Source organism: Cupressus sempervirens, chromosome 10 (assembly GCF_028749045.1).
Source record: "Cupressus sempervirens isolate cs-2001-9-10 chromosome 10, ASM2874904v1, whole genome shotgun sequence".
Taxonomy (NCBI): domain Eukaryota; kingdom Viridiplantae; phylum Streptophyta; class Pinopsida; order Cupressales; family Cupressaceae; genus Cupressus; species Cupressus sempervirens.
The window spans coordinates 710566414-710638502 of NC_143127.1; the positions used below are offsets into that span (position 1 = coordinate 710566414).

A 72089-nucleotide genomic window follows, 5' to 3' on the forward strand; every position below is an offset into this window, starting at 1 on the left:
GACCAAAATCATTATTTTATGTATCTAATATGTATGATGAATTTATTTTATTATGAATTATTTTTTACTACCAGTTATATATTTGATTAGTAGTAAACAACAATAAAATCTAGTATGTATTGATTCAACCCCCCTCCCCCTGCCCCTCTTAGTACCTATGAGTCCTAACACAAATGGTGAGGAGAAAGAGTGGAGAGAGGGAGAGATTAAAGTTGTTTAAGGTTAACTTGGCTTAATTTTTTCTACAAGTATATAAGTTAATTTAATCCTACAGGTATAAGTTTTTCTAGAAGTTTAAGATTACCTATTACTAGCTATAGTTTAATATGTTTTCAAAATAAACATTAAATAAAATTTCAAAATAGACATATACATTCAAATACAATTAAAATTTAGTATTTTTTACATAAAATAAATGAAAAATAGGAGCCTATAGAGAATTATGTCAAGTAATAGAAGTTTGATTGGAGATAAGACTAGTAATTGGTATTTGGTTCTGAAACAAGAAGAGTTTGCATATCATAGTTTGGTGAACAAGAGTACAGAAAATATTGAGATAGTTACTTGTATGGTTCCTAAGGGAGTTAAAGTGTTAAGGGATCTTAAGCAAGATGATAAAATAATTATTGAAGAAGAGGAATTTGCAAGTTACATGAAACATTGCATGAAGAGGTTAGACATTATTTAGAGACTACAAATTAGAAGTATAAGGAGAAGGATGGGAGAACTAGGAAGCATAAGGATTTCTCTATAGGAAATGAAGATATGGTTCATTTGAAGAATGGGAGCTTTCAACAAGAACTTATAAGAAGATGAAGATGAAGAAGTTTGGGCCTTATAAGATTCTAAGGAAGCTTGATTTAGGAAATGCTTATGAAGTTGACTTACTGGAGGATATGGATATTTCACCAATATTTAACATTATAGATATGTAAAAATATCATGAATTTGAAGGTTCCTTAGATGAGGATTCATATATGAAATGACATTATCCTAAGAAATAGAACTAGACAATATTGAATATGTATTGAGGAGAAAATTTAAAAGAAACACAAGAGGAAAGGAGTATATCCAAAGTATCGGATCAAATGAAAAGATACATCAATTAAGTATTCTTCATGGATGTTTTAAGCTAGGTTGTATCTTCTATACTCTTCTTAGGCATTAAAGTGAGAGACTCACTTTCTTATCAATTGCAGGTTCCTAATGTAGGCACATCTTGGGTTTTGGTCAATCTTGCATCAACCAAAAGTACTTTGTGTTTAGTTTGCTAATTTTTTTGTCTATTGATCATTCTTTTGATCCTTTGTTGATATAGTCAACATTTGAAATGTTTTGAGCATGGTATTGGCCTATTCTACCTTTTCCTAGGTTCACAAAGTATTAATCCTTTGTTTGTCAACCTCTGATTTGTTCTCTCTCAGGTAGCATTTTCATATTAATTACATGACAATGGTAGATCTTGATCTTGCATTGAATATCTATAATCAAGAAGCTTTGATGATGCATTTAAATATGTTATTGGATCGTGTGAGGATCTAAATATAGAATCAAAAACCTTCTATCCTATTATGCTATTTGTTCCTTATAATATGGGACTGAACCTATCTCATGTAACATTTCCTATTCTTGGGAAATGTTTTGGATCTTGAGGCTGACCTACATGTTTTGATGTCTATAAATTGTAACTAATGTATCTCTAGAGGTATTATTAAATTAAAACATTCAAAAAGACATTTTTTGAATTGGATCTAAGGTCTTTGGCCAAAGGTTGTAACAAGTAGGCACATATGTACCCATGTCTAAGAATGCTAATTTTCAAACCTATCTGCATATGATTTATGTTGAATGAATATTGATCTTTCTTGATTCACTTTGAATACTTATTGTTTCCATTGTGCTTACTCTAGTTGCATGGTCTAAATAGCCTCCTTTAAGGTCTCTCTAATTGGGGACAACATTAGTTTGTAAGGGATAGACCATAGTTTTTCTTTCTTTTAATAATCAGACTTTTTTTTCATCCCATTTGGATTTTAGTAACTTGATGAGCATTTTGATAGTGTTATCAGGATCCAATTGTGTAGTTTTTAAAGTCAAACTCATTGACATGTTTTTCATGAGTAGTGGTTCACAAAAACTCATATCTCATGCGAATCACTACTCTTGAGGTATGAGTTCATGTGAGCCACTACTTATAAAATATTGGTCAATGAGTTTGACTCAAAAAACTACACAAATGAATCCTAATAGAAATACCAAAAATTGATGTGTAAATTTTTTCCCACTTATTAATTGATGAACTTAAGAGGCTTTCAAATGAATTTTTCATCGGGCACAATAACTGTTGAAAGTTTTTCAAATGAGGTTACAAGAAGAGTGTTTTTAACTATGAAGGAAGCTTCGTGTAGTTAAGCACACTTGAAATGAAGTAAATTGAGATGGGTGACCCCCCGAGCAGTATCGATGCTTCATCTTCATGAGAATCAACTAGATGTAATGAGTGTTAAGTTTCCTATTCATTCTCATATGAGATGGGTTCATATGAAGTATTACTCATTTAAACTTTGTTTCAATGAGTTTGAACAAAAATACTACACATTTGAATCCTGATAGCAATAACACAATTTAATTTGCTATGAAAAATATCTCCTAGATATCAATTATTGAACATTTGCGTACTTGAAAACATGTGTTCTCTTGCATACTTTTGATTTTAAGATATTTCTTGTTATCATTATCATCTTTCCATCACCATCATCTTGCATTAATCAACCATACTCCATTCTTTTAATGACAACTTATATAGGTGCTAAAGAGAAAAGATAAAATATCATTTCTTATAAGATTCTTGAAAGATAAAAGAATAAATTAGTCAAGTGTTGCATGAATGTGATGATATATTTTGCATTTATAGAATAGTATTTTATTATTAGCATGTTGTTGAATTAGTTTGTAGATCTAGACTATTGGTTGAGATTTTATTGATTTATAAATAATTGTTCAATTTCAATGTCACCAATAACTAAATATTCAACATGAACCTTATCCTAATTGAAAGTCCATAAATCAATACCTACTTTAACTTGATTGAAGAATAATCCTATTTAAACTCTAGCCCAGATCCACTAATCCTCATTTTACCACATCAATAACCATAAAATTAATTGAATCTCAAACCAAACTTTGATCCAAAAAAAAAAGTGATATTAAAAATGATTAAAGTGTTGTTAAAAATATTACACTAGTTACAATTAATTTAATTCATGTAGTTGATAATAATAATAATTCAATTAAATTAAGGCGAGAGCCTACAATACAATGGTAAATTGTGAGCCTCTTATCAAAGAGATCTTGGGTTTGAATCTACTCACCCTTAATAAACAATAATAATAATTAATCACAACACATAATAATTAACCTTAGCTTCGGCCTCTTACTGATAAACAAATAAAATTAATTAAATTAAGTTGGAGCATATTTTTCATGATGAGGATATTCTACAAGATATATGCCTTAGAGAAACTTTTGATAGATCCCTTAGAGCCACTTTTGATGATCTATGGGAGGCCTTTAGGGTGGAATAATCTCTATCTTTTGTTTTGATTATCCAACCTTTGGAGCTTACTAGATCTCAAGACTAATACTCTCAATTTACTTTTTCTTTTATAAAACTCTTATGACTTATAGTCCTAGTTATATCTTGACATTATCGTTTATCTTTTTGCTCTGAGATGAACTTTTCTCACTATGGCTAGTTTGTATAAGTTGTTGAAATCTTTGATGAATTATTAACATTAGCATTACTCTCTGACATGAATCTTTTTATGATGTAGTATGTTTGCTATAATCGGTTGTCAAAGTGACAATGCATTTTATTAAGTGGGTTCTTCAAATTAGTTGAACTCAGGTTGAATCTTGGGTTTGCATTTAACTTGGTTAGCATTATTGGCTTGTTTCTAACTTTTTACAAGGTTTATATGATAGTGAAAGATTGTTTATGGATTTCATAATGTAAATTCAACAAAGCAATACTATGACTTGAGGACCAGTCTCTGTAACCTTTGAGGTCATAATTTAATAATTCATTATTCTCATTTTCTTTGGTATGATACTCAATACTCTGGTCAGCATTAGATACTTTATCATTTGATAGGCCTTTATTACTTTTCTTCCCTATTTTTCCTATTGAAGGGTAGCCAAGGTGAACTAAATTTGTAACGCCCCGCCAAGGGATCCAAAGAATTAACCTAAAGTTTGGTAGCATTTTTTTTTTTTTTTTAAAAACATGAAAGATAAGTCATTCGTATCAAACACATAGTAGCGGAAGTAATAACATACAATCAACTATAAGCATACATAATAGGTTACATTCCTTAAGGATCCCAAGATGTTGTGTCACATTTAATTTAATTAATACCAAGTCTAACCATTACCACATCCACATGAAAGAATAAATAGAAAGTCCAATGTCCATATTACACATTTGTTCTGAATGCCTCTTGGCAATTAAATTCGAAATGCTCAATCATCCACTATACATGACACAAGGTACGAAAGGCTTAAAATAATATACATGTGTGAAAATGAAGTACATCATCCTATTCCATTCCATGATGCAAGTGCAATAAAGTAAATGAAACCAAATTCCATACATGATACATCATCATAGAAGATATAAACATCCATCGTAAAAGATAACCATAAATCATAACACATAATTATCTGAATGCACGATTCCTCCCAACCGTAAATAGCATCATTAGACCATCGTGGGTCCTAGCCATCCCTCCATGCGTAACATCTCAAGTCACCGAAGAGATCATCGATATTATCATAGTAGGGACATCACTCCTAACACATACTACATCATATGCAGAAAGAAATCTAACATGCAAGAATAAAGCATAAGATAGTAAATAACATCATCTATCATATGCTAATCATCAATATAAAGAAATGTACTAGTAAATAACATCCATCATAAGATCCAAGAACAGAATAAAGATAGATGCCAACAAGGAATGCATTAGCCACAGTGTCTCGGATGGATCTCAAATGGCAAAAGTGAAAAAGCACTACCACCCGACAGCGTGGGACCTAAATGGCCCACTCCCACCATGCTAAGGAGATAGTCTCAAGTCCCAAACAGGATATCAAATCACAAATATCAAATCACATAACACAAATACTCTCTAAGTCCAGGAATCCTAAAAGTATACTAACTCAAACATTACCACAAACCGACATCTAATCCCAGAGGCACACAAAGACATGTAGGAAACCTACTATGCAAGTGAGAAAGTGTCATCGCATGAATCACGCTAGAGTTACCTTGGCAGTCTCTCAATAGACCCCAGCCCCCTAGTGATCCCTATGCAGCCACTAGTATCCTCTCATACTGACAAGGCACACTATGGAATGCAAGGTTGCAACCAAGCATTCTCTCTACTCCCATCCTAGTCTGTACTAGCACTCGAGGCATAGGTGAGAACATACAATTATCTTATTAGGTTCATTTAATCCCCATTTAGTGTAAATTTTTTTACTTATTAAAACAACTTACAATGAGTTACCCTGACAGCCACTTAGGGCCCCAACCCCCATTACAAGCCACTTCTTGACACTACAAGTAGATAACCTACCCTAAGCTCATGGAATCATAAATCACAAAATCACCACAGTCCTATACAAGCGACTGGAAAAATACCAAACGAATAATCCATAATAAGAGCATTAAATCTCCATGAGCACATGAAAAGCATCCATAGATAATCACGACCACAACAGTTCTCTATTGGCAACTGAAGGTATCACTGATAATCAAAAGTATCCATTGGTTCTCAATAACCAAAATATATCTCAAAATCATACTGATCGAAGACTCCAAAATGGTTGAGTCAAAACATGTCACAACATGACATCATCAAAAAATAAATCAACATTTTAGTCCCATCATGGAGACTGGAAAGTAATCCAAGGATTCGATGACTCAAAAATGGTTAAGTCAAGTGTCTCAGATACGTATAACTCAACTTCACTCAAGAAGACTGATGAGCAATAACAATTAGTAAATACAAACATCTCATAGAGCATACCATCACATTACCATGGTTGGGTTTATAAAGAATCGAGATCAAAAGACATCATCATGACATCACAATCATAACCCTCGAGCCTCTAGTAGACGTCCTATAATTGGTCAACACTAGTCAACCCAAAAACCCAAAACAAGAAGCATAGAGAAAACACAATGGAAACATATGTTTTGGTTTGCTAAAATCACATAGTTAAGCTAAGATTCAATTTTTGTTCCAAGTACATTTCAAGTGTATAAATCTCTTCATTTAACCTCCAAGTCAACCCATTTATTAAAATATAGAATTATCCCTCCATTATTTTAAAACAATTTTCTAGAATAATACGAAGATAATTACTTATCTATATCATTTGCATTCTTCCTCAAAATCAATGTCACCAATCATTCCCCAAAGCATCTCTCAATATTTAAATTTTAAGATTAAGACTTATCACCTTCAATTAAGCGACCCACAAATTCCCTGAATTCATTATCATCGATTGAACAATTAAAACTCCATTATCAATTACATTTAATTAATTCTACGATTAAATTAACTAGTAGCTATGTCAATAACTACATGATTATCATCTGATAATAATTTTGTACATTAAGAGTCAACTATGTTTCATTCCATCAATGTTCAAATTAATACTTTAATAATAAGTTCTAACAAATCCCCAATACCAAATATTAATATCTCAAATAAATTCCTTCTATGTACGTTGATTAATAAATCAATTAATTAATACTCCTCCGATTATTAACCAATTTAAATTGATTAATATCTTTTTCAAAACTTCAGTCATTAATTAATCTCAACTAAATTAACTTTAATCGAATTAATTAATAACTATCTAAACCATTTACACTATTATTTACTTAATAGTTTGCTAGACCCAAAAAACATTAATAAATAATAAACTCATCAAAACTATTATTAATCGATCTAGAGAAACCTTACATGAACTTCATTAGTTAATATTTATCTAACTCTTAGCACAATCCAGGGATATCAATAATTTATTTAATAATACATAACGTATTAATAATAACATAATAATTCAAATCATAGCAATGTTATAACAATGTTATAATATAACAATGACTCCTTATCATTTTAATAATACTTAATTAAATCTTAATCCAATATCATTAAAATTTAAGTCTCTTAATTTAAATCATTATAATAATTATTGATTAAATCATCTTTAAACAACTATTATTAACATAATATAAATTATCATCTCTTAATTATTTAATATGTATTAATTAATATTTAATATACATTAAATAAAATTAATATTAAATAATATAAATTTTAAACAAACTAATTTACATATAAATTAAACTTTTTAAAAATAATATCAAACATATATTAAAAGTCGATTTCACATTATGCAATAAACGTTTTTTTTATAACATATGATAAAAAATTTAAAACGAAACACATATCATATATATGTATCGATGGCGGTACGCAAAACCTTACGGTCGCAGGGCCTGCGACGTCAATAGGTACAAAGTACCCCTGCCATCGTAGTACCTGCGATAGTGGGTACACTGCGACCGTAGTGGGTATGGGGGCACAGGTTTCGTCCCCGCCCCCCACTTTAATTTTTATATATTTTTATTTTAAAATTTATAAAACGATTTTCAATAATTGTTTTCTCTTACAAACGCTTTTCTAAAAACGCTTTTCAAAAGCGATTTTGGATTCGAATTTTATTAAAAAGAATTTTCCACTGCATTTTTTTAAACAAATATATACATATATGTATATGTGTGTGTGTGTGTGTGTGTGTGTGTGTGTGTGTGTGTGTGTGTGTGTGTGTGTATACACACAATTTGTTAACAATAATTACTGCATTTTTATAATAGACATGTGTGTGTGTGTGTGTGTGTGTGTGTGTGTATGCAAATTTTATATATTTTAAAAGAGAACATATATATAAATTTTAAACAAAAAGGGTTTTCTAATTCTTTAAATTAAGAATTTTCCCTTAAAATAATGGTTCTCTAAATTTACCCATTAATTCTTTAAAATAGATTTGTCCATATGCATCTGAAAATCCTACCCCCATAGATTCCTCAGATCTACACATGTGGAATTTTCTCATAAAGATTTTAACAACCCATGACAAAATGCATACAACCAAAATATGGAAATTCTCAGAAAGCATTCTGAAGACATGAAGAAGACAAGAAGTGCAAGAAGCGAAAATAACATAGGCGGAATTACAAGTGTCTACCTGGACACTAATGCTAAATCACTTCTCCTCAGAATCCGCAAAGCAAGCTCCTTCCTTCTCCAACGTTCCCGGGTCCTCCAAAATGCTCTCCCCAAACACTCTCCTCGAGCTTCTAAGAGTGCCTGAATATAAAGAACTCTCAAGAAGCACCTAGCATGTCTCTAGAAACAACCAGAAGGTGTTGACAACTAAGCATGAGTATTTTCCAACCTTCTAGATGAGTCACAAGGTTGTAGACACCATGTGCCTAATTTGTGCGCTAACTCCTGTGTTGTTGACAACACGTGCATAATTAGAGTGTGAACTCCTGTGTTGTCAACATGACAACTCACGAGAGTTCGCATACTCCTATGTGAATGAATATTAAAATAATTAATTAATTTAATATTCACTTTACTCTTTCCAATTTAATTTATTAAAAAAAAATTAAATCTCATGCACTCACTTTAATAACTCCACTTGTTTTATCTTAATATATTTATATTTTAATCACATGCACACATCATGCAACCTATAATCTTTTAATAATTTTAATATCTTTTCCACTTTTAAATTTATTTTTGAAACTTAATTGCTAAAATATTTATTAACTTAAATAAATATTATCACATTCCAACTTTAAAATTATAACTTTTATCTTCAAATTTAATTATTTTATTTAATTAATTTCCTAATTAATTAAATAAAATAAATATTAAAATACCATATTAATTTTCCATTAAATTAAACCATTAATTAAATCTTTTAATTAGGCTTAATTAATAGAAAATACACCAAAGACTCATAAAATAAAATACGAAAAACCCACTATAGCAAAACACATACAAAATCAAACCAAAAGGGTTAATATCATGAATTACGTCATCTGACGCATTCAAAGGGTACTCAACTCAGATACTTGTCCTAATTTCCAATTAGGACAAATGGCTTAAAGTGTTGGGATTTAGACTTGAGAATTTATCTCCCCTCTCTTACCATTGAGATAATGCAATAAGGTACGCTCATCCTGGCAATTCAGGGAAGTAGATACCCGGTACCTGCAACTTACATAAAAACCATGCATGTACATACTATATATATATGCTAAGCTAAATAGGCAATGGCAGGAAGTGGTGCATCGTGTAAATCCTGACTAGCAGGTGACTACGACTCCCTTCCTTAACCACATCAAAAATGCCATCCAAGAACAAACACACACACCATACACATGCAAGTATGGGGTAAGTATCCATAAGAAAACACATGTAATAATAAACCATCTAACTAATCAATAACTAAAAATAATGTAATAATCATCATGCATACATGAAATGTAGAGTCTAAGTAATCTCATCACATATCAACTGAATCCATAGCACAATATCTGATAGTCTCAAGACAATGTTGCTAACCATCAACATAAAACTAGCCCTAAAAGAGTTCAACAAAGATAACAAAAATGTGACCTAGGGGCAGGCACTACAGAATTTGGTATTTTATAGCTTTTAAGTAAGGCAATACCTCCTTTTATTATATAGAGATTCCTTTCATTTAGTCTACTTCTAGAATCTTAAAATCCCAATTTTCTAAGCTATTATGCTATTTGTCTTTAAAAATCTTATGTCAGGGTTGTTCTTTCATGTTATTGACTAACAATCACCATGTAGCTTTCCTAGGCATGGAATTTCCATGATGACATCCTAAGAAATTGATTAAGATGTTCAATTTTTTTATACTCTAACCCCACTAAATGGAAATGTTCTTTTTTGGTAGTTTGGTGCTTTGGTAGGTGGATTTGCAAGCAAGCAGAGGCTTACAAGCTCCTTTCTTTTCAATTGTCAAGGGTCCTACCTCACTAATCTCTCATGCATTAATCAATTTTGTAATCATCCAATTATGGAACCACTCATTCATGTTATCATATATTATATACACTGCAATAAGGGGTATTCACCATAATATCTCTTGTAAAAGAGGGGATGCCCTCTTCAAGACCCTACAACTTAGGCATTTGTATGTATATAGGATTTTGGTCCTCGGCTACACCAAGGGTTTTCCTTACCCCATTTTTTTCCCCTCGATGCTTGCACTTGAATGAGGTTTTGTAAATATTTTGGATATTAATAAAATGGACACTTGTCTCTTATTGATAAAAAATAATAATAATAATTAGAAACCTTATTGTATACATTTGAATTGATTTAAAGTATGATGAGTCAATTGAATTGTAAAATGTGAGAATCGTTATTTATAATTAATGATTTGACTAAAATATATTCTTTTAGAAATAGCATAGCTATATTAATGTCTCAACTAACATATTGCTTGCAAATATTATTAGATAGAGGTTAAAACATAGTGAACATTTTTAAATAATTAGTGAATATTGAGATAAACAAATCATCATTTATTTAATTATATTGTTAAAAAGTGACTATACATATCAAAATTGTATCAATGTTCATTTCACACTTTCTATTTATGTACCAATGAAAAAAATGAGATTGTAAACTTGAAATATTTTTAAATATAATTGATACAATTAAAATCCATCGTGCATACAATTAAAAATTAATATCTAAAATTTAAACATTCAAAACTAAAGAATGATAATTTAAAATTAAAATATTTTAAATAAAAAACATTAAGTACAAATTACATATATGACTATTTCACATTTTCTTGGGAGTGGAGATATGACTCTATTCTCTATCAATATTGCTAACTTTAAGGCAAGAGCCTAAAACACAATGATAACTTGTGAGCCTCTCATGTGGGAGGTCTTGGGTTCAAATTCACTTAACACATAAAAATCATCAATTACAATAAATAACAATAATTAATCTAGGCTTCAGTTGTTTACCAATAAATAAATAAAATAAAAATAAAATTTTTAAAAAAAAATATTGCTAATTTTGAAATATATTTTTAAAATTAACTCATATTTGTTTTAAAAGATAAAAATATTTATTTTAAACATTATTAATTAAAAAATTTGCTAAAAATTTTGGCTAAAAAATGTAATATGGAAATAGACTCCACAAAAAGGGGTCCTATAAATATTTTTATAACATATAAATTGTACAAATACATATGAAAACTATAGAATGTGTCAATTAGAAAATAATAATAACTTATGATTGGTGGAAACTAATTCAATGAGTGAAAGTGAATACAATAGTATATTGCTTAGAGAGCCTTAGCAATTTAACTTTATTCCTAAACTTTTTATTAATCTATACTGACCTATATGATTTTATATAAAAAGTTGATATAATTAGATTTTAATTTTAAAAACTTAAATTAATTTCTATTAATATAGTATATTTTAACTAGCACTTTCACCAGAAGGAGCAATGTGTATGTCGTTAGTAGCATATGTTGTACAATTTCTTCAATGCAATAGGAGGAAAATCATTTTTTGTCATTATTAATTGTTGTGATGATTATATGGATGTTGTTCATCATAAATCTATAAAAATATGAGACATTTGTGTGCAACAACTTACTTTTGGATTCTTTGGTACCATAAAATTTCGCATAAGCATGTCCTTGCTTAAAGTTTTTCAATAAGCTGGTTGTATGTAGGGCTTGTTGTATTGGCATTTGTTATATATTTTTAGGTTACATATTTAGGTTTAAGGTAGTTTTCACTTTTAAAATATTAAAATCTGTATAGTTGCTATTAGGTTTCAAGTTGTAATAGTATTTTTTAAATGTCAAATTCAAAACAAATTAGCTATAGTTTGACTTGTTTTCTATTCCTTTTTATTTTTTAATGATTTTAAGACTTGTATTATTGACAACCAATGGTCAAAGTCCACACAATGTTGCAAGCCTATAAGTGCATATGAACTGCACAAAAATAAACAAAATGCATTATATCCATTTCTACCCTCACTTATAGGTCATATTATACTCATCCCATTAAGGAGTCTTAAATGCACTCATGACAACAAAACCTCTACTCAGAGAGTACAATAAAATTTAGAGAATGTACTTATCTACATTCAATAGATCAATGTAATTAAAAGAAAGTACTCATTCAAGGAAGAAGAATTCCATGTCTAGTAATCACTTTAGAATATTGCAAAAATAGATTGTACATTCATTGCATCTATCTGAACTAAATGAGAATACTATTGCAGATAATGTGAATATTTAACAATAGCAATGACATAATCTAAATTGTTTCTTTTCAAAGAACACACAATTCTTGGAATCCAACACACACATGGCTAGATTTAGATTTGTACACCTAGCTTTGAGAAGTCTATATTCATATCTAAGCTACGGTAGAGTATTCATTCTCCTCAATGAAATATAGTTGATTCTCTATTGTATCAATCCATCAAACATAGTTCTGGAAATAGATGAGAAGTGATCAATTCAAATAGAATACAATAGTTATAATTAATAACTTAATGCATTTGAAGTTCTATAGACATTTGAAAATGAACACCAATCTTGGAAAAAAACATCTCCACTTGGATTGTAAAATTTGCTTCTCTCAAATATTACAAAATTGTCACTTAAAGAAAGAATACAACAAAACCACTAGGGCTCACTTCTAAACAATCAATGTTCATATTTTCCTAAGAACAAGGAGGCATCTCTAAAGTTCACACATGATATAATATATATAGCTCATTTAATTTGAGGTGAAAGAATGATTTGTCAGGCTTGTGAAGGATTTGGCTAACTCAAGCTCTAATGACATTCATTCCTTCTACTAAATTGTTCGTGTTGCTCAATTAAAGAACACATGATTTACTAATGCAAGTTTTGTGCATACAGTTCTGATGAGTCCCAAGTTTCCTTTAAAACATGGTGAAGTCTGTTAGATAATTGCTCGATTATAGACCATCGGAGAACCCCAATCAGATTGAACACCACATATAGCAAAGACTTATCCGCAATTATTGACATACATCTATGTTTTACTGATAGGGTTTTCTATTTTAGTTACCGGTGCCACATGTGGTTTCAAGCTAGGTAATATATACTAGCGATAACTCCCAATGCCAGAGTTTGAAAGTTCAACTACTATAATCATAAAAGATTTGTTAAAGGGATCTTTCACATCAATGTTTTATATGGTACAAACACATTATCATCTCTCTGATATAGTGGTGGCTTGAGTAGAATATTTAATTTAATTATTTATTTATTTAGATTTACGAATTGCTATACATTTTAGGGTTTAGTTGGGTTGTACTTTAATAAGATGTAAGGAATATTTTTGATCCCTCAACTCATTATCCAATATGTTGCAATGTGCGAAATGATAGTGGTGCAGGAGCACCTAAGAAGACAAGAATACCAGGAGGCCAAAGTTCATAATATGATAAATTTTATTTTATTTTGGTTATTCATGATGTATTAAATTAATTTGAGTCAATTTGAATAATTATGTAAGGTTGAAAGAAAAAATTATAAAAGTTGTCAAATATGTAAGTAAATATTGTCATAGAATGTAGCAAAATGAAAAATATGAAGCAAGAGAGAAGGTGAAAGGTAATAGGGGTATTTAGATGGTTTCTAAATGTTGAAAATGTTATAAATACCACGTATTAGTCATTCCAAATCAAAATGATAAGGAAGAGAACATGTTAGTATTATTTTGTGCATTCATTCCTAGTTATTTTGGTTGTTCACTATTTTTATGTTGTTTCTAGGACTTGTATAGATAGTTACAGCCTGGAAACCATATATAAGTTATATATTTGGCTAGTGGGATGACTTATCTTTGTTTTCCTTTTGGTCTAGATAATTTTCATTCTTTTTTTAAGAAGTTATGCATATTTTAGTGAAAGTGGTTATTTATAGATTTCAGATTCCCTAATAGTAGTCATGTTGCAGAACTTGGTACTGACACATATGGATGATTTATGACCTCTAAATAGATTCATTAAAAAGATATACAAATAAGACTTTTTTCCCCTTTGGGTTGGGTCATTTGTATGCAAATTTGTGGAAGTTATGAATCTTTTAGTAGAAATTGGTTTTTAAATATCTTCAATGGAGTTGTGAGCACAACTTTGCATGCATATAATGATTTATGAATTGGAAAAATGAATGGTTATATATTTGGAAAATAGACAAATGAATAATTAATATTAAATTAGTTTGGGATAATTTTGTTTTGGGGTGTGAAAGATATTGGATTTTTTATGCAAGGTTACATATATCCTTTCTGGTTTATGAGAGTAAAAATGGGTCTCGGTACAGACACCATAACATGTAAAGGAATAGTTGGATTTAGCTCAACTTTGGATATCTTTATAAGGACTAAGATTGAAAAACTCTTCCAAAGGATATTTCAGGAAGATATCAAAAAATAAAATTTATGAATAAAATAATATGCTACAGAAATTAGACTGTGTGAATGGAGATATATTGACAAACTTGTTGAAGCGTATTTTGTGTCACTTCATGTGATGCCACTAAATAATAAATTTATTGAATGGATTTTAAAGGGATAAGAATGGATTCTATTTATAATTGGGTTTCTAATATCTTCCTAAAATTTCCTTTGGAGTAGTTTTTCAAAGTTAGTCCTTACAAAACATATCCAAAGGTGAGCCAAATCCAACTATTCCTTTACAGGTTATGGTCTATGTACCGAAACCCATGTTTACTATCATAAACCAAAAATGATATATGTAACTCTACATAACAAATCCAATATCTTTCACACCCCAAAACCAAATGATCCCAAAATAATTTAATATTAATTCTTCATTAGTCTATTTTCCAAATATATAAACCATTCATTTTTCTAATTCATAAATCATTACATGCATGTAAATTTGTGCCCGCAACTCCATTGAAGATATTAAATCAGTTTCTAGTAAAAGATTCATAATGTCCACAAATTTGCATACAACCAACCAAACCAAAGGGAAAAGAAGTATTTCTTGTATATATTTCCAATGAATCTATTTAGAGGTCATAAATCATTCACATCTATCAGTACCAAGTTCTGCAACATGATTGTTGTCAGAGAATCTGAAATTTGTAAATAACCACTTTCACTAAAATATGCATAACTTCTTCAAAAAAAAATGAAATTAATCCAAACCAAAAGGAGAACAAAGATAAGTCATCCTACTATCCAAATATATAACTTATATATGGTTTCTAGGCTGTAAATATCTATAAAAGGCCTGAAAATGACATAAAAATAATGAACATCAATCAAAATAAGTAGGAATGAATGCACAAAATAATACCAAAATGTTCTCTTTCTTCTCATTTTGATTTGGAATGACTAATACATGGTATTTATAACATTTTCAACATTTAGAAACCATTCAAATACCCCTATGACTTTTCACCTTCTCTCTTACATCATATTTTTCATATTGCCACATTTTATTACAATATTTACTTGCATATTTGACAAATTTTACAATTTTGACTTTCAACCTTACATTATTATTCAAATTGACTCAAATTAATTTAATACATCATGAATAACAAAAATAAAATAAAATATATCGTATTATGAACTCTGGCCTCTTGGTATTCTTGTCTTCTTAGGTGCTCCTACATCAGATAGTTACAAGTTTGCCATTGTGCACAAGACTTGTTGTTCAAACATATGGGAGTGTATAGACTTGACCTGTCATTCACCATCAATGTCTTAGATTTTATTGTCAATTGGATGTTATAGTTGTATTATGTTTCAACATATTTTTAGAACTAGGGAACAATTCTATGCACAAATCTAAGTTATATAGCATAACCATATCTTGAAGAATTTTTTTTAAAGAAACTTTATGCAAGACTTCTAACTATATGCAACCTAAAATGGTTTCCTAGACTATGGACCCCCAATTCTTCAATTTATCAATGTCCTAAATCAATGCATTGCAATATTTTATTTAATCAATTCAAATCATTTTCCTTGATCAAATTGCAATTAATTTACTTATTCTAATATTTCTTAAGATTTAATCATCTTATTCTAAATCTTATTTAATTAAAAGAAAACTTCTCTTTTAATTAAATAAAATAGCTCTTATTTAATTAAAAGAAAACTTCTCTTTTAATTAAATAAAATAGCTCCTATTTAATTAAAAGAACTTGCTCCCTTTTAATTAAATAAAATCCCCACATAAATGTTGAAATATGATTGAAAAGATCATTATTGAGAAAGGGAGATTGTTGATGAAAGAATATTTTCAATCATTGTTTTGTCACTGATGTCAAGCTTGCTATTTGTTGGAATGACAATTGCTTATAAGATCCAAGTACTATCACTTAGTTGATTGATGAAGAAGATTTAATCAATAAGATGTAATAACAACACCTAGAGGAAAGGTTGAGTTATGATTTTTTAATGAAGTACAAGGATCAATTAAGACAATGGTGAAATGATGTATTCATAATCTAGTTGAAGATATAGAGGTTGGTTACACTTAGAAACTCTAGAAGAAAAAATTTGTAACAAAATTGTATGCAAGGCTTGACTAAATTCATTAGTGGGTGCCAAGCAAAGTTAGTTCATGTCAAGCAGAAAATAAATATGTGCCGAGTAAAAGAAAAAATTTAGTGTGTGCCAAGTGAAGTAGTTGGTGTCGAGCAAGTTTAGGTGTTGAGCCAAACAAATGTAATAGGTGTTGAGCATCAGTAAAATTTAGTAGGTGCCAAGCGAATTTACAGTTGATGCACAATATGTGCCAAGCATCAGAAAGTAAAAGAGTATCGAGCTACTGCATTATTTGAAAAGTCAAAGATTCGCCAAATTTGAACCGACAAGTTTGTTATCTCAAATTTTGTGAACTAGGTGGAAGATAAGGATGATGAGCTGGTGGTACAAAATTTGAGGTTAAAATGTTTTGGGTAATTGCAAGTGGATTCTACATGAAGTTTCTAGAAGAAACAAGATAAAGGGTAGATACATTGTATCTAACGTAATCAACTCAAACCCTAATCTAAGTGAGGGAAAAAAGAGCAAAAAAGCATTTCAAAATTCCTACTTCAGGAGTTACTGGTCACGAAGCAAAGTAGTGGTTGGATAGAGTGTGTGGTGTCAAAGAGAAGGCATTAAGAAGGAAGAATAGAGTACATAGACTCTGCTTCGGTAAGTGACCACAGAGGTGACTACATTAGCACAATGAGTAGGATGACTCATGGAGATAGAAGCTTGATGAGTGGACAAGCTGTTAGAGCTACAGAGATTGAAAACCAAGCAGAGTCATGATTTGAATTGAGATTTGAAATCTTCAAGTTAAGTTGTAACTTGTATTAGGTCAAAATCCCTTATTGAATACACTCTAGCAATTGTATCAGTTAGGGAAAATCCTTTGGACTAAGGTTGGCCTAATAGCCATTGAAAAATCCTTTAATGGGGTGGCATTCCAAGTGAATGTTCTAAAGTCCTTTAACCAGGCTCACTTCTAACAGGGTGATTGAAATCCCTTAATCAGGTCACGTTTAACAGTGTGTGTTGTAGCCTTTAACAGGGCAAGCCTTTCATAGGGCATCACTGTAGAAGAGTGAGAAAGTAGTAGTATGTTGTTGGTGGTTTTTCCCAAATTGGGTTTCCATGTAAATCATTGTGTTATGTGTTGATTTTTCATGTCTTATTGTTGCATGTTGGTTTAACAGTAACTTACTAGTTAGAATGTTTAGCTTGGATGCATGAAATGTTTAATGGGCTCACTACTCACTAAGTTTTTTTGGGACATCTAGACCTTGAATAACTAACTCATCCCCCCCCCCCCACTTATTCTAAAGCATTTCTAACAATAAATCCCTCTTTACGATGAAAAAGAAAATAAATTAAATTTAAAAAAAATAAAAATTCTTTTTCTCTCTACACTCAAATGCACATATTTCTAAGTGGGATTCCTTAATTTCCTCTTTCCACTTCCTTGTCAAACACTCCTCTTTTCTCATTGGTGGAATTTTGTCTCACACGGATCAAGCCTTATTATCCTATATTGGTTGTGAGAAGCCTCCCACCTCCACAATTGACTATATAAGGAGCCCTCTTCTTCTCATTTGGAGATGTTAGTTGCTATAGTATTGTTCTGTTATAGGTCTGGAGATCAATTTCTGAGGAGTTTGAGCATTAGGGTTTGGACATTGGAGCTTCATTGCAAATTCTCTCTTCTTGTCTTCTTCTGTCATGCATCCATGGCTTCCATCATCATGCTTCATCATTGCATTTTCATATCAGCTTAGAGTCATATTTGTTTTCCTAGATTAATCTTTCCTTGTTATTTCCTTTCATAGATTAAATTTTCTTTCTTGCATTGCTTTTCATTGTTATCATTTAGATTAGCTTGCATCTTAATTTGCATTCATATTTGATGATCATGGATACTAGCACTCTTGTTTTTCCTCTTTGAATCTCTCATTTTATGGTGTACTTGCATGGGCACAAACTAGGTCAAACTAAGGGCCTCCATTACAAACCCTTGCACTCCATGAATAGAGAGCTATGAGTCACCATTTGAGACCTCATTCTTGAGAAATCTTGGATATAATGACTCATAGAAGTGTGTCAACATTTTAACACACATTTTTGGCATCCACCATGGGGCAACCCACCTTTTCATGATGATTTTGACTATTTTTGGAGCCAACCCCCTTGTGTGGATTTGTTTGGAGATGGAAAACCCTAGATCTTAAAGATTTGATCATATCTCCCAAATGGCTTGGCATTTTTATCTAGAATTTTGTTTGCAAGTTGGCGATATATTAGCAAAGCTTCAATTAAAATTTTAGAATATGTGTTTGGCTTGAGTGTTTTACAGGCTTTCTTAATTCACATTTTGATTGGTGATCTAAAATTGGACCTAGATTTTCTTTCTTGCATACATGTTTCACATAGTAATTAGGCCCTATGAACACTATTTGTGATGATCTTGATATTTTGGGCTTCATTCACTTTCCTTACATGTGAAGCTCTTCTTGACGATAAATCCCCTTGTAGGTAGGGATGGATTTGATATTATTTCATTATTTTGGTTGGTTTGTCTTCAACATTTGCTGGTACTTTCTCTCTTGAGATTGGTGGTGATTGTTGTTGGCTTTCCAAACCTTAGTGAAGTGATTTTGGATTAGTGTGTCAATAAATCTATTTTCTATATTTTGGTGAGGTGAAGAGGTTAGAGGAGTATGATTTGTTCCCTTTTGGTAACATCAGAAACTTGGAACTTTTGAATCTAAACTAAGTCCCTATGTGGTCTAATTTTGTGAGTCTTCCTTGATTAGAGAGAGTTAACCATACTGGACACTCCCTTTATTGGGTAAACCATGTGGATGGAACCTCAAGTAGTAGTAGCCACTTTCTCCGTGGTAGTAACACCCACTATATAAGTATCCTTGTGAAAGAAATTTCCACGGGTGTAGTCCTTTGTTGGGCTTTCAAATTTCCTTAGCATCTCTAATTGATTAAATTCTTAGAATGTGTCAAAATCCTGGTGTGCTAGGATTGGATTTTGCCCACTTGAGATTATAAGAGTTACAGAGTTGACCATTACTAATAACCATAGTACAACCCAAATTTTATTTTCTAAGACTATGTACATGATTAAAAAATATTATATGAACATACGCAATAGTGGTTCTAGGGATTAGATTCATACTAAGACATTATTCTTGTTTATGTGCAAGGTTTCTTTGTCCCTTGCCTATTGCTTGTAGACATTTTCTTGAACTCCCTGATTGTTGTCTTGCGTGCCTTATTTATGATAAAAATAGATTGATGCATCTAGTTGGTCAATTAAAATGAACAAGAAAATTGAGTTCTTGAGTTGAAACCTTTCTCAATTTGTTATCCTATCATTTTAGTCCTCCTTGGTTGATTTGAGTCATATTAGGTCACTTACCCCACTGTTGGAAGCTTTTTTGCACTTTGGATTGTTGTGTTTTGATCTCTTGAATTAGTAATCTTTGATTTTACAAGTGACCTTTCTTGGAGTCAGTGAGTTAGAAACCATCCTTGTTGATAAGATAAACTTTTGGATTCTTTGATAACATGCTTGGAGAGTCTTATTAATCTCTTGTCCATTCACTTCCATTCAATTTCAATTTCAATTAATTATAATTTGGGTAAATCATCCTCCTGATCCATATGTGTTAGGGTATTCACCCGCAGTAGTGGGTAACTTTGTGGCAATGTTGGTTTATGCCTATTGCAAAAATTCTATCTTATCATCTCTCTTTTGGACAAGTGAGTGCTTTTAATATCCTATTTTGGTACTAACATTTCTTAGGGTTATCTTATCAACTAATACATTTTCTTTCATGTCGGTTACAACAAGATATCAAGGAGGTCAAGGAAAGTGACCTCAAGTTGTTTTTAATCAATTACCCTTAGTTCAAACTTGCCAAATACTTAAGAAAATTGAGTGTGAAAAGAAAGCCTTCCTAGATGAACAAGCTGCAAAGGAAGAGCAATTTAGATTCCTAGAGTTGGAGAGACAAGGCTTGTTGGAGAGAGACAAATGATCCTACTAACCTTTATCTCACCAAGCCCATAATGGGAATGCAATCTGAATTTGAAAAATTATTAGAGGAGAAGAGTACATCATTATATGAATCATCTTCTTTAAGGTCTATATCTTCTACTCCAAGACATCAATTTTCTTCATCTCCTAGATCCAAAGACCTCTTGAGAGAGAAAGTGAGCAATAACTCCTTTGAGCATATGCCAATATTTCATGATGGACCTATCTTTGACCAAGATGAGAATGAAAAAAATGGTCCTTGACATACTTTTGAGAGAACTTTTACTCCTTTGGGATTTTTATATAACATGGTGCTTTGAGACCTTAGTTGTAAACAAGATAATTACTTTACCATACAAATTTTCTACACCTTATGAACCTAAGGTAAAACCTTCACGGTGGAGAGATGATCACTATTACGACTACCATACAAGAAAAGTTCATAAAACTAAAGATTATATTGCATTGAAACTTATAATTCAAGATCTTATTAATGATGAAATAATTGATGTTGAAATTCCTAAAAAGTTATATGATGAGGATATTTCTCTTGAGAAAGATCATGTTGATGAACCTATGTCTAGTGATGGTTTCCTTGATACCTCCACTTCTTCCAATACTTATTCATATCCCAAAACTTCAAATCTATCCAACATTCTTCCATCAAACAAAGAGCTAATTCTTCCTACACTGATTATGTGTATCCTCAAGGGCTACCTCTAAAAGAAACTCAAGCTAATATACACTTGGTTGCAAACCTTTTTCATGCTACTAAGACTAAATATACTCAACCTTCATATGATGAAACACCTACTATGCCCACTTCAACTAGTCATTTACTATCTCTTCAAGATCCTATCATTCAAACCTCATATACTCCCTTGTCCTTAGAAGTGGCTCCATGTCAAGAGGACTCTCAAAAGGCTAAAGATAAAAATGTCAAGAAAGATCAAGATCAAGCACCCCTTCATCTCCTTCAGTATGTCACTCTTCCATATCCTATGTCTTATCCATCTCCTAATTATGATGAAGACACTAGTTCCACTATTTCCCTCGAGCTTACTGAAAATTGTGAACAAAGTTCTATGCCTATTCTATGCAAAGAAACTTGTCAAGATCAAATTATTTCATCTTCTTGTTCTACCACTGCATGTTTGCTTCCACTTTCTACTCTTCCTAAGTCTTTTCAAGCTCCAAGCAATCCTATCAAAGAAGTTTCTCCTATTCAAGATGATCATGATGCTATTGAAAATCCTAATACTGACTCTAAAGATGATGATGTCCTTGGTTGTCATATAGATGTTTATGGACTTATTGATTATCCTTTCTTATCTTCCATCTTGGGTCCTTATGTCCCTTCATTTTCCTCTCCTAGCTCTCCTAACTCATCATCCATCTTGGGTCCTTACATACCTCCATCTCCTATCTTTCCTCAAGATCAATGTAGATGCATATCCTCGAATCCTTCTCATCCACCCACCCATCTAAACCAATCATATCATCCTTCTTCTTCCATAAGCCCCAAGTCTTTTGGAAGTAACTTGAATGTTCAATACAAGCAAAAAAAAAGAAATACAAGAATCCATCTAAAAAAGAAGATCACCATGTCTCCTCTAATCAACATAGAGGCATAAAGTCAAAAGAGATATGTAAAAAGAGAACTACAAAACAAGTATAGGTTCCAAAATCCATCATTGAAGATATTCTCTCTGAATCATCAAAAAGAAATGAAAAGCCCATGACTATATGAATTCCAAAGTCTCTCTTGAAAGAGTCTAATGTTGAACAACAAGTGAAGTTGACATTCAAGCTTCCAAAGACCTCCACTTCATCTTCTTTCAAAAGCATTCTTCCATTCCATGCACCTAAACCACAACCTCTTCTATCCATTCACCATATTCCTTCACATATTCCTTCATTTACATTTCCTCCATCTTCTCGCCACCCTTCAAGGTGTGTGTTGACGTTGATCTTGCCTTCCTTTCTATCTACCCTTTCACAATCCTTCCATTCACCATCCTTCTACGTTCTATCCCTTTTCCTCATTCTCCTATTCCTCCTATCTTCCAACCTCACTCACTTTGCATAAATCTTATCCTCCATTTTTCTATTCCATCTTTCTTTCCCTATCAACATCTTTGAGTGTATCATTTTGAATCCTTGGCATATCATGGTTTGTCATTTCAAGAAGCATTATCTAACAAGATTTCCTTCTTCCAAAAGAGAGAGAGAGAGAGAGAGAGAGAGAGAGAGAGAGAGAGAGAGAGAGAGAGAGAGAGAGAGAGAATTTGAAAAAATTGAAAGTGTGCCTTAGTGAAAACCTAGAAATAGGCGCCTTGGTACAAAGGTAAAGAGAAATAAATTCATCTTGTGGTGAAAACCACTCCCTTGTGGTGCCTAGGATAAGTACCGTGATGAGAACTTGGCAATCAAGCATCATGCATAGTTCTTCCACATCTTTTATCCATGCCATCGTCTCTCTTTGATCTTGACAATGTTGACCTATACATAAACATTTGGCTATCTTGTCAGCTATCTTACAATGATATTGATTTCATTCCTTTTGTGTTTATCCTTCATATATATTTTCCTCCATTTTTTATTCTAGCCTTTCGCTATCCTTTTCTCATTTGGTCTTCATCTAATAAAAAAGATTAAAACATGATGCTATGAAGTCTCTTGACATTTCTACTCCTTTGGACTAAATCCTTTCCTACTTTTGCATTATGCTTTCATGACTTATCCTATGTTGGCCTTTCATTGCTTGTCCAAATGTGCTTTGCATGACAATTTTTCCCTAGCTTGGGTACTCTTGAAGAGTTTTCCCTTGAGGATTTCTTCTCTTCATTCTCCTTCATTCTCTTGTCTTCCATCTCTTCCACCAGCTTGCTAATCCCTCTTATCCTTCACCTTGCTAGTAATTGGGACTACATGATGTGATCTTGTTTGGGAGTTTGATGCTTGTTCTGTTTGGGGCATCCTTTGTATATATTTATTGATCCTGAAAAAATCCAAAAAAATGATATATTTCAAAAATCCAAAAAATATGATATATTTTAAAAAATTCTAAAAATTGGAAAATGTCTTGAAAAAATTATCATCTTAGTGAAAACTTAGCAATAGGCACTTTGATGTATCTCCAAAAAATTTATATATTCCAAAAATACAAAAAATAAAAATAAAAAAATGAAAAAAATTGCAATAAAATCCAAGTAGTGAAAACTTGGAAATGGACGCTACTTGAGGCCTTTGCACCCCTATTTCTTAGTGTGTGTCCTTGACACTTAGCCTTCCTCCATCATTTCTTGTCCTTGTTTCCTTTGTTTGGAATTGGTCTTTGTCTTTGTCTAGGGGGTATAACTGTGTTAGCTTTGGTCTCCTTGATGTGTTAGTCTTTAGGACACCTCATAAATGGTATTTTTCAACACCACCCCAACTATATTTTTCAATACAACCCTTGACATCGAGTGTTTTTCAACACTTATTGGTTTGGTCTTACCCAATTTTGTCATGTGATCTTACCTACTTGCAAGAATTTGATCCTTATCCTCAAAATTCAATATCAGTTAACACACTTAATTTTTTCAACACAAATACTTAATGCTTGAGCTATGTCATAATCTTTTCTTTGTGTGTTGACTATTATTGATTTTTGATGAGTGTCCTTGTCTACTATGTCTCTCCGGTATACATATCTAGAGGACTTGGGACATGGGGCATATTTTTATTTGCTTTCTTCTTGTGGGCATGGTCTCAAAACTCTAGAGTGTCTCTTGTTGTCCCCTTGAAACACTTAGGAGATTTGAGGCACCATCCTTGACTATTTTTGCACAACCATTCTTATGGTCATCCCAACATATATGTCTTGATGCGAGTGTGGTTTTGCCACATTAAATTGGGTAAGCTGACATCAAAGTCATCTTGATCTTTATGTCTTTGATTCTTATGTTAGAATCTTTCCACATTCCAATCCGATATAAATCACATTCATATTTTCATAGTTGCGCTTGTGACTAGTAATGCTTGTGTGATTTTTCGTTGTCTGTTAACAATGGCCCAATGATGAAAATAAGTTCCTTAACATTCTCTAATGAATGATGAACACAAAATCCTATGTTGCAATTGCTCTATTGCAAGTACACGTTTGCATTTCATGTAGCTTGCATTGTTAGACTTCATGTTGATTTGCATTTTTAATTTGCATTGTGATTTTGAAAGGGTTTTCCTTCATCTGTCTTGTGGAATTTTAATCAACTGTGGTCATGTCTTGATCTTCATTTCCTTATCTTCTTTTGTGATCTCAATTGAAATTTTCTATTTTAAATAGTTGATTGATTTTGGGGCATTCTCTTTCTTGAGAAAATTTATCTTTCTTCTTTCCATTTCTTTCCACCTCTTACAAACTTCTATCTTTCATTTGCTTTCACCCCACTTCTTTTCTTCTAATTCAACTTTGGGGCATAATCTTTCATGCTTGATGATCTACCTTAGTTCTGTGATCCTTATATTTTTCATCTTACATCAAAAACTGTATCTTTAGATTTGATCAAATTTATCAATTTATTGTTTCTCCTCTATTTCATTTTGATTTCAATCACGAGGGAGTAGTACCTATCAAACTTCAATCCTTGATTCAGCTTTATCAATCTTTGTTCTGCCTAAGACAACTTTGTCTTTGTCAAGACAAAATTGTTATTAATTTTTTATTCTTTGTCTTGATGTGTTCCTAAGTTGACCACACATAATTTGTTTTATTTTGTCGTCCCAAATCAACCTCACACTTCAATTGCATTCTTTGACTACATGTGTTCTCGAAATGATCACACATTAATCAAAGAGGGGCAAATGTATGCATCCTAAAATGGTCACCTAGACTATGGGCCCCCAATTCTTCAATTTATCAATTACTCAAATCAGTTTATCAATTTCCTAAATCAATGCATTGCAATATTTTATTTAACCAATTCAAATCATTTTCCTTGATCAAATTGTAATCAATTTAATTATTTCAATATTTTGTAAGGTTTGATCATCTTATTCTAAATCTTACTTAATTAAAAGAAAACTTCTCTTTTAATTAAATAAAAGAGCTCCTACTTAATTAAAAGAACTTGCTTCATTTTAATTAAATAAAATCCCCACTTAAATCTCTCTTTACAATGAAAAATGAAATAAATTAAATAAAAATAAATACATCCTTTTTTTCTTTACACTTAAATGCACATATTTCTAAGTGGGATTCCTTAATTTCCTCTTTCCACTTTTTTGTCAAACACTCCTATTTTCTCATCGGTGGAATTTTGTCTCACATGGATCAAGCCTTATTATCCTATATTGGTTGTGAGAAGTCTCCCACCTCCACGATTGACTATATAAGGAGCCCTCTTCATCTCATTTGGAGATGTTAGTTGCTATAGTATTGTCATACTCTAGGTTTGGAGAGCGATTTTGGAGGAGTTTGAGCATTAGGGTTTGGACATTGGAGCTTCATTATAACTTCTCTCTTCTTGTCTTCTTCTATCATGCATCCATGGCTTCCATCATCATGCTTCATCATTGCATTTTCATATCAACTTCTAGAGTCATATTTGCTTTCATAGATTACTCTTGCCTTGTTATTTCTTTTCATAGATTAGATTTCCTTTCTTGCATTGCTTTTCATTGTTATCATTTAAATTAGCTTGCATCTTCATTTGCATTCATATTTGATGATCATGGAGACTAACACTCTTGCTTTTCCTCTTTGAATCTCTCATTTTATGGTGTACTTGCATTGGCACAAACTAGGTCAAACTGAGGGCCTCCATTACAAACCCTTGCACTCCATGAATAGAGAGCTATGAGTCGCCATTTGAGACCTCATTCTTGAAAAATCTTGGATATAATGACTTATAGAAGTGTGTCAACATTTTAGCACACACTGACAAACTCATTAAGTTGGTGAAGGAAAAATGATTCAATATCACTCTTAAGCTAAAAATTAGCTTCCTATTCTGGAAGCAACAATAAGAAAAGAAAAACAACAACTTAATGGATACAGAGACTTCTCACAAGAAGAATCAATTTTCTAACATGTCTAGAAGCTTCTTTCTAAACAAGAATCTATATGTATTAATCTAGTTTCAATGCAACACAACAATGTTTCAAGGGAAAAAAGGAGCCTTCATTATGCAAAATTTTGCAACGACATTCACAAAGCTTAGTAGTTCATGGGATAATCTCCCAATTCATTGAAAGAAGAACTTGGAAAAGAATCGTTGTTATCCAAACTCCTGTTGAACTCGCTTCTCCAAAACCCTTTTACAATCCATCCGCTTGCCTCCAATTTTTTGTGCTTTTACCCATGTGTTTTTATCGTATCTTCAACCCCACCTCCCAAAGAAAAACTCTATACGTTTCCATGGAGGCAACTCCAAGTTTTCAACTTCCCAAATTGCGTGCCCCTGGTGCAATCACTATTGGCTAAATTCCTTCCCAAGCTTTCTTCCCCAACCCTCTTTCATAATAGTTTCTTTAAAATTATTAACAATCTTCAAGAACGTAACAAACCCAATTTTGTGTTCAATATAATGGAATTGAATCCGCATGAACCAATAATCAAATAGGCCTAATTTTAGTTAAAATATTGGTGGCATCCAAACTTTTCTGAAAATTGTCAATTTGGTGACATCCAACATTAGACACTATTCCGACGTATGACAATTTTCTGGCCATTAAGCCTATTAGCTTAATTATAATTAGATTTATGATTATTTTGACTTTATGTTGACTTTCAAAAGTTCAATTATGATTAATATGAAAGGATATTATATTTGAAACCAAGAAAACCAAATACATATGAAGAAAGTGTAGATAAGAAAAATTAAAAACATAAATAAAGACTATTAAATAGCAAAAACAATAAAGAGAACTATAAAAATTTAACATAAATATAAATTAAATTACTAAATTATAAACTTAAATTCTTTAATATATATATTTTTTAAATCTCAACTAAATGCATGAAAAGTTATAATTGGGTGGAAGCTTAAATTAATTATTACTATTATTTGTTGTAATTAATTATTATTATGTGTTAAATTTGATTATATTCTTTTAAATCTCCCACATAAAAGATACAAATTATCATAAAAGACACAAATTATCATTGAATTGTAGACTCTCGTCTGATTCTAACAAAAACATTATATACCTTAGTTTTTTCCTACTTCTACATAATTATATATGTGGATATCGAGAGGTTTAATAATGCCTTATTCCAGTTAATAATATAATATAATGCATAAACATTTGAACCGATACGATAGGGTAGGGTATAAAAACTGAAACCCCAATCCCTGTACAGAGCTCTTGCAATGGCAGATGACACGGACAGATTAAGTGCATTGTCAGATGAAATCCTAAGTCATCGTATTCTCACTAAACTTCCTCTGAAAGAAGCAATTGCCTCATCTCTACTCTCTTCCAGATGGAGGTGGCTCTGGATTCGTCTGCCCCGCCTAAACTTTTCCCCCGAGTTTTGCGTTTCCCTCCGAAATAAAGCCAAGATAAATTCCATTATGAAAAAGCTCATCCTCATTAATCCCGGAGATCTGGGAAGCTTTGAGCTTCATATTACTCAGCAGTACACACAAGGATACTTTAGAAGTAATTACTCGCAGATGGACAGTAAGGTTCGCGTCTTCTTTCGTAAAATATCTGCATGCATCAGCTATGCAGCTCTGAGAAATGTTAAACAACTTACTCTTATCACCTTAAACTCGACTGTTCGTTCTATGCCAAGTTCTGTTCTTAGCTGCAGATGTCTCACGTCTCTGATTCTCAACAATTTCAACACAAAAGAATGCAATCCCGCCCATTTTGGTGGCTTTCCATTTCTGAAAATCTGCTCTTTTAGCAGCATTAACCTATGTGATGCCAGTCTTGAACACCTATTAGCTGGAAGTCCGCATCTTGAGAGTTTGACGATTTGTGGTTGTGCTGGGCTTACTAATTTAACAGTGTGCTGCCCCTTTCTCAATGATCTCAGCATTGAAATAGGCAGGGAAGAGAACGCATTTCACCATTCAGATGATGAAGATTATGTGCCAAATATTGTGAAACTGAATTGCCCACAATTGCTCAAGCTCAAACTGGAAAGAATTCCCATCTGGGAGGACGAGTCGATGTTGTTAAAGGAGATGGTCGTGGAGATTAATTTGCCTGTTTGTAGGGGCCTATCCACAAACATAATTTGTGTAAAAGACGTTCTCGATGGCTTGCCCAATTTGGAAGACCTCTCCATGGATGCCCAATGTTTTCTGGTAAGAAATCTGTTAGCACCATTGTTTTTCTTTGTGGGAATCTTCTTTTTATATGTTATGTACTGTTGATTACAGCTTTATGCGTGACGGGAATTTCTTTTTGTGGGCATCTTCATCTTATATTAGCTATAGTTGAGTCCACAATTATGTATTGTAGGCCATAAGGATGGGCCAACTGTTAGGTATAAGGGAAAACAGTACTATTTTAAGTATTTATATTTATTTTTCTGCATGATTAATGTAATCTATTTCGTTATTGTTTCTTACCATATATGCACTACTTTTGTTGAACAGGATTATCAGAGATCTTTTCAACGGGAGATTTGTGAGAGGAGACAAGATTCGACACTTCTAGAAGGAAAACTGAGGAGAGTTCAGGTGATCACATCAGAATTTGGTGAGATGGAATTGAATTTGCTTAGATACATTTTGGAAAATTGTCCCTTGTTAGAAACAGTGACACTCTCTCCACCATCTCACGATACAGAAAGTTCCCTTGATCTCATCTTTGTCCATAAATTGTTGGGCTTACAAAGATCTTCTGCAAACGCAAAAATATTAATTACGCAATTGAAGTGATGAAAGACACAGAAGGCAATTGTTGAATTCTCTTACATACATTGAACGGTTTGTGGCATTTTTGCATTTATGATTTGATGATCTTGATTTTTTGACATGCTTATATTAAGATCCTCAAAAACCTTTGCAGAGCAACATTCATAATTCGTTTCTTTTCCAGGCACTACTACCCTATCAGTTAATTTTGCATTCGTATCATTGATGCACAACGAAGAAGATAGTTTTCTACTTCCCTACCTGCATTTCATGGTAACACAACAAATTGATTTTAGAATGCCTATTAAACTTATTTATTAATCAGAATTCTCTATTTGTCAATGGTTTGCACATCAAACATGACGAGCCTGAAATACAAATGAATGTATTATTTTATGTACCAATTTTTAGAAATAGCAAGGTTTTTGGCCATTAACCATGTTACGTACTTTGATAATCTCTCTTCTTTGTTCTATAGTATACTAAGTGTTTTATGCAATAATTGAAATGAATACATTGGTTGCGGTAATCTTGTTCATGTACGAGTGTCTTCTTTTTTGATCAACTACTTGTTTCAGAGATTTACAAATATATTCCATCACGATGTAACTGAATGAGCTTTTGACTCATATACATGGAGCATTTAAATGATATATACTAATTCATAAAGATTTTATAAGGCTTTCATTTTCATGCAACATATTCAGCATCAGGGTTTGTGCTATCAAATTATCAATATTTTTCTTGGTTAGTTTATAATTTCTTTCTGGCGTACTATGCATGGAAGATCTTTCTAGTTAGATAATAATCAATATTCATGCACTACACTTCAGCATTAGCCTGGAACTTGTTATTAAAGTAGGAGATATTTGAGCCACATGTTCAATTAGGATACGACATAAACCCATCCTGTATGAATTTTTTCACAGGCATCCTAAAATGCTACAACTGATTTGTGATAGCAGGAAACCTGGTCTATGTCATAAATCTATACTCCAAGCCATTAACATTTATAATTAGAAGACTGTGATATGTGCTAGAAGCCTAAAATGTTAGGATCACTGTACTGCTGTACTGCCTATTCTTAAATGCCTGATCACTCTTGCAGCCAATTTTCAGATGCCAACATTCCACTCTCCTGAACACAATCTCCGTTAACTAATGACCTATTAGTTACCTCATTTAGTTGAGGGTAGGGCTGTGTGTTAAATATAACCTTGAGCATGGGATGGAACTTAAATAATGCTATGAGATTTCAGTATACAGTAGTTGGAAAGTTTGAGAAGCAATAAACTCAATTTTTGAAACTCACTTAAATTTTATGACATTTTTTTGTTAACTTGCCTTTTATACACCATCAGTTAAGTGTGTGAAGTACAATACCACCAACTGTTATTCTTCCCCCACATCTCCGCCTCTTCATTTGAGCTACATTGGCCATTACCCTGGAACTTGTTATTGATGTAGGAGATATTTGAGCTGTACAGCTCTGCAGATTTTGAGATATAAATCAGACTTCAAGATCAGAACTTAGTTGGGCTTAGAATGAACCTTAATTCAAATTCTATGTTCAGATATATATAGGCAGATATAGATGACAACTACAAATCGAAATTGTAAACACAAACTTGAATGATATAAACTTGTTTGTAATAACCCCAGCAGGTTATAACTTCTTCAAACACCAAAAATCTTTATATTTCAGTTGTTTGACATTTCGTCAAACACTTTGCAAGCAAGCTCTAATACCACTGTAATAACTCTCCTCAAATCTGCCCTAAAAAATGCTGATGAAAGCTCAAGGAATTTCATCAAACAATTCACATGCAAGGGACGTATGACTGATATAGTATTTCAGCTAGCTTCAAATGACCTTTTTACAATTTGCATCAATGAAAATCTTGTGCTAGAAGACTACAATGGACTACACAAATGACCTAACATGAGTGTGCTACTAATTTTGACAATATTCAGTGCATATATATGATCTAAGCATGAGAAATGAACACCTACAGCCAACTGGCATTTTTACAAACAGTTGGTATGCAAACTAACTAGCTGATAAATAATGATATTAAATTGCTTAAATGACACCAGCAACTCTATTATCTTCTTAATTGCAATGAAAATTACAATGCTCATGAAATATGGCCAAGACTTTGGCATTTACAAGGATTACAAAATGATAATGCTGGTATAATGCACACTTACAGCTGAAAGCTTATAACACCCTAAAAACAATACTAACAAAAGAACCTGGTTGTAGATGGCTGAAATAATTTCCTTCTATGCTGCCCCTTCTACTTTGCTTTTTTCGAACTACTTTTTCGGCTTGCTTTTTCTTGCCCGCTTTTTCAGCTTGCTTTTTTCGGTTCTGTTTTTTGAACTGCTTTTACGGATTGCTTTTTCCGCCTGCTTTTTCTGTTCCGCTTTTTTCGGGCTGCTTTTTCGTATCTACTTTTTCAGACTGCTACCATGTTGAATCTCAAGACCATATCTTTCAATGGCGTCAAGATTTCCAGCTTGAAGGGATTTCGTCTTTCAAACTATTGAGATATAATCTCCAGAAAATTCTCCAATTTCTTTGATATTTCCAAGCCTGCTTAAAAGAGGCTCGTCCATTTCTTTTATAGTGTTCTCACAAAAGCTTCATCTTTCGTTTTCTCAATGTGGGATAAAACATAACTCCCTTTATGTAACTTATGTCTCCAATGTGTTATAAAATAAAGGAAACTTTTAATTTAAATATTTCCCACAAACTATAGTCTATGTATTAATAAAGTTAAATATTTAAATTTAACTTTATAAAATAGCTTTATCAATGCGTAACAAATCTTATCAATGATAAACAAATCTTCTTGTCGATTTTAAACAATTACCATCAACATACCGTTGCCACTGGATGTCCACCCATGCACACGATGACTCACTATAAATAGTAAGTATGCTCAAAGTTGCCTCAAAACCCCTCAGAAAGACCTGCAACTGAAACTATCTAGGCCAAATGGCCTCTAAGCCCCTTTAATGTCCTGGTTAGCCTACGGGACCGTGGAGAAATAGGCTAACGACAACATCATGCTATGAATGCTAAAAAGGGGACATTACAGTCCGCCCTTCCCAAAGTTGCTTGTCCCCAAGCAATGGCTGAACAACAACCCAATCAATCCACCTGGATCCCAAATGTAGTCATGAACTATACTGCTGTCAGTCAACATAGGCTCCTGCAACAACCTCTGAAAATTAACCAAGAGGAATCCATAATCAAGTTGGCGAATACAACTCACCCAAACTCCAAAGTCAGGAACCCATGAGAAACAAGCTCTCGAAATATCAGAACCCAAGTAGAGTACATAACCCAAACTGCCAACACAGTAAATACCATCAACGCATCCCACTGGTCTATATGGAATGTACAATCCAACTCTGCAACAATGGTGACCACTCCCACATGAAACTGCACCAAATACAAAGAATCCACACACTGTACATCTACTGCAGTTAACACAACTCTGTAGATTACGGGCCACTGTCTCATAACCATAACTCCCATGCACCGCTGATGGTGAAAAGACATCACAAGATAAACAGCAAGAAATGGAACCCAAACCAAATCTGCCTGCCACCAACTCCTCAACACAAGGATCAAATCCTAACTGATGTACATACCTTGCAGTATAATGCTGATAAAAAGAACCAACCCCAGTCAACAGCTCACCATGAACAAGTGATACAACCCACTATGACTGATCACCAGCTAAGTCAGGAGATGTCATAGCCAAAGGAGTAGAATCAATAACAACAACCGTTGAAGCATCACTCCCAAACTCCTGCTCTAAGTCATGTATTATCAAGCTATCAACCGCAGAACCAATTGCCATGTCATGCCCATCACAACTCTCATCCTGTGGCGTCAAACCATCCCATAACTGATGACAAGCACTAGGAATCAAAGTATATCTCCATATCATCATCTCATCAACATGGTCATCAAAGGTAAATTGATGAGCATACCTCACAGTGTAATGCCAATAGAATGTGCCAATCTTAGTCAGTGGCTCAAACTGCAACCCAGATGAAACTAACTGCAATCGATCACTAACCAAGCTGGAACTGACTACTACCTCCGAAGACATCGCCAAGGGAGTAGTATCACTAGCAGGAACCATGCCAACTGCCGGCTCACCAACATCACACATGATCTTTGATACAACATCTCTAGTCTCCGAGCCATCATTACTAGAGGCCACCACCATGTCAGGCATACCACAACAATCTGCTATAGCACCCAACTCAACTGAACCTGACTCTAGTAGGAATGGAACCGATATGCCAATGTTAGTATCAAGGGTGGATGCATCCCCATCTCCACTGTCTCTGACAATCTCGACACTGGACATCCTCGGATCACTAGACACCACAGCTTGTGACTGTACAGAATCTGGTAAAGACTGCAGTCGCTCTATTTCCATAGTCACCTTAGCCAAATGAAACTGTGACTCCTCGAAAGCCAATTGTGTACTCTCAAGAATCTCAAAAGTCACCTCGAGCTGCTGAGTAAGCTCACTCACCTCATCTTCCTTGGCCAATAATGCATCGTATGTTGTACTCCCCCACTACATAAGATAATCTCTGTCAGCTACCAACTACATATAATCCTGTCTCAGAATCCGAATAGCCTCCCATAAAGAGTGGATCTCTGTCAAGGAAAGATAACTACCTCCCTGCTCATCACTAGTAGGACAACCCTATCCATAAATTGCTAACAACTGACGAGCAGCGTCGAAATGCTGGCAAGCGATAGAAATGTCTTGCTCACTAACTCTCAACTGACTAGACACATGATGGCACTGGCTAGACTGTCTCCTACAAACCTCCTCTGACGCACCGTCTAAAGGAGCATCCTCAAAGTTACTGGTCTCTAGACTATTACCATCCATATCCTGCGAATCAACTCCAAAGCTCATATCAACATACGTAGTATAAAAAACTGTAGCATCGTTGTCCAACCCCTCCGTACCATAAGAAACTGCTGAGGAAACTAAGTCCTCAAAACTATCCACAACATCCCCCCTGGGTGTCGTCTGTAATAATTAGATCCTGGGACTCTCCTGTAAACTCTGTCATCTTTGAGAAATCATCAACATGTGACTTGACTGTAAAAGAAAACTGAGTCCCTGCTATAAGCGCTAACTCCCGAACCGAGCTCACCTCAAGACAAAGCTCGTCCACATGTCTCTCAGAATCTTGGAGAGCCAACTGAATACACACCAAGGAATTCCGAGTATCCTCTAGCTCATGAGAAAGCTGGTCAACCTCCTCCTTCTTCTTTAATGCATCTACATAGATCCCTGCAAGATTAAGGAGATGATCGTGATCTGAAAGTCGGTGTATGTAACTTACCTTCATTGCCTCCATGCCTTCCTTGATCTGCTGTAAGTCGTCACAAGAACCTGTTGTGACTCCTTTCTGTCTCTCCTGCAGTTGAATCATCCAAATGTGATTCTCAATCAATCCATACATCCTGTCATGATGAGATAAAGCCACGACAATATCCTTGTCCCTTGTCTTCAGCTGGCTTGCCAAACCAAGTGAAGAGCTACTAGCCTCTATCTCATGTGAAGAAGCATCCAATTGTGCTTGATACTCATTTTCTGCAAAGTCCTGAATGCTCACTTTCTGATCAACTGTACTATCCTCAAACATGATAGTATCCTCAACTGCTGTAACTTCATCCAACCCAACTATACTGGAATCACTATCTGTGTCAATCATGCAATCCGGTGTGCCTATGATATCACCTTCTGATGCAACTGGCTCAACCTGCACAACATCTGAAACCCCTTCTGCCTGTGAAGATGATGCAGATAAACCATTACCTGAAGATGTGCTGAAGTCTCCCTGTATCGAATCTGCATGTCTGTTAAACTCCTCATACAAGTTTTTGTCTGTCATAGGGAAGGTATGATTCTTAGGCCTATCAAAGCGTTCAATCAGTCTCTCCGAAAACTCCACATATGAGGTAATGTGTGCATGACCCATAGTGACCATACCATGATGCCACCACTTGTGTGCTAACCCATCCAGGTGAATTGTTGCATACTTAATAGCTTCTTTCTCAGGCATAGGGTTCATTTGAAAGTATGTGTCAAGCTTTTGAACCCAAGCTCTTGCTGTAGACTTCCCCGAGCCATCATAATATGGTAACTGAAGTTTCCCTACTTTCTTCTGTAGCTCATAGCTCTGGTTCCTGTCATGTCCACGTGGCATATGCTTCATCCGCACATCTATATACTCCCTAAAGGTAATTGCAGCAATAAAATCTGGACTTCCGGCTTCCCAATCTCTCCTCAGCTGGTCCTGTATATCAGTGATCTGGGGCTCTGGTACGGGCTGCTCTGGAGCTCTAGGAGGAAATATGGGAATCATGGGCCGTGAACTCACTGTCCTAGTTTGCTGGGGTGCATGACCGAAATTGTTCCCAACTTGTTCGCCTCCATTATGTGCCCCATCCTGATTATTACCATTCTGATCATTTCCTCCACCCACATTAGCATTCCACCCCATTTGACAAGCCATCATCTGCATCATAAGCTCAAATCTTTGACTTTGTTCCTGTGCTCTTTGCTCTACTGATCGCTGTCCCTGTGCTAAGGTGTCTAATAATTGTAAGAATCTTTCCTTTCCCTGATCTGGACCGACATTCATTTTGTCAAACATTTTTCTCTTTATCTGGCTATTCCAAATTCCTTATAAGACCTCCATAGGATGGCAGGACTTATAGCTCTGATACCACTGTAATGACTCCAACAGGTTATAACTTCTTCAAACACCAAAAATCTTTATTTCGTCAAACACTTTGCAAGCAAGCTCTGATACCACTGTAATAACCCTCCTCAAATCTGCCCTCAAAAATGCTGATGAAAGCTCAAGGAATTTCATCAAACAATTCACATGCAAGGGACGTATGACTGATATAGTATTTCAGCTAGCTTCAAATGACTTTTTTACAATTTGCATCAATGAAAATCTTGTGCTAGAAAACTACAATGGACTACACAAATGACCTAACATGAGTGTGCTACTAATTTTGACAATATTCAGTGCATATATATGATCTAAGCATGAGAAATGAACACCTACAGCCAACTGGCATTTTTACAAACAGTTGGTATGCAAACTAACTAGCTGATAGATAATGATATTAAATTGCTTAAATGATACCAGCAACTATTATCTTCTTAATTGCAATGAAAATTACAATGCTCATGAAATATGGCCAAGACTTTGGCATTTACAAGGATTACAAAATGATAATGCTGGTATAATGCACACTTACAGCTGAAAGCTTATAACACCCTAAAAACAATACTAACAAAAGAACCTGGTTGTAGATGGCTGAAATAATTTCCTTCTATGCTGCCCCTTTTGCTTTGCTTTTTTCGAACTGCTTTTTCTTGCCCGCTTTTTCAGCCTGCCTTTTTCGGTTCCGTTTTTTGAACTGCTTTTACGGATTGCTTTTTTCGCTTGCTTTTTCTGTTCCACTTTTTTCGGGTTGCTTTTTCGTATCTGCTTTTTTAGACTGCTACCATGTTGAATCTCAAGACCATATCTTTCAATGGCGTCAAGATTTCCAGCTTGAAGGGATTTCGTCCTTCAAACTATTGAGAGATAATCTCCAGAAAATTCTCCAATTTCTTTGATATTTCCATGCCTGCTTAAAAGAAGCTCTTCCATTTCTTTTATAGTGTTCTCACAAGAGCTTCATCTTTCGTTTTCTCAATGTGGGATAAAACATAACTCCTTTTATGTAACTTATGTCTCCAATGTGTTATAAAATAAAGGGGACTTTTAATTTAAATATTTCCCACAAACTATAGTCTATGCATTAATAAAGTTAAATATTTAAATTTAACTTTATAAAATAGCTTTATCAATGCATAACAAATCTTATCAATGATAAACAAGTCTTCTTCTCGATTTTAAACAATTACCATCGACATACCGTTGCCACTGGATGTCCACCCATGCGCAAGATGACTTACTATAAATAGTAAGTATGCTCAAAGTTGCCTCAAAACCTCTCAGAAAGACTTGCAACTGAAACTATCTAGGCCAAATGGCCTCTAAGCCCCTTTAATGTCATAGTTAGGGAAATAGGCTAACGACAACATCATGCTATGAATGCTAAAAAGGGGACATTACATTCTTCTTGAACCCGTGGGAATATGACTACTTGGAGATCAGACTGTATGTGTGCTGTGTGTCTCCAAACTGCAGTCATAACCCGCCTATATATCCTCTTTAGAGGGTATGTCCCTTAAGGGACATAACCCTTGGCATATAACCAATATTTAACTATCCCTAAGCCGGCGACTATGAGACAAGTGTTAGTTAGAGCTAACTAAAGATTAGTCAAGAACAAACTAAAACATTTTTTTTCAGATTGCCGACACTTATAGAGGATATATAAATTATTACAAATGCCATTCTTGAGTTTATATAGAGAGAAGAGTCAGGTACGATCTGCACCATGAGACCTAAGGATTATCAAGGTTAAATTCTTAACACTTCCTCTTAACCTTATAATCCTACCGAATTAATATAATCAGTATAGATGTTAAGCAAGAATTAATACTCTATATCTGTCTATCTCTTCTTAGTACGTAGTATCATAGAACAAATGATACAAAGTCATATTACTAAGCCTGTGATATGACAAATCACTGCTACTAGTGATAAGACACATGTTGTGACTCACAGAAACTGGTAATTCTAAATCACAACTAGATCTTGAATTTAAGATCTACCAGAATACAGGATAAATCTGAAGAATTTCTAGAATTCTTCCTTTATCCAATTTGTGACCCATGAACATAGTGTAATGGGCACCCCTGGATGTCCCAAAAAACTAAACCAAATTGCTGAAAGGAATTATGTCAAACAGTTTGCATTCAACTTCTTAAAACCCCTTATAACTCCGGAAATCAAACGTTTATTTGTTTGTTGTGTTTCATGCATGGAATTGGTATCATACAACATAAACAAGAAAGGAACTACAATAATATGCAAAGTGGAAATGAACTGCTGCTAATAAAATGTTATTTTCAGAATTCATAAAACCAAATACATGGCAGATTTATCAACTCACTAATTACTTCAGCAATATTGTCATAATACTCCAGCCCATGCTTACGAACTTGCTGCTACAATACTTTGTCCTTCAATCAGTCCACTACCTTCGTAATACCATTCCCTCAAAGCGGCATAAGCGTCGGACAAGTAGTGAAAAAGATATGAGCAAAATACCAAATCTGCCTGTAGCCGGAAATGCAACTAAACTGCCTGATAATGAAGCCAAAAACAAAGAATTCCAAAGGCCAAACCCCAAGGGAATGACGTCTAGAATGTTACAAGAGAGGATAGACGTCCTCAAATGCCAAGAACTGAGCTGCAACTCACATACCAATTTCTTCTCATATTCAACCTGCCTAATGAAGCCACAGATGCTTCCTTTTATTCTATTCCCACGGGTCCGCTCAACTCATATGGGCAATGTGGGATAAAAGATGTGTAATATAAAACATATATTAAAATACCCCTTATGTCTCCCTTGGGTACACATCACCATAAAATAAATATTAAAGTAACACTTTAATATTTTACAATTAAATTAGACGTTACTTTAATAAAACTTCAGGCATTAAAATGTATTAGCAATCGAACTCCGAATAATGCGAGTGATAGCTCATCGGAAAGCTCTCACCGAGGAGTATCGAATCCAATCACCAAAATTGACCTGCACTGTGTCCTGCTAACTTACTAAAAATAGTAAGTATGCCTGAAACTGAGTAAATCAACTTCGTTTTGGCCCAAACTGGAAATGACTAGGCCAAAACACTCCAAGATCCCATTAAACCCTTCGTTAGCCCTCGGGACCATGTAGAACAAGGCTAACGCACACACACTTGGTCAACTGCTAAAATGGGGACATTACAGTCCGCCCCCCTTGAAATTGCTTGTCCTCAAGCAATCTCAGTCCAGCCTGTTGAATAACCTGCTCACTCTCCCATGTAGAATCTTCCTCCGGCAGGTTTTTCCATCTGACCAAATACTCCTTCACTATCCTGCTTCTAAGCTTCCTCTCTCTGGTATCCAGAATAGCCTCAGGTACTAACACAAGCTTCCCCTCCTCATCCAAAGGGGGTAAATCTGCAGAAGGCACTACACTCTGACCAATGGCTTTCTTAAGCCTAGACACATGAAACACATTGTGCACTCGATTGCCTTCTGGAAGCTCAAGCTCATAGGCGACTTTGCCCACTTTGCGAATCACTCTGTATGGACCATAAAATCTAGGTTTCAACTTTTCAGCTCCGCTCTTCTTGAGCGATGACTGTCTATATGGTTGTAGCCTCAAGTAAACCATATCACCTACCTCGAAGCTGCGCTCTATTCGGTGCTGATCAGCATACAATTTCTATTGATTCTGGGCCTATTGTATATTCTCTTTGAGCACTTTCAGGATGTCCTGACTATCCTGCAATAAGTTTTTGGCTTTGGGCACTCTACTGTCCCCCAAAACTAAATCCATGAAGCTAGGTGCTTCATAACCATAGAGTGCCATGAAAGGAGTCATCTTGATGGACATATGATAAGTGGTGTTATAACAATACTCTCCCATATGCAACCATCTGATCCAAGCCTTTTGTTGTGTAGTTACATAGTTCCTCAAATATCCTTCCGCCCATTTATTCACAATCTCTGTTTGCCCATCTGTTTGCGGATGATAACTAGTGCTAGGTGTAAGATCTGTACCACAAAACCTAAACAACTCTTGCCAAAAAACACTCATAAACTTACTATCCCGGTCGCTGACAATGAATCTGGGCAACCCATGTAACCTGAATATCTCTTTAAAGAAAAGCTCTGCCACCTGTGCTACTGTGTAAGTGGACGGAATAGCAATGAAGTGAGCAAACTTCGTCAAGCGGTCCACCACCACATAGATGCAATCCCTTCCCTGTACTCGTGGTAAACCAGTGATGAAGTCCATCGAAATACTTTCCCATTTCCTATCAGGAATGGGCAAGGGCTGTAATAAACCTGCAGGAAATGTGTGTTCTCCCTTATTCTGTTGACAAACCACACACTCCCTGACATACCTCTGAACATCATCCTTGAGCCCTTTCCATGAAAACCGCTCTCGGATCTGCCTGTAGGTCTTGAAGACCCCCGGATGTCCAGCTGTGGGTGCATCATGAAATGCCTTCAGTATCGCCTCTCTCAAATGTGATGATGGAATCAAATAAACCCTGTCCTGAACTCTGATCAATCCATCTATCACCTCATAGCGATCATCCTGTATGGTACCTGAAATCAATCCAGAAGCCCAAGCATCTCCGACATACTCTGCTATAATCCGATCTCTCCAATCTCCTGAAATCTCTGCCAGAGCACATAAGTGAGGTCTCCGAGATAAGGCATCAGCCACCACATTTTTCTTACCTTTGACAAACTCTATGTCAAAGTCATAAGCCTGCAATTTAGTCACCCATTTTTGTTGCCGGTCATTAAGATCACGTTGGCTCATGAAGTATTTAATACTGTTGTGATTAGTCTTGATCACAAAACGTCCACCTACCAAATATGATCGAAATTTGGCCAATGCATGCATTATGGCCAACATCTCTCGGTCATAGACAGAATAACTTTTCTCAACTCCTCGGAGCTTCCTACTCTCGAATGCAATGGGATGCTTCTCCTGCATCAATACTGCTCCAATCCCATCACCAGATGCATCACAATGAAGCTCAAAAGGCTTCGTGAAATCCGGTAGAGCTAGAACTGGACATGAAGACATTACCTGCTTGAAATGCTCAAAACACCTCTGTGCTGCCCCTGTCCACACGAAGGCTCCTTTCCTGGTAAGATCTGTCAAGGGTGTAGCAATCTGTGAGAATCCCTTAACAAACCTCCTATAAAAACCACATAAACCAAAGAATCCCTTAAGCTGTGTAAGGTTTGTGGGAGTAGGCCATTCTACAATAGCTCTAATCTTTTCGGGATCAACCCGAACACCATCTGCACTAATGATATGCCCCAGGTAAAGGAGCTCAGTCATGCCAAACTCACATTTAGATTCCTTGGCATATAATGACTCTCTCTCCAGAATAGATAACACCTCCTCTAGATGATGTAAGTGCTCCTCCCAGGTCTTACTGAAGACCAAGATGTCATCAAAGAAGATCAAGACAAATCTCCTCAGCTGCTTCCTGAATACCTGGTTCATACAACTTTGAAATGTAGCAGGTGCATTGGTTAGACCAAATGGCATAACCATGAACTCAAAGTGGCCATAGTGACATCGGAAGGCTGTTTTCTCAATGTCCTTTGCTCTCATCCTGATCTGATGGTATCCGGATCGCAAATCAATTTTGGTGAAGAAGCATGCCCCATGCAACTCATCAATCAGCTCATCAATCCTAGGAATGGGATACCTGTTTTTAATTGTTTTCTTATTCAGTGCCCTGTAATCGATGCACATGCGCATCGTCCCATCCTTCTTCTTTACCAATACTACTGCTGAAGAAAAAGGGCTCTTACTGGGCCTGATATGCCCCATCTCCAACAAATCCTTAATCGCCTTCTCTATCTCATCCTTGTGTTTCTTAGGATGACGATAGGGAGTAATCATAACTGGTTTGGCTCCTTCCTCGAGCTCAATAACATGTTCCATCCCTCTGTCAGGAGGAACCCCATGAGGAATATCGCTAAATACTTTAGCGTGTCTATCGAGTATCTTCTGGACATCTAGTGGATGACTCTTTTCTTGTGGCTCTGGTGAAGTTGGCATAATGTGGCACTCTGCCGCCCACTCTATGTCATCATGACGAAAAAGTCTCTGCATTCTCCTCAAGGACACTATTCTGCAACCTCCATCTGAAAGCCCTCTAAGTACCACAGTTCTCCCCTCATGCTGGAATCTCATCTCCAATTTCGCTAGATTGAGTGTGAACTCAACTAGTGAAGCCATCCATGTCATGCCAAGGATGACATCATAATCTCCCATGTCCACAACATAGAACTCATCCTCCAACTCGTAGCCATCTCCAAACCTGATGCGAAGATTAGATATCTTCCGAGTGCATAATAACTTATCACCGTTAGCCACCATGACTCTAAACCCATCATGCTCCTCTGTCTGTAACCCTCTCCTGGCTACCAACTGTGCATCTATGAAGTTATGTGTAGCCCCAGTGTCAATAAGAGATATCACTTTTTGCCTCTGGATAGTACCCCTGACCTTAAATGTGATTGCCTTTTGGGCCCCTGTCAAGCGTGCCAACGATCTATCATCCTTAGGAATGTTGCTCTCCTCTATAGTGTTACCCTCATCTGAATCAGAGTGCTGATCCTCCCCTTCTGACTCTGACTCTTCTGCTGAAAAATACTCCATTTGATTTGCCTTAGCCTTGAGAGAACATTTATGAGATAAGTCCCAAGGCTCTCTACAATGGAAGCACAGCTTCTTCTTTCGAAGTTCATTCAAGGTTTCATTGTCTAGTCCTTTTGATCCTTCTTTGGGTTTGCTATACTCTTTCTGAAATGATTTTTTGTCTTTGTCCTTGCGGTAGGAAGAATCTGTTGAATGGTTTTTTCCTTTGTATACCGAAGGGGCTAAATCTCGTGCCTTTTTAGTTGCTTCAGCTAACGTGAGTGGATCATGTCCCTTCACCCAACCTCGTAATGGATCAGCAAGACCATCACAAAATAACACCACCAATCTCCTAGGAGAGATATCAGTAACAAGTACAGACAAGCGCTGGAACTCGGCAATGTAAGCATCCACAGAACCTGACTGTTTTAACTGTGCTAGCTCCTTGAAATGTAACTCGGGATCCTTAGTGTCAAATCTCCCAATCAATGTTTCAGTGAATTCCTCATAGGATGTAATCTGATTATGCCCCAAAGTCACCATGCCATGATGCCACCATTCATGTGCAATGCCATCCAAGTGCATAGCCGCATACTTGATAGCCTCCTCCTCAGGCATAGGATTTAGCTGCAAGTATGTATCTACCTTCTGCACCCAAGCTCGTGCAGTCATCTTCCCTGAAGCATCATAATAAGGTAAAGAAAGTTTTCCAACTTTCTTCCTCAGCTCAAAGTTTTGATTCCTCCCTCCTGCTTTAGGCATGTGTCTCATCCTCAAGTCCATATAATCTCTAAGAGAAATATTCGACTGAAACTCTGGTCCACTAGCCTCCCAGTCCCTCCTGAACTGATCCTGTAACTCGGTAATCTGCGGTTCGTTTACTGGATGAACCGGATCTCTGGGTGGAAAAGTGGGTAGAAGAGGTCTCGAGCTCGCAGTCCGTGCTGGGCGTGCAACGTGTCTAAAGTTATCAGCCTCATTCCCATTATTGCCGTGTCCATTATTACCATTAATGTTATTCTCAGGACCATTGTTGTTGCCTTGGCCTTCATGGTTATTGTTTCCCCCGTTGTTATTGTTTCCCTCGTTGTTATTGTTTCTGTTGTTGGCATCACCTGGATTAATATTGACACCCATCTGTCTAGCCATGAGCTGCAACATCATGTCCATTCGCCTATTCTGCTCCTGCTGCATACGCTGCCCCTGCTCTAATGTATCCAGTAACTGTCGGAACAGTACCTCCTCCTGATCTGGACCAGCATTTCTGCCTCCGCCTAATCCTGTATTCCTGTCATCTCGATCACCCATATTATTGTCCTGATCACAGAATATCTCCTCTGTGTCTGTATGGTTGAATTCAATGTCCCCCTGCACGGATGTACTAGACTGTTTGCTTTGCAAGTCTGAAATCCTATTTTGTCTTGCTCTGGTATCGCGGAAATTATAAGACCCCTGTCGCATGCTCAAACATAAATGCTTAGCCTGTGTTTTTTTACTTACTTTTTCCCTCTATCCGGCTGTTCCAAATTCCCTATAAGACCTCCACAGGATGGCAGGACTTATAGCTCTGATACCACTGTAATGGGCACCCCTGGATGTCCCAAAAAACTAAACCAAATTGCTGAAAGGAATTATGTCAAACAGTTTGCATTCAACTTTTTAAAACCCCTTATAACTCCAGAAATCAAACGTTTATTTGTTTGTTGTGTTTCATGCATGGAATTGGTATCATACAACATAAACAAGAAAGGAACTACAATAATATGCAAAGTGGAAATGAACTGCTGCTAATAAAATGTTATTTTCAGAATTCATAAAACCAAATACATGGCAGATTTATCAACTCACTAATTACTTCAGCAATATTGTCATAATACTCCAGCCCATGCTTACGAACTTGCTGCTACAATACTTTGTCCTTCAATCAGTCCACTACCTTCGTAATACTATTCCCTCAAAGCGGCATAAGCGTCGGACAAGTAGTGAAGAAGATATGAGCAAGATACCAAATCTGCTTGTAGCCGGAAATGCAACTAAACTGCTTGATAATGAAGCCAAAAACAAAGAATTCCAAAGGCCAAACCCCAAGGGAATGACGTCTAGAATGTTACAAGAGAGGATAGACGTCCTCAAATGCCAAGAACTGAGCTGCAACTCACATACCAATTTCTTCTCATATTCAACCTGCCTAATGAAGCCACAGATGCTTCCTTTTATTCTATTCCCACGGGTCCGCTCAACTCATATGGGCAATGTGGGATAAAAGATGTGTAATATAAAACATATATTAAAATACCCCTTATGTCTCCCTTGGGTACACATCACCATAAAATAAATATTAAAGTAACACTTTAATATTTTACAATTAAATTAGACGTTACTTTAATAAAACTTTAGGCATTAAAATGTATTAGCAATCGAACTCCGAATAATGCGAGTGATAGCTCATCGGAAAGCTCTCACCGAGGAGTATCGAATCCAATCACCAAAATTGACCTGCACTGGGTCCTGCCGACTTACTAAAAATAGTAAGTATGCCTGAAACTGAGTAAATCAACTTCGTTTTGGCCCAAACTGGAAATGACTAGGCCAAAACACTCCAAGATCCCATTAAACCCTTCGTTAGCCCTCGGGACCATGTAGAACAAGGCTAACGCACACACACTTGGTCAACTGCTAAAATGGGGACATTACACATAGCAATGTCAATGTCACAAGATGATCTAAAATTCACCTGGATCTTACAATAAAATCTACTGTTAGGACATTATCTAAGAGATCTTCACCTCTCATAATGCCTTTTGCACAAGTATTCATTATTTCAGAGATCGTCACCTCTAAATAATGATTACACATGGTGGAGCCCATAACAGTCAATAGCCTGACAAAATAAAATATAATTTTATTAATAATCAAAGAGTACAAATGAATTGCAACTCAATCATACCAAGTCTCTTTTTGAAATGTTCTATCTTTACTCTAGATAGAGGTTTGGTGAGTATGTCTACCGTCTAATCTGTAGTGCAAATGTATTCCAATTTAATAGAATTCTTGTCTACCATATCTCTTACATAATGGTAAGGAATTTCAATATGCTTGAATCTATCATGGAAAACTGGATTCACTGAGAGCTTGATGGAACTCTGATTATCGCAATGCATAACTATAGGATTCATGGCATGGCCAAATAATCCCACAAGTAATTTCCTCAACCATATTGCTTCTCGAGAGGCCATTGCTGCTGCAATGTATTCGGCTTCTGTGGAGCTCTAAGCTAATGAAGACGTCTTTCTGCATATCCATGAAACCATAGCTGATCCTAAACTGAAACAACATCCTGAAGTGCTTTTCTTGTCTTTAACACTTCCACCCCAATCTGAATCGGTGAATCCATGCAAATCTAAAGCAACTCTCTCATATTTGAGTCCATAATTAAGAGTGCCTTCTAAGTATCTCAAAATGTGTTTAACAACAACTAGGTGAATCTCCTTAGATTCACACATAAACTAACTTAAGGCATGAACAACATAACAAATATTAGATCTTGTATTTACTAGGTACATTAGAGACCCAATCATCTGCTTGTAGGGAGTAGAATCTATTAGAGGTGATTCTGCAGCTTCTTTTAAGTTTATGTAAATTGGTCTCCATTGGAGAAGACATGGACTTGCAGTTCCACATTCCGAATTTCTTCAAGATATCTGAAGTGTACTTCCCTTGATTCAGTATAATACTATCAGCATTCTGTCGCACTTCCAATCTTAGGAAGTAATAAAGAAGACCTAAGTCTTTCATCTCGAATTCTCTGGTTAAATCTTTCTTGCAGTGATCTATAAGATGATCATCACCTGTGATTAATAAATCATCAACATATAATATCAATATTACCATACCATCTTTATCTCTTTTATAATATAAGTTTGGATCAGCTTCATTCTTAGAGAATCCTAAATCGGTGAGATATTTATCAATCCTTTCATACCAGGCCCTGGGAGCCTGTTTAAGCCCATAAAGAGCTTTCTTGAGTCTACATACAAAGGCATTAGGATCATGGGTTTCGAATCCTTCTGGTTGCTCCAGATAGACTTCTTTTGAAATCTTTCCATTGAGAAATGTTGTCTTTACATCCATCTGATGTACCTTTCATCCCTTAGATAAGGCAATTGCTAAGACAACTCGAACGGTAGTATATTTGGCAACGGGAGCAAAGGTTTCTTCATAATCAATCTCTTCTTTCTGAGAAAGACCTTTGGCTACAAATCTGGCTTTATATTTTTCAATACTCCCATCAGCTGCATGCTTTATTTCGAATATCCATTTGGAAGAAACAACGACCTTTCCTTTTGGTCTTGGAACTATTTCCCAAACATCATTTTTCATAATTGATTGATATTCTTCTGTCATTGCTTCTTTCCAGGTTGGATGTTTAATAGCATTAGAAGGATTGGTTGGCTCTATTTTGGACAAATCAATCATATTTGCTATATAACTAGAGAATCTCTTAAGTCTTTTACTTTCTCTGACTAATCCTGAAGGTGTAGCAAAATCTTGAGCTGCTTCAACTGTTTTTATGGCCCAAAATGGCCTTTTCTTTGAACTTTCCTCAAGGCTTATTTCATCTTCGACCTCTTCTAAGTTCTCCCTCTAGGATTCAAATTCACTTATTCTTTCAGAATTTGATAAAGAAGAGGGTTCATTGGAACTTATTGCTTTTTTGAATGCAAGATCTTCCTCAAAGATTACATCTCTGCTAAGTTCAATAGTTTTTTGTCCAGGTATGAAAATTCTATATGCTTTAGAAGTTTCACTATACCCTACAAAGATGCCTTTCTTCTCAGATGGTTCTAATTTGGTTCTCTTTTCTTTTGGAACATGAATGTGTATAGGATATCCAAAGATTCTAAGATGACTTATATTAGATTTTATTTTAGTAAATACTTCTTCAGGGGTCTTATCTTTAAGATAGGAGTGAGGGCTTCTGTTCTGAATGTATACAGCAGTACAAGAGACTTCTGCCCAAAGATAGTATTCTAGATTTTGGTCAAAAATCATAGCCCTAGCAGCTTCTATAATTGTCCTATTTTTCCTTTTAGCTACCCTGTTTTGTTCAGGATTATAAGGAACAATATACTCCCTCTTGATCCCTGATTCTTTACAAAAAATTTCAAACAAGTCTGAGGTATATTCTCCTCCATTATCTGTTCTAAGGGTTTTGATTTTATGTCCTGAAATTTTTTCAGTTAATGCTTTGAATTCTTTAAACCTTTGTAAGATTTCTTCTGATTCTTTGCATTTTAAAAATAAATCCATGTTTTCTTAGAAAAGTCATCTATGAACAAGACATAATACCAAAATCCTCCAAGGGAGGGAACGAACATGGGTCCACATAAATCTGAATGAATTAATTCTAGTACATTATTTGTTTTTCTAGTACTATCATGAAAAGGACTTCTAGTACTTTTACCCAAGGCACACCCTTTGCAAATACTAGGGTGATCTTTGTTTAATTTTGGTAATCCGGTAACCATCTTTTCCATAGTTGCTAAGGTTTTAAAGTTTAGATGCCCTAATCTTCTGTGCCATATTTTATTTGAATCTTCTGCTTTGTGAACAAGGGCTTGAATGGGTTCTATATTCAATTCATACAAATATCCCTTTCTTTGACCAATTACTTTAGCTTTCTTGATGGAATAGTTCTTAGCCCAAGTTAATACTTTGCCATCCACGAATGGAACATTATGTCCATCATCTTCTAACGCTGTAATTGATATTAGGTTCCTTATAATCCCTAGTACATATAGTAAATCTTTAAGAAGAATATTTTCTGTCTTTAGCTTCAAAGTGCAGCTACCAATTCCTTCAACTGAATGTGCTGAGTTATCACCAATAGTAACTTCACCGTTAACTTTCTCTGACAAGAAATCTAGAGTTTCTTTGTATCCCGTTATATGTCTGGAGGATCCACTATCAATTACCCATGTTTTATTTGAGATTTCATTTGATAGAGAGGAATACAAGACACGGTTCTTAGGGTCATAAGTTTCTTCTTCTCTAGTAACATTTGTACAATTTGCCTGTTGTTTGGAATTTTTTGGACAATTTGATCTATAGTGTCCGAATTTTTCACATTTGAAACACTTTATTTTAGAAAAGTCTTTCTTGGGCTTTCCATTCTTCTGATTTCCTTTATTCTTCTTGAAATGCTTTTTCTTGCCTTTATAAGAGTTGGCATTAAGAACATGAAGTTCTTCATCTTCCACTTTAGGTTTTCCTCCTTTCTTTATTTTTCTTGACTCTTCCTGAAGACAATCATTCTTAAGTATGTTAAAATCCAAAAGCTGATCTCTAGCACTTATTCCTTGTGCAAATGTTTCCCATGATTCTGGCAATCCATCTATGGCCATGAGCGTTAGTTCAGTGTCATTAATGATAGCTCCTATGCTTGATAGTTCATCTCTGATGCCAACAACTCTTAGGAAATAAGAGTTTATTGATTCTCCTTTCTTTATCTGGATGTGATTTAGTTGTCTCTTTAGTGCAAGGACCCTCGTTGCATTATTTACTTCAAATGCGTTTCGTAATGCGTTCATCATATCGTAGGCAGTTTGGTGTTTGGTAAGCATAGGTACAATATCATTATTAACTCCATCCAAGATGATTTGAATGGCTTTCCTGTTTCCATTGGTCCATATGTATTTGTGAGGTTCAATAGGTGGCTGTTTGGATGCTCCATCAACAAACTGTCAAACATTATTTTCTTCAAGAATCATCAAGATTCTGAATTTCCATGCTTCAAAGTGTTCCTTTCCATCGAATCTGTCCTCAAGCCTAATTGTATATGCCATTGGAAATGGAAGACAACTTCTGAATATAAACAGGTCTAATAATTGAATATCTGCAGAGCCCTAGATCTGATAACAAGGCTCTAATACCATGTACAGTTCTGCAGATTTTGAGATATAAATCAGACTTCAAGATCATAACTTAGTTGGGCTTAGAATGAACCTTAATTCAAATTCTATGTTCAGATATATATAGGCAGATATAGATGACAACTACAGATCCAAACTGTAATCACAAACTTGAATGATATAAACTTCTTCTTGAACCCGTGGGAATATGACTGCTTGGAGATCAGACTGCATGTGTGTTGTGTGTCTCCAAACTGCAGTCATAACCCACCTATATATCCTCTTTAGAGGGTATGTCCCTTAAGGGACATAACCCTTGGCATATAACCAATATTAATTATCCCTAAGCCAGTGACTATGAGACAAGTGTTAGTTAGATCTAACTAAAGATTAGTCAAGAACAAACTAAAACATTTATTTCCAGATCGCCGGCACCTATAGAGGATATATAAATTATTACAAATGCCATTCTTGAGTTTATATAGGGAGAAGAGTCAGGTACGATCTGCACCATTAGACCTGAGGATTATCAAGGTTAAATTCTTAACATGAGCTATCCATTCTGTATGAATTTTGGCAGATATCCTAAAATGCCACAATGGATTTGTAATTGCAGGAAACCTGATGTATGTGTAATATAACCTATGCTCCAAGCCATTCGCATTTACTGGTAGACGTACTAGAAGTCTAAAATGTTAGGATTAATGCTCTTCTGTACTAGCTATTCTCAAATGCTTGATTCCTCTTGCTGCCAATGTTCCAACACCAACATTTCATTTGTAAAAAACATGGATCAGAGGAGAAACTCAAATATGAGCTTCGAGAGAGCCAGACTTAATATATTCAAGTTACAGCCTAATACATGATAAATTATGTCATACAGTTTAGCTACAACATTTGTCATGGGTAGGTGACTACAGATAAGGTTGGCATGATCAAGAAGATAAGACTGAGTTGCTGGGCATGGTCAAGATGTCACAGGGGTCCAACTGGTCTGTGCTAACAGTTAGACAATAACTAATCTACCATTCCCACTTTCCCCCCATAAATTAATAATACGGATTAATTGTTTTCAAATTGTGCCCATAATCTAGAAAGGATGGGCCTTGGCTCAAAGCCTTATTAGGTATCCTTTCAAAACACTTGCAAAGTTCTGCTTAATTGGGCTTTTGTGTGCTGCTTTATATTTCTGACTTTCCCTCATTATAATATTTTGGGATTTTGCGGCGTGCACATAATCTAGAAAGGATGGACCCTGGCTCAAAGCCTTATCAGGTACCCTTTCAAAATACTTGCAAAGTTCTGCTTAATTGGGCTTTTGTGTGCTGCTTCATATTTCTGACTTTCCCTCAATATAATATTCTGGGATTTTGCAGCTTGTCCCTAACCAGTACATTTCTCAAGTGGTTTCTAGCTTACCACAAACTCTTTACACAAATGGTTTCGTGCTGACCATAAACTCTGCACTTGAGTGGTTTCAGCAAACCACAAACCTCACATGCAAGTGGTTTCGGTTGACCACGAACCTCACATACAAGTGGTTACTACTGACCACAATCCTCACAAACATGGTTTTGGATTACCATGGACCTCCATGATGGGGAAATTGATGCACACACTTTCTGATCATCATTCTGGGCTTTTATTAAAATTTATTATCAAGCCCATACAAATGTTAAAAAGAGACCCATCTGCCAAGATACATGGGTAACCAACTGCCATACTTGCTAGATAAAGGGATCCTTTTCACCTACTTGGTTCATAAATCTGTTGAACTCTCCTATAATCATTAACTTGGTTCTTCACACTTCGAGATTACATCATCTCATGTTTCCTCATTGATCAAATATTCACAACTTCTCTGATTCCCCATCAAGCTTAGATGTTTCCACAACTTGATGGCTTATCTTCTCCATGCAAAAGAGAGTACATGCTACATGATTATCACACTAATCCATGGAGGCCTAACTTTACAGGGCTTCATAAGAAGTCAAATTTGCCTATAGCAAAGCTCTAGATCTTTGGACCAAAAATAGTCTGTTGTGTCAGGTTCAACTGACCATTCACCCCGTACAGCAATCAGCTACAATTACATACTTCGGTTTTACCTTTTAAAAAGGTGATTCACACTCAGACATTTGACCAATAAAAGTAAATAACCAATACCCATTTACATCTCATTATCATGCATATCTTTTTGACTTCACATACAACACCAAACAAGCCACCGCAAATTTTCATAATCTTCACAGTCTCCTATCCAAACACTTGCAATCTTTATTAACCTGCGATCCCTTTTTCACAATGGTAGTAACATAGTTGTAAAACTCGCCAAAGCCAAAACCTCACGAAGGCCTAAAAAATAAATTTTGGGAAAACTCAGTCACTTTTTTGCAAAAAACTTGGAAACTTAAAAAATTTCTTAAATTTAATTAGAAATGCATTTTTTTTGCAAAAAAATTCAATGAAAAGATGTATCCAATGAGTTAATAAATGAGAACACAAAGAAACAATTCTAGTGTAGATATATCTGAAGTACAAAATCACATTCTCGTAAGAATACTAGTGGCTGGAAGCAAAATAGTAAATACTTTATGTACAACTAAAAGTAAATACATTTATACTAAAAGTAGACACATCCAATTGCATCTTCTCATCTCTAGTAAAAAATGAGGGAGAGGTAGAACTAGAGAGTCTAGTCCTAGAAGTCTGCATTCAGCATTACTGTGCCTCCTCACTGGGTATGTCTAACTCAGTCCGTGGCTTGTCTTCCATCCTCGATGTAGCTCCGCTTCTAGCTTCTCTTGGCACTGGCAATGACTACTCATTCAACTCAATGTCATCCAGTGGGAAACCAAATCCATCCCCTTACTCCATAGCATGCTTCTCCAAATCATTGATGTCATCCTCTTCAAAAACTCCCTCTCAAATCCACTTCAAATAGATTGAAGTCGGTTTTCAATTGTGTGGAAGACTACTGCCCCTCTTTCAGCAAAACACAAGTGATGAAATAAGAGGTGAAATTAATTTGGGCCTTTTTTTGCCTTTAAGTGCTGTCATCAAACTATGACTGGTTTTTACCTAAAGTTCACAGAGTTTTTGCCTGAAGTTTGGCAAGTTTTTGGCACCAGTAAAAGTTGTAAAAACTCATCAGGCCAGAAAACTTGGCCAGTTTTTGCAACATGGAGAGTACTCTGCTAGTAGTACATCTATGGATAGCACAATCTGCAACATCTTCCTTGCTCTTTCGTCCAGATGCAATCCCATACTGTTTAGAGTGGCTTCTCTTTCACCAGTGATCTTCTTCACTTTGTTAATAGCTTTCATTTGCTTTCAAACAGCTTCTTTAAAATACCTCAAGAGCTGCATCTAGCCGCCATCTTCTATATTTATTAAGAGCCTGTTTTCAACAAGCGCTTATTAGTTATCAACAACTAGACAAAATTAAAACAGTAGTTCCTGAGGGATATCTTTGACCTTGATTTCAGACAACAAATTTTAGCACATCTTCTCAACCCTTTTTCAAACAAGTCCAAAATCCACAGTTATCATGTTTCAATCTCCCTACTTGGCACTTTTATCTTCATGGTCCAAACCCTTCAATGCTACCATTTAGAAACAAATATATAACTCTTTCAAAACACATTTCAAATATCAGTACAAGAAAAAGCCACAAACTGCTTTATAGAAGGAACCAGCCACTTTGCAGTTCGTGTTAAAAACTCCTCACACTTAGCAGTTGCAGCTTTGTCCTTTAGGAACTACTGCACCTCAAAACTTTGCATGTCCTCTGCTATGAACTTGTTGGTAAGCAGATTTTGTCACAGTAGAATTGCCCAACGGAGTGTGTGGCAAATCGTTCACAACAGTTGGATAGGCCCTTGATATGCGGCCTTCCTCTGCATTTAGAGGGGCAGCTCCCTCGTATGATATAATTTTGAAGCTTTTCAAATAGATATAAAATTAAAATGAAAGGGGAGAAAGCTCATGATGACGAATGCACCACACGACTTCAAAGCTTTCTCAAACTACTAACTTAAAATTGCTAATAACAATGATCAAGATCTACGCTTGAAAAACTATTACTAGCACAACGTTGATCCACAGATTCATAAACATCTACACCATACCGTGAGAATGCTCACTACAAAGAGAATCAACATTTGAAACAATTTAGATTCAAAAAGAGGGAACTCAAACTGCACATTCCATTATTTTCTTGCACCAAGAAAGCAATAGAGATTTTTCAATTCAGAGATAAAAAGTGTACATACTTTCCAAAATTTATCCCTAGATCAAAACTTCAGCATGGTGTTCCCTTATTTTTCCCACCCCCAAAAAGTCCCCACATGCCGGAAGAACACTAGCGAATGTATACTGATTCGGCTGAAATCCTTCTCTTTGCATCCGGTTAAACAAAGCCAATGCGTCCCCAGGAGATTTAACATGCTTTGAATATGCAGCAATCATCACCGTCCAGGAGATGAGATTTCGTTGAGGCATTTTGTCAAACAGTTCGCGTGTTTTCTCTAAGCTACCACATTTAGCATACATGTCTACAAGGGCGTTCCCCACAGAGACATGAGACTGAAAGCCACATCTGGTTATTTGCTCATGAATATCCATACCCTTCTCCAAAAATGCCAGGTTGCCACATGCCGAAACAATGTTGGAAAAGGTGAAAGGGTTGGGTTGAATACCTACTGTTTGCATTCGATAAAACAGTGCCAATGCCCCCTCGGCAGGACCCTGTTTTGAATAAGCTGCAATGATGACAGTCCATGAACAGACATCTCTGTCAGGCATATTGTCAAACACTCTGCGAGCATCCTCCACAGTTCCACATTTTACATACATATTGAGAAGCGTGTTCTCCAAACGTCTGTCAGCTATGAATCCGGTTTCGTTCACGTGGGCATGGATTAGTTTGGCCTCTGGCAAGGCTTTCGTCTTAGTGCAGGTCTACAAGAGAGAAACATATTCAGAAGAAAGATGCATGGGTTTGTTTGCAGCGTTTAGAAACTTGTCTACGGTTTCCTTCAAGGAGCCATGTTCATACAGACTTGTGAGAAAACGTGAAGAGTAAGCATTTACATATTGTGAATTTTTTTTGTGCGAATTGAAAATACTGAACCATCCGAACGTAGTCTGATCATCTGCTTCTGCTTCGATAAAAGATAAAATACTTTCATTCATTGCACAGATTATCATGGTTGCAAATTGTTGGTAAACAGATTTCCAAAATCCATCAGCATGTTACTTTTCTTCTGTAACCTTCAATATGCCTTCTATCTGGGCACCCACGTTGAAGAGGTTAAGAAAAACGTGTTTTTGGACATTATCATTAACCTATTGGAGAGGTTAAGAAAAGCGTATTTTTGGTGGTTAACATTAACCTTTTATTTGGAGGTTAAGAAAAACACGTTTTTTGATGGTTAACATTAACTTTTAAGAAGTTAAAGGTTAAGAAATACGTGTTTTTGGCGGCAATCATTAACCTTTTATAGCTGGAGGCTCAGAAGTTGGATTTTAAAAATTTCAAATGCTGTGCGGAGCTGGGAACGAGCCGGAGACGTGGAGGCTTAAAGACTCACAAATTTCACAGATAGAATGATCCATTTAAGGCTTAAAACCAGGCAAGTTTTAAAAATTAACAACGGTTATAAAATTGAAAGAATTCTATAACCGGGCAACAGAACTCCAGCACAGGAGCAGCTTTTTCAAGGACAACACATGGTGATCAAGAATGGTAATGCCTTCATCTTTGACTACAAGCAGTCTGATAAGATTTGAGACCCGATCTCTGGTGGAGGAGGCTCTAGACTATGGGCTGGGCCAGATGAATCTCCTTCTCTGACAACAGCAATCAACTCATCATTTATGTTCACATTGTTCAACTGAGGAGACTTTGCCTTGGCCACATACACTATCACCATCAGCAATTTATCATTTAAATGCCGCAACCTCAATCGCCTTTCACAATGTTTGATCAAACATTCTTGGACTCAACCAAAAACTGAAATCCTATATCACACACTCGCAACAGATCCATTGCTCAGATATTTTGATAGCTCCCACACTCCTGCCCAACTCATAATATACAGAAAACTACAGAACTGCTTGCAGGCTGGCACACTCTAATCTTACCCTTGGGATCTGATACCACGTTAAAAACATGGATCAGATGAGAAACTCTGTTAAGAGCTCTAAGAAATCCAAGCTGAATATGTTCAATTTGTAGGCAAGTGCACAATGATTTATGTCATACAGTTTGCAACAGCATTAATCATGGATAGGTGACTATAGATAAGGTTGGCTGTAATGTCCCCATTTTTAGCAGGTTCCTGCAGTTGGCTTGGTCAGTTCATCATCATGATCCTTGTGAGTTGACAATGGGATTTGAAGGTCTCAGTTGTGAGGTTATAGGCTTTGCAGTAGCTTATGGTGTGTTTTGACTCTGTTTGAGGCCTCACTATTTATAGTAAGTCAAGCTATTGGTTCCAATGAACTCAATTGAGTTAGAGGAGTTGAGTGATGCTTTCAGTTTTTATTTCGGGCTTCTGGTTTGGGCTTTAAGAATCTTGGAGGGAGCATCAATTTTTGGTGTTATTAGATTTCGATTCTGATGCTTCTTCAGTTGTTTTCGCAAAATGGGTGAATTATTATTATTATTCATCTAAATATGCTGAGGTTGTTATTTTTGTTGGTGTTGTATGTTGGTTATCTCAGTATCATAGCTCAGTGGAACTAAGATGAAAAGTCTTAAATCGTGGACACAAGAAACAGTGGCCTTGTGTGTCAAGATATTATGTTATGGTGGAAAAAGTCATTTTTGGAGCCTAAAGCAATTAATAAATTATATTATATGGCACTTTGTTATATTTTAATGTTGTGTTGAGGAAGCTTCTTAAGTGAAGTTGTATTTGGAAAACTTTGTGCCATTTGGCACTTATAAATATGAGCCCATTTGATGGGAAAAACATTCGATTGAATATTATTTTTTTCTTGTTGTCTTTGTGACACTTTTGAAGTTCTGAAATTTTGTGCCCTTGTTGAAGTATAAGGGTTTGGGATTTATAGCTGAAGTATTATAGATTTAATTCTGAGTTTTCATTTTGAAGATTGCATTTGCAATTGTGTTGAGGTATACAATTGCTCTCTTCGTCTACTGTATTTTGTTGTGGCTAAGGAGAAGCTTGCTGCTGGTGATTGTGTTTGAAATTGTGAGGGATTTCATAGAGATTTTTATATCAAAACATGCCTGCAATGCAGAGAATTACTTTGGGCATTTGTGGCTGCCGACTTCTTCTGGAAGGCAGCGATTTGGGATTCTGCAGGCATCAACAGCTGTTCCTTTGGCTGGAACATCATCTTGGAGGCTGGATGTTATTATCAAAGGAACCTATGAGATTGTTTTAGAGCTAACAAGAGGCCTACATTCTAATTTTTAAAAGGCTGCTACGAACAGGTTCAATATCTATTTGGTGTAATTCTCTATTTTTGGCATTGGTGAATTGTTGCAGCATATTGTTTGAAGCATAGTAAGTCAATGAATAAATTCAGAATTTGTTGTGAGCCATTTGTTGTTTTAGATTTAAATGTGCAAACTCAAATGGCAGATTTATATACTAGTGATTGATATTTATTTGAGCAATGTATAAGGCTAAAGGATAACTGAATTTGTGAACGATTGTTGCATTTTTCGATACTGTGTTTTTGAATTATAAATACCATATATTCAGTGATAATTGGGTTGTCTGCCAAATGTTTGTTGAAATTTCAAATGTCTGACTAAGTGGTATTGCTAGAGTCATAACTGAACAGGGTTATTACATTGGCATGATCAAGAAAACTAGACTGAGCTGCCGGACATGGTCAGGATGTCATGGGGGTCCAACTGGCCTGTGATAATCTCCTTTAACGAATGACCCATTAGCAACCTCATTTACTTGGGGAAAGGGCTGTGTATTAACTATGACCATGAGTGTGGGATGGAGCTTTAATGTTGCTATGTTTTGGATAGTAATAAACTCAAATTTGAAAATTACTTAAATTCCGTGTCATTTTTATGTGGTGACTTCCTTTTACACCACATCAGTGTTAAGTGTGAAGTTCAATGGTCACCTACAGTTATTCTTCCCCCCCCTGCCTCTTCATTTATGTGCTGTCTCTTCATATTTGGAGACTAAAAAATGAGAAAAGGCTCTCTATCTACTGTAACAGTTAATAAAAGATATTGCCCTGCTGTTACTGTGGCTGTGACCAGACATGGGTGAACCATTTAATTCTATTTTTTGGTCTAAACTCTGTTGTGTGTTATGCTATTTCTTGATTGCTAGTCTGTTTCTATCATTGCTCAAAAATCAGTTCCAATTCCTTTTCATGTCCCATAATTCCTTCTATGATTGATACTAGTCTGACATCCTTGAGGAGCAGTTTGGAACTTTCATTTTCCAACCCAAGCACCCTATTGAAATGAAACAGAATATCAAAGTTTTCCAAACAATTCCTCATAAAAGACTCATTGGTGAGCTTGACCACAGAAGGAAAACTCATGGATACCCTTGAGGAGTCGCTCATTGAATCTCTTATGATTACCTGCAATGATATTTGAAATTAAATACACAATGCAGGTTGGTAATAATTTGAAATCTGGCAGGGCTAAATGTTTCTTGATTCCGATTGATTTTTATTTTATATATCAATTTCTAAGTTAAAATGTAATTTGAATGCCTCTCATAGTCATTCCTTATCATAATTCTCTGCTTTTAGTCTCTGACTTGTTCTCAACATTCCTTTTCTTGTGTTGGTACAAAAAGAAAATTTAATTGTTTCTCTAATGCTAGTGAATTCAGTGTTACAAGGTGGTTAATTCTTAATTTCTGTTTTTCTTCTGTAAAATTAAAGGAAAATAGCAGCTAAGGGCACTTGCAATGCATGCATACTGTTTTTCAACTGTCAGCTGATCTATAATGTATCAGATATCTACAAACCTTTTTTGCTTTTCAAAGTATATTTTTTCATCTTTTCACAGTCAGGATAGCAATTCTCTTTTTCTTGATGGCTTCAGCAAAGGATATATCATTCTGCTTCAGTGGAAGCACCTAAAGTGCTGAAAGCAGTGGTGTTAGAGAATATATTCTTTTGACTATTGATGCCCAACTAATCTAAGAGAGCCCAAAGCTGCAATAGAATCTTGGGGAAACGTGGCTTTTTAATGAGTAAAGGGACAGCCATGAGACTGTTTGCAATTCATTGCATGTCCATTATTTTTTTGTGTTTCTCTTGTCCTCTTCTATTTTCCATACTGAACTACACAGAAAATGAATGAAGTTTGAACACAACACGTTGTGTGACCTAGCGATTCACGTGGGGAAGCACCTTTTGCTTATGCCTTATTGCAAATTATCTGATTGCACACTGTCAGCTTAAGTGATTTGATTTCATGAAAACCTTTTGGCTCTTGGCATTATAAAAGTATGGGGTTATGCTAAAGAAATGAATCAACCTAAGTATGAAAGAAGTAAACAATGTCATTATCTATTATTAGCAAACATCTTTCAGTTCTTAAGGTAAGTTTCAAAAACATGTCTTGTTGAATTTTTCTGCTTCACTTGGTTACTTGGACAAATAGAATGGAGCTGAAGTCCGGAGATTTAATTTCTCTTCTTGAATCAAATTTGTAATTTTTCAACATTTCAACTGTTCGTTACATTGTTTGCGCTTCTTATGGAATCAAATTTTTACATTGTCTGCACTTCTTGTGGAATCGAATTTGGTCACTATGCTCTTATATTCCTCATCATAGGTCTCAGTTAGTGCATATGCATATGCAATTGCATGATACAAATCAACATTATACTGGTGTACATGTGGAATTGTAATTGCTATGAGGGCAGTAGTAGAAATTGCTCTTAAGCTGAAGATGGTGGAACCTCTAGGAGCTCCAAGGCTTTTGCATCATAGATTTAATGGCTTCTCCCAAAAAAGCTAGTATTCTGTTTTCTTGACCACTTCGCTTTATTTGAATAGGGTCTAGAGGCAATATCTATCAATAAGGCATAAAGAACTATGGAGAGTAGAGAAAGACTCAGATCACGTGTAAGGTAATGAGGGTTGGAATGACTAGATTGAAAATTCAAAACAATGATCTCACAGCCATTTTAGAATGGAATCCCATGGGCCTTCGGGATTTAAGATCTAGACAAATAAATACCAAAATAGATATTTTGGTTTCGGAAATGAAAGTCATATTGTGTATGCATGGAATTGGGCATGCCATGTTGAGTTTATATGAGTGGACACTTCCTGTTTCACATCACCAGGTAGATATAATAAAAGAAAACTAGTATGACATTAATAAAATCAGCTATTTGTCAGAATAATTAGGAAATCACTTATTAGAATTTACTTAATTAATCAATAATTTATTATTAGGTTCATTTTATTTTATTTAGTAAGCTAAATTTAGGATTTTTTAATTATAAAATGGAATTAATTATATACTATGTTATCTCATTTTGTAGGATAGCAATACTTGTCACGGTCTAATCTAGTCTTCCTTCAAAGGGGTTTTCTTCTTGTTTCTTTAAGAGTTGATTATTCATTATTTTATTCATTAAGGCTATTGCTGCAAATGCAATTTCTCATATTATTGAGCAAATTAGTTTCTTGATCGTTCTTTATGATAGGTATTGTGCCTGGAAGGAATTCATGGGAGTTGTAGGTTTCAATCATCAACTTGAACATGGTAGCAAAAACGGTATCAAAGCATCCAGTCCGTGAGTTATTCAAATTTTGAGATATATAGACGAGTGAAAATAGCGATGCATATTAGAGAAAAATAGATTCCATCATTGCATTTGGACTGACCAAAATTCTAAAAGTTAATTGTTTAATCACAAACATTTGAGAAGTTGATTTTTATGTGATTTTTTGGCCAAAATTTCTAAGTTTAAAAATCCATACCATTCCATATGTGCATAACTACTCATTACAATGCCTATGTGTGCCTTTTTGAAGTGACACTAGGTGACATCAGCTTACATTACTATTTGGGTATTTTCAAATTTTTGGGGTGGTCATTTCTTTCACATTACTAGCAACTAATTGAGGACTAAATTTTTCAACTCATTGATTACTCCTTGATTAAGCAATCTAGTGATGTTGCTGATTTTTTTATGCTTTGCTCCTTAGTAAATTAAAGTCTTCCCTATTTTAGCTAGGAAGCTTATGAGTTTTGATTTCAAGCATAGGTTTTTTTATTCTTGTAGCCTCAGTAAATTAAAGTCTTCCCTATTTTAGCTAGGAAGCTCATAAGTTTTGATTTCAAGTATAGTTTTTTAAAATTCTTATAGCATCAAAAGCTTGTATAGTTCTTTACATACATTTGAGACCCTTTTTTTAAAATTGTATCAATGACTTGTTATTTATTAAATTTTTTTAATCTTTTATTTTGAAAAATAGGCAACTTATGTCAACTTTTTTGGGATAAAAAATGAATTTTTATTACATTATGTGCTAGTGTTGTTTCTCTTCAATTTTTGTACTTTTCCCTTTGAATCACATGGATCTAATCCACATCACTCTACTCCATACTACTAATATGGGTGGGAAAAATAAGTGGAGATCCACACAAAGAAATAAGGGTTGAAGAGTGGCACATGGTTACATTACTCCAGCCAATAGGTGTTGCAAAGAAAAGAAATGGTTTAATAGGTGTTGTGAGACTTTTGCAACCTCATGCATATCTTTGTCCCTTGATCTTCTCTTTCATGTCCTTGTTTAGGAAGCAAGATACGTTGAGGGGGTTTTAATTGGACAATGAGCTTATCAATTTGAATCCTTTAAATTTGAGAGCATCTAGAATTTCTTCACCAAATTCAAGTCTTCCAAATTACATTTGATTCAACATGGTATTGAGAATGAGATTTCCAATTGATTCTTTCTATCTTTGCAAAGCTTCATCTCGACTACTTAATTTGTTTCCACCTTTTGTGCGACTAGATACACTTGGTACTAGCATTAGTATGTCCTTACTTGATTTTGCTACATCATTGTGAAGGGAGTAGGAAATGCTAGCATAGATGGACACATTGAAGACTTCCAAACCATGGCTTGCTACTACAACATAAGGCATTAATGATCAAATGCCTTAAAATGGAAAAACAATAAAAATAAACACAAGGATTCCAAGAATAACAAGCAAGCTGAGGAATCACACTTGCATGATACCTTTGATTCTTCTTATAGATGGAATCATCTTAGAAGGAAAACCAAGGTGTACATATTGCAAAAAGTTAGGAAATGATAAGCATAAATGTTATACACAAAAGGTTACGAGCTAAAAAACCTTCTACAAGATAATCATATTTAGTTGCCTTCATCTATGTCATTTGGTACATATTAAACTACATCAATACTTGCACAATTCTAGTCAACTAGTATGAAACAAAGTAGACAAGATAAAAGGTTTCCCACCCTTTGCATTTGCTAGTCCTCATTCCAATTGATAGCTTCTTATTCATAATCCTCTTATCATATGGTTGGTTGCTATAATGCAATAAACAAGGGCAGTATACATTATAGAGTAGTAGTGCCTTTTGTGGAAATCTAGACCACGAGCTATTTACCTAGATAATAAGACCCAATAATACTTATTAATGTGCTACCTAAGTTGAAGAGTGGTGATTTGCAAGGACCTGATGCCAATTAAAGAAACAAGGTCTATGAGGAAAGTACCTAAAGATATATTGCAAGGTGCAAGATGTCATAAAGAGAAACAAATAATTTTGGCACTTATAATAAAGAAGAAAACTTTGAACATGAGTACTAAGAGAAAATAAAAGCCAAAACAAAAAGTTTTAGTTGAATACAAAGATCAGAACAAAGTTGTGATTATAAGGAGACATTATAAAGCTACTACAAAATCAAAACAATCAATATGACATAGAATAGTGATGATAATGAAGAAGAAATAATCCTCTCAAATAAACATCAACAACATAATGAGATATAAGATGAAGCTAAAAGTGTCATAAACAAATAACAACAAAAAGAAAAACAACAAAATACTTGATTCTCAAAAGGAGAAGCTTTTGCACTAAAATAATTAATTTTGTTTAACACAACAAAATGATTTGATAGATCTAGAAACAATCTTTTGATCAGCTCTACTACGAAAACTTCCCGATGGCTCTCGCTCGTGCGTTTCAAATTTTTGCTCTCCCCTGTGCGTTTCAAACATCGACTCTAAACTGCGCTGGTGTGGAGGATGCCCGTGCTGTGGTGGCCTCTACTGCAACCCAACTCTCTATTGCATTTGCTCATGCAACTTCTTCTGTTTGGGTGAATCTTGTGCCCCCTCCTAGTGTGGCTAGGATCGTTGTTGTAGGATTTGAAACTGAGGCTCTAGCTATGAACGACTTTCCTGATGTATCTTGGGTTGATGTGGGCTGATATGTTATCTCTTATGCAAATGTGGTTGCTTTTGAAGCAAGTATTAATGCTCTGGTTCTAAGGAAGGGGTCTCGTCTGACTATGGTTAGTTGTGTGGCTGTGCCTGTTCCTATAAGTAATCCGTTGGTGCTTAATCTTGATTTTGACATTGTTGATGAGATCAATGCATATGTGGATGATTTCTCTGCTATTGCTGCTATTTTTCGTTTTAGGGGTTTTTGGCCCTCTCTCTTAGATTTGCATGCTTGGATCTCCAAATTTTGGGAACTAATCGTTTCAGATTTAATTCAAATCTACCCTATCGCAAGGGTTTTTTTAATTGTGAAATTTGCTAATGCTGATGATAGAAATGCCATCATGTGCCATGGTTTCTCTTGGGAGGAAAGGTTTCCCCTGATGGCCAAACCTTGGTATCCGACATTTAATCTGACTACTGAGTCCTTTAAAAAGATTTCTTTGTGGGTTAGGTTGTCGAATCTTCCCCTTCACTTGTGGCAAGACTCAATCTTGGAGGCTGTGGGGGAAGCCCTCAGGGATTTCTTATTGCTTGATTAGGTCTCCTCCAATGTATATAGGACAATATATGCTCACATCCATGGATATCTCTAAGGGGCTCCTTGCTACGTTGAAGTTGGCTTCTTCAAATAGTTCTTGGATTCGACTTCTTGATTATGAAGGTATTCCCTTCCGATGTAGGAAATGTCATAATACCAACCATCTCGTTGCTCAATGCTCCTCTAATAAGGTTAAATTGAAGAAATCACCTTCTTGGTGGTTGGGGGTTTCAGATTATCACTATACTGCTTACAAAGTTGCTTTGGATGTTGATGGATTGGATAGCTCCTCTCATATTGATCTCACTTTGGATGAGGATTCTATTGATGTCTCTGATGATTCACATGTCCTTATGTCAGTTTTGACACAAAAGGTTGTTGCTGATTCGTTTACTATTGCTGACTCTACTGTCATTTTGACAATTTTGAGTTAGAATTTTGTTTTTGTCCCTTTTGCTACTGACTTTGTCCAAAATACTATTGCTGGTTCTCTTGCTGCAAGGATTTTGGGGGTTATTGGGGATTGGTAAAAAGTTGTGGGGAAGGTGGAGGATGGTTGGACTTCAATTAAAGGAAAAAAAGGAAAATCCTCCAAACCTTCATTTGATATGTCGTTACGTTCTCAAAAGAATGGACCAAAATGTAAATCTTGATGGTCTGTGGTCTCTTGGGTTGTTTGCCCTCTTGTTGGGAACCTTAGTGTGTCCCTTTAGTTTGTCGGGTGATTTTCCACAGTTGTTTTAAGATTCTTATTCTTATATCTTTCTTGTCCCTTTGTTCAAGGTTTCGAGTCCTTTCAAAACCTATTTTTACTTAACCAAAATAAAATGATTTGATAAAAAATTAAAAATAATTATGTCAATATCGAACAAAAATAGATAGGTCATGGAAAACTAAACAATTAGTAATAATTACACTCATTAAATAAACTAGTGATGGTTGACATATATGTATGTGTGTGTCTATATGTGATGCGTTGTGTGGACATATGTATGTACGTATGAATGTATGTATGCAGTTTAGGGGTAAGATGGAAGCACACAATAGGATAGGGCCTCACTTTGACACTAACATTCAATACAACAGAAAGATGGGCTTCCAAGCATAACTCTCAATACAATCCAAGTTAGATTAGCAAAACCCAAGGAGATAAATGGAAGCTAATGCTAGCTCAAATCACATCAAGGAAGTATGTAGGCAAGTCCTCATCCAAAATTGGGTCTCAGAGGCCTCAAAGAAGGTCTAGAATGAAATGGGAAAAGCTGGAACTGTCAGGAGATATGACAAAAAAGGTGATAAAATGGCACCTAAAGGACCATGTCGAAAGATGAGAGATGATCTTGAAATATGCGATGAAAAGGGAAGAAGAGAAAGAGGTTGCAACCACAATAAAGAGGGCTAAAAGGTCTCAAAATAAAGTGCATCCATTTTAGGACAGTACATACACACACATATACATACATGCATATACATGTACATAAATATATATCTATACACACACATATATGTATATGTATGTATATATACACACATACACACATATACATACATACATACATACATACATTCATACATATGCCCTCAGAAGTGTTTGGAAATGACCATGAAAGTGAAACTACGAGACATGTCCTATAACACCAATCTAGGTGATGGTTGGCTAATAAAATTTGGAAAAAGGTAGAGTTTCATATTTTAGGATTAATTAAATTGTAGAATCTGAAATTACTGTCTATTTTTTGGGGTAAAATGTGTAGAGCATGAAATATATTGGTATAATAAAAGAGTACAATAAGGATCTACATATAGTAATAGACTGATGAAAATATGTGAATAGTTCTCAACCAAGCCCGCAATAAAGGAAAATAAAGCAAATTGATTGATTGATGTGTAGATCAAATTATGGGAGCAAAGTTCAACCGTGACTACAATAATCACAAGTAGACCATGAAACTAACCGAATTGATTCTCCATGCAACATGTTGTTGTACATACTACTCACAGAGAGAAGCTTGATATCAAGCAAACTTGAAGATACTAATAAAAGAGACTGCATGACACCAAAAACATGCAATTTACCAAAATAGGAGAGGGAACATCACCACTAAGGTAGACTATTTAAACTTGACCGCAATTAGTTGAAGATGAAAGAAGAAATCAAGGATCTTCCTCTTGTCCCTCATTATTGGCATAAAACATGCTCATTTTAGCATATTCATCATGTATTACACATGATTTGAATTAAAGACCATGCCTCTTTCATCTTTTCTTCATAATCCTCTCTAAACATCAAATATGCCACCAAAGGAGTTTGAATGGAACTATGTATCGATATGTAATGCTCCGCCAAGGGATCCAAAGAATTTTACTAAGTTTGCCAAACAATTTTTTTTTAAAACATGAAAGATAAAACCATTCATAACATTTGCGGAAGCAATAGCAACAATTCAAATGAAAATAAACATAACATATATACATAACAGGCTACATTTTTTAAAGATCCCTTAACGTTGTATCACATCTAAATTAACTATTCATCTAACATCCCATCCTTATGAAATAACAATGATACATCCAATGTACTTAAACAATATACAAGTGTCATTTTGTAATTATATTTTAGTTTAGCTCAATCATCCACTGTACATATCACAGGGTATGAAAATCTTAAAAGAATAAACATCCAAGTAAATAAAGTACATCATCATCATCTAATATTAATCCATGATGCAATAACATAAATGAAACCACATATCATACATGATACATCATCACAAAAGATATAAACATCCATCACAAAAGATAACCATATATCACAAATATAAATAACTAAGTGCACGGTTCCTCCCAACCGTAAATAGCATCATTAGACCATCGTGGATCCTAGCCATCCCTCCGTGCATAACATTCCAAAGCACCGAAGAGATCATCGGCATTAACATAGTAGGAATGTCACTCCTAAAACATCCTACTAACATGCAAAGTAAAACATAATAAATCATCAACTAACATATGCTAAGTAAAGCAAATTATCAATATAAGAAACATACCAGTAAATACTGTATATGAGCAATGTTAGTATGCTAATAGAAACCAAATTTAAATAAAGCTTCTACAAACTAAACAAAATTCATAAACTTCAAGATAGATTAAGATGAGCTCTCAATTGAGAATATGAGCGATTAATGGACTCTCTCAATAAGAAGCTCTCTTGTTGAGTGGCTTTGTCTAAATAGATAGGATGTATGCTCAAGCTTATGCTTCAAAAAGGCTTCAATGGATGATTGTGGATTTTTGGTGTGAATAGATGGCTTTAGTATGGATTTGGCTCTCAAAATAGCATTATAACTTTACTTCATGGATTATGTTCTTTTGCAAAGGGGAAGGATCCAATTTATAGACAAGAGGCTTGAGGGATTGAGGGCTAAGATGCAAGGATGGGAAAAAGCTCATGGAGGGCTCAGATTGCATGAAAGGAGAGCACATGGATTATGCTTCCTTACAGCCAATCAGGGAGTGACACATGTCACAGGGTGAGAGGATGGAGGAAAGGGGAAGGATGAGTCAACAAAGGAGGCTCAAGGGATAAAATCTTCATAAAGACCCTCATAATGGCTTGTAAGAGCAATAAAAGGGCTTGAAAGAGTCATTTATGGCCTAGTGGGCTTCATAAAGTTTTATGGTTGAGATATTTTGAGAGAGATGAGAGAAATTTTGACTTGGACTTGATTAGGAAGGTTTTAAGCTTGCTTAGGCTTGTGAAAATGATTAGAGGATGGATTATGATGGTTTAGGATTAGCTTAGGGATAGGCAAGTGGATGGCATTTAATGAGGGTGGGTGAAGGAGGAGATATTTGTTAACTTTGGCTTGGGTTAGTAAGTCTTAACCCATGTTTAGGGAATGTGACAAGGTTAGGAGGGGATTAGGATTAGGTTTAAAGACATCTTCTAGAAGAGTCTAGACTTTGGATGAGGATAAAGACTTTATAGAATAGTCTAGAATTTCTTAGGATGAGGATGAAGACTTTCTAAAAGAGCCTAGAACTTCTTAGGATGAGGATAAATTAGATTTTTAGGAAATAAATAAAGTTTTATTTATTTCAAGGGTTTGGGTTGAGGAGATAATTATTAAAACTTTTTTAATAAACATGAGGATTAATATTTAATCTTAATTAAATATTTTGAGTTGGGATTAGGGGTAGGAAATGATGGGATTAGCCTTTAATCAAAATTAAAGAATGATTAGAAGATTTTGGAAGAGGTTAGTGGTCTTAAGGAAATTGGCCAAGTTTTGGGCAAAAAATAAATTTTTTATTTATTTTGGGTTTTTTGGTCAATTTATTAATTAAATAATTAATAAATAAGGAAATAATGTTTAAATAAGATTTAAACATTTTTGGGAGAGATTCTTTAATTAAATATTTTTAATTAAGATAAAGGGATTTAATGGCATAAAAATAAATAAATAAATTAAATAAATAATTAATTAATTAATGATGATGTCATAAGGAATTTTTCAGAAAATAAAAATACTTTATTTTCTAAAGGTTTTTAGGTGTCTACATTTTGCCCCTCTTTGATGTGATGCCGCAAGTGGCATGGCATCAAAGATAAGAAAATAAGATGCCCAAGGCTAGAGCAGAAGAGGAGAGAATGGACTGCAAGATGCCCCCTCAAGAAGGCGACGGGGAGAGAAAGCGAGGCTCGATGACTTCTTGAAAAGTACAAGAATCCGAGATGAGCAAGAAGACTCAGATGGGCAAAGAGAAGGGGCTAAATTAGCTCAAACTCTCACTATGGGAGAATGATAAAGGAGAATCAGATGCACAAGAGGAAGCAAGCTTAAGACTTTAGGGAAGGTGGAGGATGAAGGAGCGGAGCGCTATAAAAAGGAATCCAGGATAGGGAGATGGATGAGGGGATTATAAAGCTGATGCAATAGGATTTCAAATATTCAAATTGGCGGAAGATGGGTTTCGGAGATCCCTAGGACTAGGATTGTGGATCTCGAAAGATGAGGCTTGGTGGATTAATTTGGATTGGTGGATCCCTAAGACTAGGATTGTGGATCCCTAAAGCTAAAGGTGAGGAGTGATTCAAAGAGATACTGATGCATAAGCTGGGGTAGGAGAGATGGATGCTGGATATGGATGGGGGATAATGGAGATGAAGGGATTCCATTGAAGCTTTTTGAGCGAGGGGATACTTCAAAGAGAAGTACCACCATGTAGTTGAGCACTAGATTTTCTATAGGACTATTGGTTAATTGCCAAGGTTACCAAGAACATCAAGGCCTTTTCACCAACCATCCAGAGGACTGATGAACTGACTCAAAACAAACACGCAAGGATTGTCCCAGCATCACACATGAATCCTAGAGGAAGCAGCGTGGAAACGACACTGGAGAACCCACAAGCAGAAAAGAAAAACAAATGAAAGACCTGATCAAGACCTTATGCTCTAATTGCCCCATTCGCAGCATACCATGATATGGAAGATCGTGGCAACCTTGAGGAGGGAACAAGGAGATTGCTTGGAAAAGATATTTCAAGACCCAATAGGGAAGAGTCCAAATCAAAAGAAAGCGAAAATCCAAAAGAGAATCGTTTGCCAACGAGATGGGTAGGACGAGGTACTAACAGACTAAGATCAAACATGAGGAAAGCTATATCCTGCAAGGACCTATCGGAGAGTACCTAAGCTGGTGGATTTGGATGAGTGATGCATCTGGCAAGCTGAACTAAGAAAGATAACACTTTGGTGACAGGAAATCTAGCTAAAGGATGCATTGGAATAGCTAACCAAGATGTGCGATGGGTGCAAGATGCTGATCAAGGATGAACTGACACGAACGCTGGATAGATACAATGGTACTAAGCTAAAGAGGATGTACAAGCTGACGGACCAAGATATTTACAAGCTGAAGCTGACCAAGATAGTTACAAGCAGGCAAAAGCTCAGGATGATAGGATAGCGGGATGGTTCGATGTTGTGCAAGATGCGAAAGCTAAGGTTGGGGTAATAGCGAAAGATATGGATTTGGCAAGATGCATCCAATGATGATGAGAGATTTTGTGACCAAGGATAGCTAGAGGAGCAAGATGAGATGGCTGGATAGGATGGTAGATAGCTAGGATTATGATGGATATAAAGAGATCACATTGGGTTTGCATGAGGATAGCCTAGAGCTAGATACCAATGACAAGGGAGGATGGACAAGACAAGATCTCCAAGAATTATAGTGCCCCCAATCAGAAGATAACATGCGGAAGGAGGTCTTATGATGGATGTGATAGGATTGAAGCTAGGATGGAAAAAGCTCAAGGGGCTAGGGAGATGGATGATAGCTGGGATGGTTGGCTGAAGCTGCAGGAGATAAGTGGATGGTGTGAGATGGAAGATGGAGGGTGGAGGATAGGTGGATAGATTGGAAGATGGAGTTGGATGTCAAGAGATGACCAAAAGCATAAGGGTGATAGGCTAAGCTGGGGATGGCAGGATTACGCATGACGCTTGTTTGCCAAGTTTTCATCATGGTACTTGTCCAAGGCGCTTGAATTGCCAAGTTTTCACTAGTGGATGCTTTATTTTTCTTTTTTCTTTTTTGACTTTTTGACTTTGGACTTAGCTGGAATGATTTTGGCTTTCTTCAACTATTTTGGCTTTTTTGGGATTTTTCACTGGCTGTTGGAATGTTCAATTTTGTTGCTAGTTGTTGGTACACCAGATGTGTGATTTATGCAATAGATTGGATTAGATGGGATTGATGGTAGGAGATGGAGGGATGAAAAGGTTGGAAAGGAGCATGATATAGGGATGCTTGCAAGAGCAACATTGGCACATGTTGGGATGGGTGTGAAAAGAGCATATGGGGGATATATGGTAGATGTGGGCATGATGGAGGATTTGGGGAAGTGTGCTTGGGGATATAGGCACCCAAGATGGAGTTAAGAGATGGGGGACATGAGTCATGGGATGGGGGATTAGCAATGGTGGATGCCATTATGCATTGGGTTTCAACTTTTTTCTTTGGGATCCATGGTTTTGGTTTTTCTTTTCATAGGCGTTTGCATTATTTTGCATTATTTGATTGGATTTTTCCTTTTTGGAGTATGTCTTTTAGAATAGACATATGATTGTCGAGGATGTGGATTTTTAGCTTTGTGCATTTTGAAGTTGGCATTTACATTGCTGTGGTAAGCTTTGGGAAGATGGTTAGGAGAAGCTTTGTGAGATGGAGATGATATGAAAGAGCATGTAGGGGGATGATGATGGATGATGTGCCCTGATATGTGCCTTTGTTGATCTTGCATAGGAATGGATGGAATGGAATTTTTATGATGGCTGATAGGAGGATGGAGGATGGTAGATTTTGGGACATAGGGACCCAAAATGGATTTAGCGGATGAAGGGGGGATATGGTAGGTTGTTTTGGGTTGCAAAGATGGTGGAGGGGGGATGACATAAGATTTCTTGAAGGAGTGATGGGAGGCTGGCATGGTGGGCTTGGAGATAGGCTTGGTTTGGAGGTGTGGTGTACCAACACCTTTAGATGGTGAGCCTTTGGATACATATCCAAGACCATGAAATCCTAGACTTTTTTGTGCAATAATAGGCTCTCTGATTCCTTGCTCTTGTGGTCCTAAACCTTGACCTTGATAATGCCATCGATTGAGCATTTGAACAAGCTGAGGAAACTTTTTGCTTGCAGAAAATGGTAGAAGTGATTTATTAGGTGTATTGCAATGGGGAGATACTGTTCTTAATTCTTCTGTTGAGAGAGGGCCACCGTGGATGAATGTAAGTGAACCAAGAGGGTAGATTATAGATGGTGGAATAGCTTGGATAGGTGGTAAGATGGAAGCATGGAGCGGGGGAGATGGAAGGATAGGATCTTGATGTAGCTGGTGGGATGACAAGATATCTTGTAGTGGAGGAGATATGGCTCGAGGTTTTGGAGATGGAGGAGATGGTGACTGCACTATGGATGGAAGACATGGTACGATGATATCTTCATTTATGCTTTGGGGGATGTCAACATGCTTTTGGGAAGGATCTTGATAGGATTGGTTTGGAGTGGATGGTGCGATAGGAGGTA

At 35.5% G+C, this 72089-nt stretch overlaps 1 protein-coding gene across 10 annotated transcripts; it reads left to right on the forward strand.

Annotated features, from left to right (window-relative positions):
* The first annotated feature begins 27991 nt into the window (after positions 1-27991).
* On the forward strand, positions 27992-57668 carry LOC149535796 (F-box/LRR-repeat protein At5g02910-like). 10 transcript variants are annotated; one of them, XR_016357036.1, is made up of 4 exons: positions 27992-29080; positions 29375-29707; positions 29820-29908; positions 57254-57668. XR_016357036.1 is itself a non-coding variant. In XM_089804638.1 (4 exons), exons 1-4 carry the CDS (start codon positions 28133-28135, stop codon positions 57398-57400), a joined length of 1287 nt encoding a protein of 428 aa, XP_089660764.1. In that variant the 5' UTR covers positions 28030-28132; the 3' UTR covers positions 57401-57668. The 10 variants fall into 10 exon arrangements, 9 of the variants coding, with proteins under 9 accessions (XP_089660764.1, XP_089660763.1, XP_089660762.1 ...); XM_089804638.1 differs by having other exon boundaries at positions 28030-29080; positions 29375-29477; XM_089804642.1 differs by having other exon boundaries at positions 28032-29080; positions 29375-29458; positions 57254-57478.
* The last annotated feature ends 14421 nt before the right edge of the window (positions 57669-72089 follow it).

What these genes read in the sequence shown, in the direction of transcription:
- LOC149535796 (XM_089804636.1), top strand. Translation starts at nt 28,133, where the DNA reads ATGGCAGATGACACGGACAGATTAAGTGCATTGTCAGATGAAATCCTA. An exon ending in TGGATGCCCAATGTTTTCTG is followed by an intron (nt 29,081 to 29,374) that starts GTAAGAAATCTG and finishes TTTGTTGAACAG; the next exon opens with GATTATCAGAGATCTTTTCA. An exon ending in GAAAACTGAGGAGAGTTCAG is followed by an intron (nt 29,459 to 57,102) that starts GTGATCACATCA and finishes TTCATTTTGAAG; the next exon opens with ATTGCATTTGCAATTGTGTT.